At 34.4% G+C, this 60,948-nt stretch overlaps 6 protein-coding genes and 1 long non-coding RNA gene across 9 annotated transcripts; 4 read left to right on the top strand and 3 right to left on the bottom strand.

Annotated features, from left to right (window-relative positions):
* The first annotated feature begins 309 nt into the window (after positions 1-309).
* Positions 310-5,239, top strand: LOC108224917 (bifunctional nuclease 1). Of its 2 annotated transcripts, XM_017399677.2 has the most exons (11): positions 313-488; positions 1,304-1,602; positions 2,124-2,294; positions 2,403-2,452; positions 2,535-2,591; positions 2,700-2,765; positions 2,869-2,943; positions 3,211-3,338; positions 3,714-3,805; positions 4,875-4,930; positions 5,026-5,239. In XM_017399677.2, the coding sequence occupies exons 2-10, from the start codon at positions 1,314-1,316 to the stop codon at positions 4,925-4,927; spliced, it is 981 nt and encodes a 326-aa protein (XP_017255166.1). In that variant the 5' UTR covers positions 313-488; positions 1,304-1,313; the 3' UTR covers positions 4,928-4,930; positions 5,026-5,239. The 2 variants fall into 2 exon arrangements, with proteins under 2 accessions (XP_017255167.1, XP_017255166.1); XM_017399678.2 differs by lacking the exons at positions 2,700-2,765; positions 2,869-2,943 and having other exon boundaries at positions 310-488.
* Positions 5,240-7,205: 1,966 nt separating this feature from the next.
* LOC108226613 (phosphatidylinositol/phosphatidylcholine transfer protein SFH8) lies at positions 7,206-12,975 on the top strand. 2 transcript variants are annotated; one of them, XM_017401601.2, is made up of 13 exons: positions 7,206-7,526; positions 7,877-8,183; positions 8,681-8,780; positions 9,495-9,761; positions 9,852-9,929; positions 10,020-10,124; positions 10,213-10,262; positions 10,364-10,463; positions 10,539-10,649; positions 10,804-10,924; positions 11,945-12,294; positions 12,399-12,473; positions 12,598-12,975. In XM_017401601.2, exons 1-13 carry the CDS (start codon positions 7,493-7,495, stop codon positions 12,652-12,654), a joined length of 1,755 nt encoding a protein of 584 aa, XP_017257090.1. In that variant the 5' UTR covers positions 7,206-7,492; the 3' UTR covers positions 12,655-12,975. The 2 variants fall into 2 exon arrangements, with proteins under 2 accessions (XP_017257090.1, XP_017257092.1); XM_017401603.2 differs by lacking the exons at positions 11,945-12,294; positions 12,399-12,473; positions 12,598-12,975 and adding an exon at positions 11,040-11,330 and having other exon boundaries at positions 7,212-7,526.
* Positions 12,976-14,675: 1,700 nt separating this feature from the next.
* LOC108227832 (phosphatidylinositol/phosphatidylcholine transfer protein SFH8) lies at positions 14,676-21,755 on the top strand. The gene is made up of 14 exons (XM_017403194.2): positions 14,676-14,913; positions 16,801-17,098; positions 17,638-17,737; positions 18,196-18,462; positions 18,765-18,842; positions 18,992-19,093; positions 19,224-19,273; positions 19,370-19,469; positions 19,553-19,609; positions 19,746-19,856; positions 20,048-20,156; positions 20,753-21,132; positions 21,261-21,335; positions 21,441-21,755. Exons 1-14 carry the CDS (start codon positions 14,880-14,882, stop codon positions 21,459-21,461), a joined length of 1,782 nt encoding a protein of 593 aa, XP_017258683.1. The 5' UTR covers positions 14,676-14,879; the 3' UTR covers positions 21,462-21,755.
* Positions 21,756-21,980: 225 nt separating this feature from the next.
* On the bottom strand, positions 21,981-24,228 carry LOC108227831 (uncharacterized). The gene is made up of 2 exons (XM_017403193.2): positions 23,291-24,228; positions 21,981-23,174 (listed from the first exon to the last, which is right to left on the bottom strand). The coding sequence occupies exons 1-2, from the start codon at positions 24,094-24,096 to the stop codon at positions 22,127-22,129; spliced, it is 1,854 nt and encodes a 617-aa protein (XP_017258682.1). The 5' UTR covers positions 24,097-24,228; the 3' UTR covers positions 21,981-22,126.
* A 17,321-nt stretch (positions 24,229-41,549) lies between these two features.
* Positions 41,550-42,662, bottom strand: LOC108226958 (uncharacterized). The gene has a single exon (XM_017401953.2). It carries the CDS (start codon positions 42,528-42,530, stop codon positions 41,790-41,792), a length of 741 nt encoding a protein of 246 aa, XP_017257442.1. The 5' UTR covers positions 42,531-42,662; the 3' UTR covers positions 41,550-41,789.
* Positions 42,663-49,597: 6,935 nt separating this feature from the next.
* Positions 49,598-50,303, bottom strand: LOC108224583 (large ribosomal subunit protein bL31c). Its single transcript, XM_017399252.2, has 2 exons — positions 50,143-50,303; positions 49,598-50,067 (listed from the first exon to the last, which is right to left on the bottom strand). The coding sequence occupies exons 1-2, from the start codon at positions 50,209-50,211 to the stop codon at positions 49,744-49,746; spliced, it is 393 nt and encodes a 130-aa protein (XP_017254741.1). The 5' UTR covers positions 50,212-50,303; the 3' UTR covers positions 49,598-49,743.
* A 3,018-nt stretch (positions 50,304-53,321) lies between these two features.
* Positions 53,322-54,321, top strand: LOC108224584 (uncharacterized). Its single transcript, XR_001807411.2, has 5 exons — positions 53,322-53,512; positions 53,684-53,743; positions 53,869-53,919; positions 53,989-54,033; positions 54,190-54,321. It is a non-coding gene; the product is annotated as an uncharacterized LOC108224584 (long non-coding RNA).
* The last annotated feature ends 6,627 nt before the right edge of the window (positions 54,322-60,948 follow it).

Raw genomic sequence — 60,948 nt, 5'->3', positions numbered from 1 at the left:
AAAAAGCGTAATAATAAGAGCTAAGGGAATGACACACTTCTGACATGATGCTCAGTCTAATCCTCTCTTAAGGCGGTTATAGATTTTATTTTTACAAAAAACCTGCAAATATTAAACAAAAACTAAAAGAAAATCTTAGAAAAGAAAAAGATCTTCTCAAAAAGAAAAAGAAAAAAAAAAGAGAAAAAGAATCTCTATTCTCTTAAGTTTCATCTGGTAAAAATGTCTAAAAAAAACATAAAATATATAACTCCTCAGAACCACCATTTTTTTCTTTCCTCTAAATTGTCTTGTCTGTCGGTCAGTTACAATCAACCTCCTCCTATGTACATATATTAAATATACTTACATTTTTATTTTCATCTATACATACACACATCCTTAAAAAACAAAAAGAACTCTACATATATACATACAAAATTACATTAGTGTTAAACACTAGTTTGATCAAGTCCTTGAAGTTTCTTTCAGTCTGCTGCTTTCTTTTGGTACCCTTCTTCATTCCTCAGCTAAATTTTGTTTATTTATTGTATTTTTTTATATATTAAATTTATCTTTGTGTTGAAATATTCTGTTTAGTTTATAATTTGTGTAATGAATCAGTTTAGCATGTAAATAAGTTGGATTATCAAGGTGTTTGTGTGTTTGTGATCATTAAGAAGGTTGTTTGATTGGTTCTGAATGAATTCGTGATGATTAAGAAGGTTTTTGATTGTTTCTGAATGTAATTGTGTATGTGATCATTTCTGTGTTATATGTTTTAGTGACTGTGCTGTTTATGAAATATTGAAATCTAGAACAAAGGATATGCAATTATGCATTCTATGCATGTTGTGATATGACTATTTGAGATTCACTTTGTTCCAATTTGTGAAATTGTGCAAATTATGCTGCAAGACTGTGTTATTGGAATTGTTTCGATGTTTGTAGTTTGATATTGATTGGCTTTTGTTATTAGAGTAGGAATTGTATGAGTTATCGTGCATATCCAATGCTGTAAATGTGTCTTTTAATCATGAGAAGTTTTATCCGGTTTTTCTAAATACTGCAAATGCATAATCTGGTTTGGAAATGGTCAAATTATGATTACGTACTCATTCGTGCATCCACTGTGGCTTGTACCCTCGACTTGGGGTTTGATTGGCTAAAGGCGCTTAAGACAGCGCGTAATCATTAAATTAAATAGTATGCTGTTTGTGTGCGTAATCATGTACTCTATAACTGTGGAGATCTGTTCTGATTTGTTGGTATATTGTTGCGTGAAGTAATTGATTTGTCGGTTTTTGGGTAATTTGTTTATCAGGAAAATAGAGATGAGTTCTGTCCAGGGACACGTCATCTTCCCTGTCGCGGTCCGTGCAAAACAAACTAAAGTCCACACACCGCCTGCCAATGGTCTCTCAAGGAAGTGTAAATTTTCAAGTAGATTCTGGGGTGTGAAAGGAGTAACTTGCAGGAAGACTAATGTAGGTAATCGGCTAAAATTGCATACTGCCAAGGTGGTAATGTGTAGTTTCAGCTCATCGTCCGATGGTAATGGTAGCATGGCTGAGAATTCTAATGAGAATGCGGAATATGTGAATTGCACTGTCACTGATGCTGGTGAGCATTAGAATATTATTTTCTGCCCCTTCTGCTGTTATTTTCTCGAAGGAAATAATTTTTGTGTGCATTCATTATGTCGTGTATATTTCTTGGACCTGAATATGTAAATTTGAGATTTTGGGGTTTATTTGGTATGTACTAATTTCAACAATATGAAACAAACATTAATATTTTGGTTATGAGAGGGGAGAAGGTGGAAAAGAAATTAAAAATTTTATTCTTCCGATTTTCTTTCATTTTAAAGTCAAATTTGGAATATGTTAGAAAGATGTAAAACTATATCCCAAATTAACAAGTTTAAAGAGCAGTATCTCAGTTTCTTTAAAATCAGTCTCTCTATCGTCCATGGTAAATAGTTGCTCAAATGTGCATCAGTGTCTTGCTCAATATATCTGGATATTGTTTGATGTTCAGAAGTTATTTTACATATGTTATATTTTGGTGTTTAAATCCTTGTATATGTATAAAACTATGAAGTATGATCAAATTGATGTGTCTCTTTTTGTTTCTTAATATAGTTGAGGTGAAGGGTAGTCCAGACGGTTTCATGATCAAAATGAGCAATGGCCAGCAACTAAGATGTGCCCATAACAATGATGAGGCCAAAACTCCAACTAATTTCTCACCTCACCCTGCAATTGTACTAAAGATGGAAGATGGGACTGGTCTTCTCCTTCCCGTTATCGTTTGTATGTTCATAATCATTACAGTTTATCTGCAGTTCTGGATTTTTTCTTTTGAAGTTTAAATTTATGAAGTCATTACTGTTTCATGACTTGCCTTGTTTTCTAATGCAGTGGAGATGCAGAGTGCATTGCTCATGGTAGCACTGAAAGATGTCAAAGTTGTATGTGTCTCTTTATCATTGTCATGCCTTAGTATCAAATTTTGATTATATATATCAATGCTCAAGTTGGTGATTCTTACAGGCAAGGCCTACCATGTATGAAGTTGTGATGCAAATGATTGAAAGAATGGGTTATACGGTGAGCTTATGTCTGTTTTCTGGATCTTAACTTTTCCTGGGTACAAGCCTACTTTGTTATGTTACGTCTTATTAATTTTATATTTCATGTCTTTTTAATTGTATACAGCCGAAAATTGTTCGTATCACAGAGAGAGTAAATGAAGCATATTTTTCACAGTTATACCTAACAAAGGCATGCCTCTAGCACACCCTTGTGATTTGATTTAGTTTCTGATGAGATCAGTTTTGTCTCTCTGGATTAGTCTTTGACTGATAGATAGTGTTTCTGAACTCAGTTGGGAGACGAAACGCAGAACATTAGCGTTGACTTGAGACCCTCTGACGCACTTAATATTGCTGTAAGATGCAAGGTATCGCTGCATATCATAATCTCTTAAAGTGAGAAGGTTCATTGCTTCTTGCTGGTTAGCTCGGGTCAATCTAGTTTAATATGAATTGATGCTTCTCCAATGTATCTTAGTATAGTAAACAGGAAATCATGATATATGAATATAGATCTGCACTAGTGTTCTGGGCTGAATCATATATTATAATAAAATTGCACAAAGTAAACTGAATACTAGCTGATGGTTGTGTTTGTTTTTACTCCAGTGATTTCTGTTTCCTATTCTCTGTAGGTACCAATTCAGGTCAACAAAAATTTGGTTTACAGAGATGGAATGAGAGTTATCGAGACTACTAGTATATTTCATGGCCCTCTATCAGATGGCATCGTGTCTACAGAATTAGACCCAAAATTAGACAGGTAAACTTTTACAGCCGGATATTTACTTGCATCATGTGTAGCAGTAGATTCATTGAGATACGTAGGTGTTATATTGCGCTATTCTGAACATATATATATATATATGTGTGTGTATATGAAAATGTATACAAGTTTAGGGTACAAGAGCTTCAGGAAGCTCTATATTTTGTAAGTTCTGTAGACTTTATCAACTTGAAACAACAATTCTTTAGATGTTTGTTTTTGCTGTGCAAATGGCATCTTAAGAAAAAATTGGGTAATTGTAAGTAGTTACAGTACATACTTGAGTAACTCTAATATACTTTAAAAATATTCAAAAGAATTTGTGTTTTCTGTATCTGATTAAGATATCTAATTAAGATATTCTGCTTGTAGGCCCAGTGGCCAACCGTGTCTTGAAACCGAGGAATTTAATCTTTTGCGCAACATGTGGGTTGCCGCTGCTGAAGAGCGTTATGATGACGCAGGTATTGTTCTTATATATCCTTTTATGACTTGCATACTAAAAAACTAGCACTTCACATTTTACATCCTTACTCAAGTTTACAACCTGCAGTAGACATGTCGGATGTGTGACAGATAATTAATACTGCACCAAATTTTTGGCAGAGAACATGAATGTGCTTTATATGTTACAGAATATCATTAGCTGGGATGCTTTGAGATAAGAAAAATGGAAACCTGGTTTAAAATGACATAGAATTTCATTTAATTGATCATATTGATGTTTTAGCTAGTCAATGAAATTGAATAGCCTTGTCACCTGTGTAGCTTGGTGACTGATAATAGATTTACAAACAAAAAGGAATGATTCTCAAACTTGTTTCTCCTTATGTTGTGTTTGGTTGGGGAGAATGGAATGGAATGGAATGGAATGAGTAATAATACTTGGAATCAATAGAGATAGGAAGAAAGTTTGAAAAATTTTTGAGGGAGTGCAAAATTGCTATGATGAGATTGGAGAAGAAATTGAGAATAGGAGAGAATGGAGCATTCCATCTCAAATTGAAGGTGTGATATCTAGCCTATGATGTAAGGAATGGAATGAAGGAAAGAATGAAATTTCTTAAAAATTGTCCATGAGATAGTTCATTTTTCATTCCATTCCTTCCGGAATCATTCACCCCAACCAAACACAACATTAGTGCTATTTCACATTTACACTGGGGTTTTTAGGGTACAGATATATTCTAGTTACATTCTTTTGTATTCCCTTGCATTTATATCACTTTTTTTCAAAATCTTAATAAAAAACTTCTCATGTCTGGACTGACTCATTTGGAAAATGTCCATTGCTTAAAATTGTATTTCAATTTTTTAAGACTCGACTATTTTGGGATGTGTTTGAAGTAATATGAGCTTTGAAAATTTTATTCCTAAAATATTTGTGAGGCTCTTGAAAAAAAATATTCCTGTAAAAAGCAAAACTACTGTGAAAAGGAAATTACAGGACTGTTAGTTATGACATCTGGCTTATTGGTATTTCATTTTTTTACATGATTTTAGTTGTAAACTTTATCTTATGCTCTCTTGCAGCTGAGTGGAGGGAGAAATTAAGCGAATTCCGGTCGAATATGAATGAGGCTTAGCAGGTATAGCACAGTTTGAATTTTTTTGACTCTGTTCATTTGAGATTTGTTCATTTAATACAAACCAACTGACCCGTTCTCTTATACCACTTGTGCAGGAGTTGGAACTTTCGTGTTTAGATCCGTTGTAGTAGTGTCTGTGTTGATCTTCTTCAATGAGTAGGTATTAGTAAAACGCTTGTGAATATTCAGTACTGTAACTTGTATATTAACTTATGTTAACCCCTAAATGTAGAAAGATAAGTAAAGGTGTCTGTGTCAAATTACTTTGTGTGTTTTCGACTTTTTATGTTGTCTTCAGCATATCTTTTAGCTCGTGTGCTTAATCCTATATGATATAAATATATAATCCTGGTAGGGGAAGGGAGGGGTGGGGTGAAACATGTGCGAAATGTTTATGCTGACCTTTTATTGCAAACTCCTCTGGGAACGGTAGAAACTTCTTGCGACCTGCAACTCACTACTACTACTACAGTATATATGTTACCTCTAAAATGATGAAGATGAATACACATCGAATAAGGGGTAAAGTCCCGGTACTTGTAGGTGATTCTTTTCCCTTACGGATTGATGGTTACAGTGTAGGGTAATCTTTTTGTTTGCGCAACCAATTTGAATGTATGTGGCTAGATTTTGGTCTCTGATCTGGTCTTGGGTCTTTGATGTCTTTAATTGGTTCATCTTTGCGGTATATGAAATATCTGTAACTTGGAATTTGGGTGAGTACAAATTCTTGATTACTAATAGAACCCGAAAAGACCGGTAGTCGATTCTGCGTTCTTGATTTTGTTCACCCGTGCACTGTACAGAGACCCGGATATACTTGCAGAAATCATGCTATCCTAATATCATCAAAACAAAAATATTCATGACGTGTTCAGTAATTAGACTGAATGACTAAACGGGGAAGGATCAAGGATTTATAAGGTCGACAGTGAAATATATATGATACGATCCCGGTTAAACACGAACTTGCTGTAGCTCCTAGATTGCGATACAATCAGTTCTCGGAAATTATCTTCCACACTACTCATTGTAAATTTTTCATGCTTGCTTGCAAGCAACCAAGCAACCCGTAGGTTTGGAAAATATGATATAATGGTGGTTTAACACAAATTTATGGCAGCTCCTAGATTGAAATACAATCACGGTGGAAAATTATCTTCCATACCACTCATGTTAGAATATTCACGCTTGCATGCAAGCAACCTAATAGCGTTTTTGATCTCCCAAGGATGTGAAGAATCTTGGATCATTTTGATTGGCTCCTATCTCATGATAATGATGGACCTCCTGCAAATACACCAACCACACCAATCAAAATCTCTCAAATACAAAAATTTCCGCGCTTAGCATGTGCCCATGGGCACACAATAGCCAAACCGTTTTAGTAAATCATATGAATGGATGATTTTTTATCCCAAAATTCAAAACGCTAGATTATCAGCGTCTCTAACTAGTATTTGGAGTATTTTTTCCAACTCCGTTATTTTGGGCATTACTTCAAGAATAAGTGAGATTTGGGGCCATTTTTATGGATGATTAGCCGGGGGTGTTCTATGCAATATCGTGAATATAATTTGGACGCAGGGTTCAAAATTAACAGATGTAATATGCAGTCAAGATTTATTATCTTTTATTGTAAAATGCATAAATTATCGTCTGCAGAAGTTATGAGCAAAATATTGACGTTTATATGTGATGCGCTACGAATAACATCTCATGCGCAAATCACCATGTTCATATTGTAACAAAAAATCAGAGGATCAGTACTGGATGTGAAGAACAAAACAAAATTAATTCAATCGCTGCTTGAAAAGCGAATCAGCAAACTCTGGAGGTGCAAGTCTGAATGCTGCTCGCTTCCAAGGCTAACAAAGGTTTCTCAGGAAGCGGTCACTCGCAGCAGGAGAAAAGGAGTTTTCTAAACAAAATTCGATTTTTGGGTTTAAGGATTCGATTCTATATACGAAAACTATCAACCAGAGAGTTGATACATGTTGTACTTGGTAAAATTAGTTCATAAAACAACAGTATGCAAGAGATTGAATTATTTACTTTGAGTTACATCAGGGCATGAGCTCATGAGGAGCAACAGAAGTTCTGCAGTATTGGTTGAGTCATATCTGGTTTGTAGAATAATGGATAAGAAGTTGACAGATAAGAAGAAGGCGCGAGAGAAGTAATTACTATTCCTATTTTGCAAGATCATTGCAGCAATTTCAGTGTATTGTACAAAGTCAAGTTCAGCATTGGTTGGCGTTTGATCGCCTAATGCTCAGAGCATGCTTTGTTCAGCTAAGCAGGATGGTTAGTTGAGAATTTGATAATATTGCAGATAAGGATGAGTATTTACCTAACTATATGTAAATGTTACACCTATTGTAGAAAAACAGAACCAAATCCAGGCACTCGCTTTCTTGTTCTTGTAAATTTATGCTATACATAAATAGCTTGAAGTAGCGGGTTTTAGAAAGGAGCACTCGCTTTCTTATTCTTGAAATTTTTTTGCTATACAATTATACTTTGTTTGAAATAGCGGGTTCTGGCAAAGAGAAGTACAAAATGTCAGGAGTTTATAATCGTCTTGAAAGCCCTGGTAAGCTTTTTCTTCATATATTCCCTTAAGTTGTTCTTTTATTGGCAAGCATGGGAATCATACAACAGAGAATTTGCATGCATCTAAGATCCACAAGGTTATGCATCTTAATTAGTACATATAGCTAACCTTTTGTTCTGGTTATGGTATGAACTTGAGCTAAGGTTTTATGTATACATTTGCATGAACCTCATCATGTAATTCACTGTGCTTACTGAAGACACACTTAAATGATAAACATTAAATATGTTGCTATGACTACTAAGATTTCAGAAAATTTACTTTTTCGTCTCATTTATAGAGCATATATGTGTCTGGTAACAAATTCAACACTGCTTTTGGTTTTCTAGGCAATGAAGGGTCCATTGTTCATGACGAAAGAAAAGAATTGCAGTCAGATCACCAAAATGAAGTTGATGAAATTACAAGAGAAGGAACCTTGAAGGGGAAAGAGATTTTTGCTCCTGATGACTATGAGGTTTCCATAAAAGAGGGAACAAGAGGTGGCAACAGGAAGAAAGGAGTTAAAGAGGTTCCGTTTGAGATAGAAGTCGACCTAAATTCTGAGGAGCTAAAAGCAGTACAAGAATTCAGACTTTCATTAATAAATGATAACTTGCTGCCCGATAGATTTGATGATCAGTATCTGATGCTAAGGTGAATTTCTCCCTCCTGTATAAATATGACAAAGCTGATTCTTTGATTGATAGCTTATATAGGTTAGGATTATCACTTGGGTCACCTGCATAATAATTCTTTATTCACCCATATACCAGAGAAGTTCTCAAGAAATAATATTTTTCTTCTTATACTTGTTTCAACAGCATGATAGAAGGGTTCTTTTTGCTGAGAAATTTCTAAAAACTGTTCATAAAATTCTTCTGTTAATATTGATAACATGATTATCTTATTAGTATATAGCTTCCCTATGTCAATTTTTCTCTTTTATGCATATGAAAGTCTATTGTCAGTGCGAGAAAGAAATCAGAGTGCCATCCCCAGACATTTTAGGAAAAGCAAATCTGATCAATATATTAGCTCCGCAGCTTAAATAAGTGGGCTGTGTGTAGTATAAATCTTGCATTTCGGTTAAATAATTGCATACTTTAGTCACAATCCAACAACTTCCGTCTGAATATTTCTATATTTTTTAGGTATTTGAAAGCCAGGAAGTTTGATGTTGAGCAAACTAAGTGTATGTGGGTGAATATGCTTCAGTGGAGAAGAGACTTTGGCACTGATACTATTTTAGAGGTGATCTTTTTACTAATATATTTTTCCTTGCCCTACTTCTATAAATCTGTTTGTTGTCCTTTATTCATATGTTTACTTTGAATTTGCTCATCAACTTTGAGTCTAACTGTTGCTAATTCATAGTGAAAGCTCTAAGTCTCAACTCTATGTCCTTAATCTAAAATCAACATAGATTTTAAATGAACATGAATTTATAGGAGACTGATTAACTTACTTATCTTGGTCTGGGACTGTGATTATACAACTAACTCAGGCACTTAGGAATTAGGATTGTCGCAATGCTTATAGTTTTTATTATTGCTGAATACCATTTTAAGCCTCTTGTATTTCATTTGGTCCTTATTGGGTGTAGTAATTGTAAATTCCTATCTATGTAAATGGTGATCGCCACAACTTTGATTATGTTCCGTGCAGTTCTAAATATGCTCGACATTTGTAAGAGACTACTTCAATATATACTTTTAAGGACTGGAATGATGTTAATTAAAGGATTGTGCGATGTAATGATTCATAATTTGAAACAACATATACTTACCTTATATAAAAAAATCACTCAGCTTGAAAAGCTAGAAAGGCAAACATCAGATTGTGTCTTAATATCACTAAAGATTGTTAATTACAGTGTGATCTAGTCTATACAGTTGCACGAAATGTAACTCCAGAGATTCACTACTTCTCATGTGCTTCTGCATTTTCTGCTGATGTCTTTTTCAGGATTTTAATTTTGCCGAGTTAGATGAAGTTCAAAAATACTATAGTCATGGTCACCATGGCGTTGATAAGGATGGAAGACCTGTTTACATTGAAAGAATTGGTAAAGTTGACGCAAATAAGCTTACACAGGTGACAACTTGGGATCGCCTTGTAAAGTATCATGTGCAGGAGTTTGAAAAAAGAGTTCTAGTTAAGTTTCCAGCCTGCTCAATTTCTGCAAGAAGGCATATAGATTCAAGCACAGTAATTTTAGATGTTCAAGGCGTGGTATGTTTCTTATTATTGATATATGTGGTCATAATTCAGAGCTGTTATATAAGCTTTTCTGTCACATGCTTTTGGTATCTTCTAATTTAGGATTCAAAGAAGTTTGCTGGTTCTGTCGGAGAAGTTATGGACAAGATGAGGTTGATTGACACCAATTATTATCCCGAGGTAATCATCAAAAGAATTCTGTCGTGTCATCTGTAATCATTATTTCATTTCAATATGTTATTGGATATTTATTGTGAGTAAATTCTGCAGACACTTCATCGGATGTTTATTATCAATGCTGGCCCTGTCTTTTGGATGGCCTGGAATATTATTTGTAAAAGACATGTTGATCCTAAAACGCTTACTAAAATTCAGGTCCGTTCAGGGAGTCGCTAGAATTGAATTTCTTTTGCTACATCTTGTTCTCTTTCCCTCAATAACTTTTATGTTTCATTGTGGTCAGGTTCTTGGCAAAAAATACCAGAACAAATTGCTTGAAGTAATAGATAAGAGGTAACTAACAAACATTCTTGGTCGGAGATATGTTGTTTATCCAAATGCTTCTCATCCAGTAGTCTAATCATTCTTCACCTACTGTTGATGCTTGTTCTTAGCGAGTTGCCGGAGTTTCTAGGTGGTTGCTGTACATGTATGGATCAAGGAGGTTGTGTAAGATCTGATAAAGGGCCATGGAATGATCCTAATGTATTAAAAGTAAGAAGACGGTAATTCCACAGCTGTTGTTCTTTAGTTTGTTATATTGCAAACCTAATATCAATTTTCATACAGATGGTTCGGGGCACATCAATATTCGAGTCAGGAGCTGGAGCTGAGGAGGCTACTTTTCCTGAAAAGAAGCAGCAGCATCCAGAACAAAAATTAGAACCTGCTAGAGATCAAGTATGATCATTGTAATAAATTGTGAACCTTTGGTTAAACATTAAGACACTTTAAGCAACTACATTCCTTCCAAGCTATATGAAAGGCTTCTGAAGCTAAGTATATATCCATTAGTCTTTTTATACATGCTTCTGAAATCGTGTTATAAGTGCAGGTGGGTAGCACGGCCTGCCAGGATGAGGTTCTCTCTGACTGTGAGGTTGATTTGTTATCTAAGACTGTCAATGAAAAAGCGAAGGTAGGAAAATCCGTCCAGGAATCCCACTCTTCGAGAGGTTAGAAAACTATCCCTTTAAGTCTTCATTGTTTTGTTTCACTGTTGATTATCCTTATAGATTTTGTACTGTGGACAATTTCCTATTGATTGTAAAGCTAGCATTAAATTCGCAGGAATGCTAATGCGCAAATAAGCCTTACTGGATCATTTTAAATGCAACAATTTGTTCATGACTGATTCAGACACACCTATAATCAAGCCTGAATATGTTGTCCCAAGTACAACGAATTTAGTTTCCTCTGTTTTAATTTTCTGGCACACGGGGTACCAGAGTTAAGTTGTTCCTTACAGGAAAAAGAAGTGTAAAGACAAGTCTTGTATATACACTAGTGAGCGAGAAATTCTTATATGCATAGTGGCTGTATAAGATATTTAAAAATGATTAATATTATATTTTTCTGTTCTGATGCTTGATAATCTTATCTTCTGCTTGTTTAGTTGTCATGTGTAATAGAGTGCTTGCCAAATTTCACCTTTGAGCATAAGTACAGTTCTTTTAAACGTCTTGTTCCTGTTGCAATCTTCACCCTCTTTCTGTCATTGATTTGCTGTGTCATACACGGATACACTGAACCTGATGTGAAAGAGTCAGTTTACGTTTCCAAACTTAAAGCACGGGGTGTTTCTACTGCAAGCTTCAGAAGATAACAATAGAATTTACAACGCACTTATGCAATAGAGTATTCAATCCTAACTGTAGGCCAAATGTGTTATTATTATGTCTCAGATTAGTGGACAAGGCACTGGAATTATCTGGACTTGATTATTATTTTCTAAAAATTGCCTTTGAGCAGTGACTCGACAACACTTTAGTATAAGGGGTGAACACGAAGAAAGATGATCCAGTCATCTCCACATTAAAACACTGCACAATTCCAGTTTTATGTAATACTTGATGAACCTTTGCCCCTGCTATAAATAATGTTCATCATCGTTGCAGCTCAGTCGGGTTTTCCTTTGATGCAAGTTCAATATAAATCATTTTTATAGATTTTAGAACTATTACAATGCTATGCAGAAGGTTTTGGTTTGCCAAGAGAATCAAGTGTGAGGAGACTTCTTGCTCGGATATGCACCATACTTTTACTCATCTGCACTGGCATTTCCACTTCAATCTGTTGGATATGTGCAGCAGCAGTTGCAGCCCTGAAATCTGCAGCACGGACTCGTGAATCAGATCCTCCAACTACTGAGTTCCCTGGAGAAAATAGGCACTCAGATCCTGTCCAAAAAATTTACGAGCTAGAGAGAAAGGTAAACATGTTGCTGGCGCGGTCATGTTCAATGCCACGAAATAGAGATGAGGCCCTCAATGCTGCTGTTTGTCGCGTGGATGCATTAGAAGCCGAGTTAATTTCTACTAAGAAGGTAATGTTTAATAGACGAGCAATTTGTGTAGAGGTTAGCTTAGGCCTTAGTGCATCCATGGCTCAATGTTCCATTGTTCTCTTTTGTATTTACCTTTTTGGCAGGCTTTGCATGAAGCTCTGCTAAAGCAAGAGGAACTTCTTGCCTGTATAGATAGCGAAGAAGCCGCGATGTCCCCAGTAAGTTAGCAACATTATCTGTTACGTCCAACAAAAATTTAAATACTCACGTACACTTGACTCTCGTGAACACGTATTAGTTCTATCTTTTTGTGGCTAACGAAATTTGGGCCGAACAAATCAGGGGAAAAAGACAATGACGCGATGGTGCATAAGAAAATCTTTGAAGAAGCTGTACTAGAGTAATCTCCATTCGAAGGAAATGCCATGTACTCAACTAATCTGTTTACGTGTGCATGATACCTTTTGCATATGTACGTAATACAGTTGTCTACAATGTGAAAATTCCCGTTTGGACTATTCAATCGTGCTTTTTTATAGAAAATTTTAGCGCCCGCGAGTACATTAACGTAGACTAAATTTGTGGCGAGAAGAATGTCATTTGTAGATAACCTGCAACCAATAAAGTATGGTCTAATTCTTCATGACACTTGTACCTGTAGCGCGTGGACTGCACGGAACAATAGTAGCCGCCTGTAATAGAAGTCCCAATAATATGACAATTGACAAGTCAGGTGTTAATTTTATACTCCACGGAGAATCTTAATTTCAACACGTACAGCTTAAAAATTGTTATTTAAGTCGGCACCTGTTACACACACGTCTAAGTGAAATAGTTTTAGGTAGGTTTGAGTTTATTCCAGTTCCTATCAAAGCAATAATTGTCACGGAAATATATAAAGCATGAAACAAGAATAAAAGCATGATTTTTTCATAAAAACTTGCTTCATCCGTGGCTAGGTCGTCGATTTTCGACAGTTTTTATACTCGTTCTGGTGTGTCCATTTCTAAAAGTCAAATTAATAAATATTTAACTAAATATTAGTTTAATATCATAATATATATTTATTATTTTTAAAAATAAAAATTTATATTTTAAGATAGATAAATAACAAATAATATAATTTTTCATTTTTCTAATTGTATATTATACAAATTTTACTCAAATTATAATTAATTTAACTAATCACAAGTTAAGTGCATACCTTTTATACACCATCTCAATTTATCGAATATATATTTTTTACCACAATAAATTGAAGCATCCCATGGTCCATAAAATAATGATATTAAGATTATATCTTACAGAAATTTTTGATTTTCATATTAGAATAAAAATTCAGTTTTAAATTTTTATTTAATATAGATTTTATAAAAATATAATTATATTAATATGTGAACTTTTTACCATCTTAATATATAAAGTAAAAAATTAGTAAAATGCCAAAATGAGATCGAAAGAATATATAAGGAGAAAGATGATGATAATAACAGTTACCTTACCAATTTTATTTTCATGAATACAAAATTAGAATTTATCCATGAATCTTTTTAAAAAAAAGTAATTAAGACAAAATTCATCTTTAGTGCTTTAAGATATATAGAAAATATCAAAAAGGGTTATCGATAATATTCCAAGACAGAATTTTTATCAAACACGAATAGTTGACCACAAAAAGAGTTACATCCAGAAGGTCTCAAGTCTTAAGAAAGCCAAGTAGGCATGCAGTTACGAAAATGAAACGGTCTTAATAAAAAGCACTAAAAATGCAAAATTGGTATACCAAAAATTTGGCACAAGACGAGAACAATTCCAGCCGCATACCGTAAATCAGATATAATAAAGTGATACAAAACTAAAAATCTAGCAGAATAATTTTTGACAGAATCGGATTCGTATTTATTTACAGAGGAAGGGATACCTAAAAAAACGTACAGTAAAAACTGTGATGGTTTATCTATAGAGGGCAGCACTCCATAGCATACAATTACGTAGCACACCATTATAAATATACACATAATATATATTTTATTATATTTTTTATGAAATATAATTGCAAATTTTGATTATTAAATCGAAAACGAAGTTATACAATTTTTTTTATTCCAAAGATCATCTAAAATAATCAATATCTCAACATGATTCTATAACAGAATAATAATCATCCAGAATTATTCTGTTGTAGAATCAGTTTCGAAAATATACTTTTTTCCATCAAATTTTAAGTGTTAAATTACTTAAAATAGATATATTTTATAGTATTCTAAATTAAAATCACGTTTTATATGTATTTTATAATAGAATTTATAAAAAATTAATTATTTACAGACTCCATATAAGGAGTCCTCTCTGGAGATGTTTATTATTCCAAATAAATAAATTAGTATTATAACGAAAGAAAAGGAAAAGGGAGGGAGGAGTAACTGAAAAGCAAATTCAACAAGTTGAAACTGAACAAGCATATTACTATATTATTACTACTAGTCTTTCTTCTTCCCTCAATTACTTACTGCTCTTCTACTACATGTATGTATGTATGTATATGTTGAAGAAGATGTGTGGATGTGTGTGTAACTGAAGGTAGTCTCTTTCAGTACAGGAAGGAAGAAGCAGTTTTGTTTAGTATGTCGGGAACACTTGACCGTTCCCCCCGGACTTGTAAGAATCTCTCCCTCCCTCCCTCCCTCCCTCCCTCCCTCTCTCTCTCTCTCTCTCTCTCTCTGTCTCTCCCTCTCCCTCTCCCTCTCCCTCCCTCCCTCCCTCTCTCTCCCTCTCCCTCTCTCCCTCTCCCCCCTCTCTCTCCCCCCTGATTGTCTATATTTTTGGGAGTTTAAGTGTTTTTATTTATACTAATTCTGAAGTTTGATCTTGCTTATGAAATTTGACATGTTGCCTGATAAGTTCTGAATTGAGACACCTGTGTTTATAGAGCAGAATATTATTTGTGGTTATTAGCTTTACTATTTAGACTTTTGTTAGTATAACATATAATATGTAATATATGATCTTATTGAGCCCTTTCTGTTACTTAACAACCTTTCACAATAGTGGTTTTATGATTCCTTGTTTAATGTCGTCCAATTTTGTCCTTGTGAATAATCTCGACAGTTAATCAGTAAAGCAATTCCCTCCTGGGATTATATCCTGCGGAATGGGTTATGTTTACACAAAATTACTGATATGACGGAGCATTTTGGCCGTCGGAATAGTCATTGACAGTAAACATTTTGTTAAAGAGCACCCTTTAGTTAACTCTGGACGATTATCAAGGTCCCAGAGTTTATTCTTTTTATGATTTGGCTAGCAATCAAAAGCAGGTTACCCTCATGATTAGTATTGGGATTCGAATTGCTCCCACTTGTGCCTGTTGTAGGTCACATGATGAATCTGTTAAGCACCTCTTTGTTTTTTTCAAGGGCTCTTATTCCATTTTGAATGTAAGGCACTGCCCTATACCAACTGCTGTAGAAGATTAGTATCTGTACTTGCTTGTCGATCCTATTGAGAAGTAGCTTCAAGTATTAGCTTGGATGATTATTTATAGTTGCTACCTAAGTTACCCGGACACGGGTATGGGTATCGGACACGGGTACAGATCCAAGAGTCAGATTCGTAGTTTTAGGATAATTAGGATTCGTGGACGTGGATCCGGAATTAGACTTGGGTACGGGGACTTGGCGCTTAAGCTCCACACAAGTCAAACTTTATATAGCCTCATTTATGGTACATTCATAAAAATAGTGTCTACTGCACATAAATCACATAAATCACATACGCTGAAAATTGAAGCATAAAATCAATAGAACAACGTAGAAACAAGTCATTCATTGATCTTGATCTCTATAAACAAGTTGAAACAAGACCTAAGTTTTCATTTTGACCTGGGATGTTATAAGGTGAGGTGTCCGGTTGTAATAAGAAGGATCCGACACAGATCCCATACCCACACCCATGTCATGTCCGGTGGACACGGGTATAGGCACAAAAATGGAGAGTCCGGATAACATAGGTTGCTACTATCAGTTGCTCGAGTCAATCTGATAGGAGAGAATATTTTTGCAATCAAAGAAATTCAAGAACATGCCTCAAAAGATTTTTCTGTAATTTCTCAGTTGTATTAGTGTATTAACTCCAGTGCAAGATTGTTTCCTGGCTTGGTATTGCTAGTCTCAAGTTGGAGTCTGTTGCACGGTGTCTAGTTTTCTTTGTGGCATGCTCCAGGTTTTTGTAGGCTTTTTTTTTTAGTTTATAACAGTTAGCAAAGACAAGGTTGAGATGCAAAGGCAGGAAACTTTGTCCCATGATAAAACAAGTATCAAAATCACAGACCGAGTACATCAGTTGGATCTTATAGTAAATTAGGCATCAACACCCGATGAATAATACCAATATGTTCGGTAATATATCCGTTTAATTGGTATTATATCCGTTTATATCAGTAACACCTATGTTGTTATGCCATCTTAATTAGAATCATACGTCTGTTTATGTTTCATTATATGTTGAGGAATTCAGGCCAAATTGTTGTTAATTATTTTTTTATAGTCATTGATGGGGCCTCTAGTTGGGATGACAAAAAAGAGGGCCGGTTAGACTATGAGGGTCCTACAGATGAAAGAAGGAGAAAGAGTGGAAGTTTTAAGAAGAGAGCAGCAAATGCATCTAGCAAAATCAAGAATTCCTTCAAGAGGAAAGGGAGCAGGAGAAGCAATAGCCAACTTTCATTTCCCATAGAGGATCTTCGGAGTGCTGAAGAGCTAAAGGCGGTAGATTCTTTTAGGCAAGCACTAGCAAAGGCTAATCTGCTACCCTCAAGATTTGACGATTATCATACGATGTTAAGGTGAATACTCTTATATCAGTTGATTATGCATACCTATGCATCCTTATCATTAGGACCAGTATACTCTAGGCTTGGATGTGCCTATGGGTAACTGGTCCTGTATAAGATCTGTGTTTCTTAGCACACTTCAAGAATAGATTAAATTAATTCTATTAATATAAGTACTCTGTGATTGCATTATTGAAGATAATTAATTGCCTGAATGTTGCATTTGAATAAATTAAGTTCTCTGCTATATATTTAGCAATATATATTATATATGCGTAAAACTTAGAAACAACTGTACACACCTTTGCCATCTTCTATTAAAATTTGTGTAAAAATTTTGCCGGCTCATATCATGTAAGTGTCTCTTTTTACACTAGCAATAGCTTGCTGTTGAACATTGTTTTTCTTAAGTAGCTGTGAATCATGGAGGAGCAGTAATCTTTAGTATTGACTTAGCCATATGATTATGCATATTCAAGTTAAATAGGAAGCTTGATTAGACAGCACTCAGCTAAAAATACTTTCAGTCTAAGATTTTGTAATGTGTGCAGGTTTTTGAAAGCTCGGAAGTTTGATATTGAGCAAACAAAATCCATGTGGGCTAACATGCTTCAATGGAGGAAGGACTTTGGTGCCGACACTATTTTGGAGGTAATACCGTAATATTGTGTGGTACTCTTTTTATGCATGTTTGGTTTAGCTTCCACTTCACTGCCTGATTGTAATGGTCCTTATATAATATGTCTTAATAGTTAATAGAAACATTACAGGGATGAATGCCTCACGTATTCAGCCATTAAAATAGTGTGCGAGTTTGTTTACTATTAGACCTTGAAAAGTTATTGCTCAAGGATTTAATCTCTTTATTGCAAATTGTCGGTATTGATAAATTATGCAATTCTGCTTAGCATTGTCAAGCTTCACTATCTAAGTCCGACTATGTTCCTAACTACTATAGTTGACTAATAAGTATTGTAATCATTGTTCAGCCAATACCTAGGCACTTCTGCATATCTGTTATGGTGTGTGTAGTCTAAGCTTATGTCCTATTGTTTGCCGTATTTTTTTTTTTTTTTTTAAAACTCTTTTCGTGATAATGTATTCCTCAGGATTTTAAGTTCTCCGAGTTGGATGAAGTTCTACAACATTATCCTCAGGGTTATCATGGTGTTGATAAGGGGGGAAGGCCTGTTTATATTGAGAGATTAGGGAAGGCTAATCTAAGTAAGCTTATGCAAGTGACGACTTTGGAGCGTTATGTCAAGTACCATGTCCAGGAGTTTGAGAAGACTCTATGCATTAAGTTCCCAGCCTGCTCCATTGCTGCAAAAAAACACATAAATTCAAGTTTGACAATTATTGATGTTCAAGGCCTGGTATTTATCTGTTCTTGTGGTTTGTAATATATATGCACATGTGGACACACAGAGTGACTAAGGCTTACAGTTATATCTTTATTCACACTTAAGTTAAGTTAGTTATATTTCATAAAGAGGCTGTGGTTATGTTGAAGTATGGCTTTTTTAATAACCCAAGCACACACAGACAAAATTTCTTGCTGACTTCTCTATACATTTTTTTGCAATACTAGAGATACATTTGTTCGAGTGGGCATTATATGTGAGATTTGATATTTGGGTTAGATGATTTGCTTATCTAGTGATCTGTCATCATTCAGGGTTTTAAAAATTTTAACAGTACCGCTCGAGAAGTTATGGAGAACCTGAAGAAGATTGATAGCAACTACTATCCTGAGGTAAGTGTTTAACTGATTTGTAAATTGTTGTAGCTTTTAATTACAACATATCAGAGTTTTAGACTTCTTTATATGATAATTACCTCTGTTATATATTTTCGCTACTGATTGAAATCTGAAATTTCAATTTTGTGGCATTACCTATATAGACTCTCCACCGAATGTTTGTGGTAAATGCTGGCCCTAGCTTTAGGAGTCTGTGGAACATAGTTAAGAAGATTCTTGATCCCAAAACGGCTTCTAAGATTCAGGTATGTCAATATCGAACTTGAATCTAGCTAAAGTTTACTTTTTGTTGATGATTTGTCTGGACTCTGGCCTCCATCTTTGTTTGTTATTTTTCTTATTATTGGGGGACGGTGGGGGATGGGATGTTATCAGGTTCTTGGCAACAAGTACCAGAACAAATTGCTTGAAGTAATTGATGCAAGGTATATCCCAAAAGATTTTTTCATATTGTTATGATTGGCATTTTTGTAAATTTGCTATTCAATATCTATCGCTTATTATTTTATTTTTTTTATTAGTGAGTTACCAGAGTTCTTAGGTGGTAGCTGCACATGTGCTGATCGAGGAGGTTGTTTAAGATCTGATAAAGGACCATGGAAAGACCCCAATATATTAAAAGTAATTGAAGTGCAACTGTAACCGCCTGTATATTTTAGTTTCCTGTATATTCAAGTTTATGTACTAATATACCATGAATGCAGAGCATTGCACAGAGTTCTATACTAATCAGCAACATATCAAGTGATGAGATCAAATCGGTAGGTCACAGCAATGTAGTTATCTTATGATAATTACAATACATCTCACTCCTTTTTATGTAGAACTTATAGCTGCTATAGTTCTGGGTGATTGTTAAAACTTGATATAAGACACAAGTTATTGATATTGTTTTAGGTAAAAGGTATAGAGACACCCAGTGTTGTGTCTGGATATAAGGCTGACGAGATCTCTTCACCCATAACAAATGGATATTCGGAACTTAGTCTCTCTCCTGCTAGTAAAGAAGTATGTTGTATTTTATAACTCATAATAATATGTTCTATTGTTTTATCAATTCTTTTTATGTTCATGGGTGAGTCAATTCTCTAGTAACAGCTTCAGTGTGAGGAAATTGCTTGCTGAACATGTGTTTTTAACCTGGTAAATGTTGACAGTTGACAAAAATAATATGCTTTTGCTAATCGTTTGTCTGTAAGGTGGTTGCCGACAGACAATTTTTGTGTGATGATGATGTCCCTGTGATAGATAAGGCTGTTGATGCAGAATGGAAGAAACAAGAGACCCTTCAGGTCAATACCTCAAGAGGTTAGCAACTTGATTTGACTGTGGCCATATTTTTTTAATTTTCCGAGCCTGATATAAAGAGATATTGATGCATTTTGTCGGTAAATTTGATTTCTGGGAAAAATAGCATCTCGTTTAGAGATTTTTATGATTTATGACCATTTAAAAAAATATCCATCACATAAAATACTATATATCTAGATAACAGTTCAGAGAAATTGTTGTCCAAACTCTTGATATTCTCTCCTTCCACTTTGTGAGCAAGTCATTAATGATCTATGGTATCGTCATGGCAAAGAACATATTCCTTGCCTGCTAGTCCTTATTCTTGATCAACTCTTTTTCTAATGTCTTGTGTCTGTATGGGAACAATGTCTTTTTTTGCACTTGGTTCTTGATACTTGTTTTCTGTAATAATCTTTATTATTCTTGCTTAAAATTTCATTCTGTTTTCTCTTTGCTTCTATAGTCTAAGTATTTGTTATGTTTTTGTAAGTAACAGTATAAATCACGAATATTGGAGTAAGAAACTTTGTTCCTAATAACATTTTCCTCGTTCCTCTGTTCTTCAACTACATTTGTAGAACTTATATAAATTTTATGCATGTTTTTTTTAGGAGGGATGGTGATTGGACCACTTATTGCTCAGTTTTGGGCCAATTTTGTAGCCTTCTTTATGGTACTTTTTAGTTTCATGTGTTCTGTAAGATGCCTGGTGGCAAAAGGAACTTCCACTTCACTATCTGGTGCTTCCCTAAATCCTTTAATATCGGAAAGTAGACACAGGTCAACCGAGGAACTCTCTTCTCTTTCAATTGGTAGCATGCGTGAGGGAGATGGGCTCACAACTCTTGTGCAAAAGTTTTGCGAGCTTGAAGGAAAGGTGAACATGTTACTGACAAAGTCCTGTGTCATGCCTAATGAGAAAGAGGAATTGCTAAATGCCGCTGTTTGTCGTGTGGATGCACTAGAGGCTGAATTAATCTCCACTAAAAAGGTTATTATTAAATGCATATCATTTCTAAAAAGCTGGATCTATGTGATTATCTGTCCTACTTCCGATAGATGCAAGAATATTTAGTTGCCTATTTCCCTCATTTTCTTGTTTTTTTTCGTATTGAGAAGGCTTTGCATGAAGCACTGATACGGCAAGAAGAACTACTTGCATATGTAGATAGTCAAGAAGTAGCTCGGTCCAAGGCAAGTTAACTAATTATTATTACCCTTTTGACTTACGAATGACATTTTCAGTAGACGGTGAAGGATTCTGCAAGACTGATGTTGTGTTATATTGCGTTTAAGCAGGCTAAGAACTCTTGCTGGTGACTGAAAGTCTGAAATGGTTTACTTAAAGCTCGGCCGAATCTGGATTGTGTGTATAGAATTGCTCCCCACGAGTTCTGATATTACCTTTGGTTAGCACTTCTTTTGGCTGTTGTGGTTGTAATATTGTGCTGCGTGTGCTTATGTTGAGTATCACCCTGCTGGAGATTTTGTTTAAACCTACACAACTGAAATATGGTGCAGCAAAGCAATTAAGGTTGGGCTGTACTCAATATTTGTGTAATTATAACAATAAGTTTTAGTAAATTCTATTTACATATCATAATTTATACTCCATCCATCTGTCCCAACATGTTATTTATGTTATTTTTTGACTAACATTTTGAGATTCCAATAAAGTATAGTTTCATAATTTTTTTTAAAATTTTTTTCCCTGAATAAAGGTTTGCCGTTTAAACTTCTATTAAAAAAAAGAAAAATTAGAAAAATGTTATAACTCTATACTTTACAGGAGTCTCAAAATACGTGTAATCTGTTGGGACGGAAGGAGTAGTTTGAGGTAACACGTAGAAATCCTTACAAAGCGAGAGAGTTTGAAATCGGAGAAAATACAAAATTGTCAATTCGACATTGCAATGGCAATGCGAAAACCTAATACAAGGACTTGAAACAAAACGAATTCATGCGAATCATTCCCACCACCACATTCACGAGCAGGACTGACAGAATATGATTCTGCACGGTGCACATTCAAGAACAGGCTGACCAACACATCTGTCCTTACATATTCCGCAACGACGAACCTTCTTGTTGAATACAAATGTAAGGCCGTGATGATGAAGTTGGTCTTCAACAATATCAGTAGCACCAAACTTGATAGTTGAGTAATCCAGAAAACATGATTTCTCATAACATCGAAGATGAAACGAAAGATCACAACGATTGCAATGGTAGAACCAAAAGTTTGTGTCCAACTCCTCAGAACAGAACTCACATTCATACTCATGTTCGTGATCCTCGACCATTCCAGGATCATAAATCAAGCGAAGGGGGTGAGGATCCCACCGATGTTTAACTCGACTCGCCTTCATAACACATCCTAGACATATACGGAAATCACAATCTTCACAACTGCGGAATGTATAAGCACTCTCTCCACATGCTTTGCAAGTATGAAATCTATCAGAACTTTGGAAGTCAAGTACGTGATGGTGGGACTCATGTTTGATCCTTTCGGGTAGTGCTGAGCATCGGATATGATGATTTAAACAGTTCCTCTGTCTTGGATGAATTCGACGGAAAGATAAACCATTACCGTAATTTGTACAACCATAACAGAGGAAAAGCTTGTGTGGTTGACTGTACTTGTAATATAGCATCGTATCTGATGATTTTTGGTAGTTCGTGGTGGGTAAAAAAAGTTCACCACAAGATTTGTGCAGAAAATATTTACAAGGAACACAAGCGTAGAAAAGATCGCCATCATTTCGGATGGGTTTGACACAGGCATCGCAGATAAATAATACATCATCACCAGCTTTCTCATGATTCAACTCATCAACTGTAACAAGATGCAGCTGATGTTCACCGTGAGCCCAATCTTTAAGACGACGTCTTGTGCTACATCCTTCCTCGTTCTTTGCACGACTCATGTCCTTGATAAATTGCTCAAACAATAAATTTACAGATGATTCAGTAGCTGCTGGGAGGTGCACAAGATCGGGATATTCTTTATCTTCAGAAGGGCCGAAAATACTGGAAAATAGGCAAGAAATTAAAGTTAGGCAGCAGAGATCAACATATATCTGGAATGACAAATGCATAGAAAAGAAAATTGTAGAAAAGTATATATTGAGGTATAAGTGAAGTACTCCTCAAAATGCTGCCTTGCTCTAGCACATTGAAAATGGGCAAAAAACCTGCATTTGGAACAATAGTAAAGCCAATTTGATCGGTTCAGCTTCCAATCACAGATTCTGCAATATTGTTTAAATTTTTGATAAGCTTGTGGCAGAGAAAATGAGAGGATAAGAGGGTGTTTATCGTGGAAAGAAAATAGGAAAGAGGTAGGGGCATCAGCGCAACTCTTGTGCATCCAGAACGGGCAATCCACACATTTATATGACATATCTTTGGTATCATCCTCGACATCGCAAGCATCACATTTGAATGAAGACGGACGTTGGATTAAGGCCAATGGGTGTTGACTGTGAGATTGATGCTTAAATTTATGGCTTCTTAAAGAATCAACTTGGGACATGGCACATTGAAGGCAAACACAGAATTGGAGTTCGGAAGTACAATAATTCCATGACATTTTTTGCTCACACATATCACAGTGACGAATGTCTTCTTGACCGCCCAAAATTCTGTGATTTAGTTTATGTTTGTTACGGGGAATGATATGGAGGTCAAGGAACTCTTCTCGGTTTCTTGGACTTTCAATCCTACGGGGTAATTCTGCACAGGTTTTGTGGAGGAAGAATCTAAGACATTTTTCATCAACATCCCTGGTCTCACTTCTTGGGAAGCCCGTGATGCTGCTGCGGCTGCAACTGAAAACAAATGACTTACATGAGACGATCTCTTCGTTGCAGGCATTACACATCTCAGCCGGGCCTCTAGCAATGTAATCTTCATTCAGGATCAGTGGATGCTCGTGGCTGAAATGATCCATTGCTATATCTCTTTTCTCGGTTTCGATTTCCGTATAGTGGAAAAAAATGATCTGTTTCTAGTACATAGATCTCCAAGAAGTTACTTACTTCTCGTAATGTATGTTTTGCTTTCTTCTTCTTTTTCTTTTGGAATAACTTCGTGTTACTCGCTCAAGCAAGCAATTTGGAACATAGTACTTTGAGTACACATCAGTTTCTTTGGTCATGCCAACATGGAAGATTCTTTGTTTTCTGATAAATCTATCAAACTTGAACCTTAGCGGATAAAAAAGCCGATATGTAGGGGCCGCTTGGGTAAACTTAAAAAAAGTGCTTCTTATAAGACATATAAGTGATTAAACTGTTTGGGAAAGAAGCATAAGTCTCGAAACAAAAGCTAACACTCTCAGTTTCTTATAAGTGCTTCTGACATTTTATACAAACAGGTCAAGAAAAGTAGAAGCCGGTTTTTTAGCGGGAAAAGCCTGAAGTGCCGGTGCCCAAACAGGCACGTAATATACTTAACTTAATGTTGGTAGAAAAGATGAAACAACGTATAGGTGCTGATATTTTGAGTATGTCAGGACCTGTATGTTGTTTCATCTTTTTACCAACATTAAGTTAAGTATATTACTTATTTTCGGTCACTTCGATTCCACTTCAGCACTTTTATCGGACCAAGTAGGTTAACAATAGAATGGGATGCTGCACATTTATATGAATCCACTATTCATTTCCTTCATTTCGATATTAGCATTAAAGAACAGATGACACACATATGTGGCCTACTGGCTACTGACCATCCTAGAGTCTTTCTCAAGAAAACCTCTACATATATAATCAAATCTCTAGAACTAATAAATTTCCTTAAACCAGTACAATGAACTGCGATTTCACACTGAACATCAATCTGTGGTATGCATGATACAACCATTTGTATCTAAGAATTAATGAGTCAACAGATCAGAGTTCTTAAAATGGCCATATCTACTGGATACATGTTAATACGAGTAGAAATTCAATCTAAATCTGGCCAAGGCCCGGCCTAAGGCTACTCGATTTTATTCTCAATAGTTCAAATCGACATTGGCAAGCAGAAACGACGGTGGCAAGAACAGATGCTCAATTTTACAAGTAATTTTGCGAGAAAGATCTAGGAATTGTAGTAGTCTCTTTCACTATAATATGTGACAGGGAGTGTAATCTTGTCCAACCACGTACCAAACGTCGCATCTCTGACACGTTTTAGGAAGGGAAGGGAATGCGTCTTTCTTGTCGTCCTTTTTATCTTCAACCTTTGGAGGACCAATGCTCATTATCTGCGCACTACTTCTGAACTTCCTCACCTGTTTAATGATGCACACTGGATCACATTCACCGATTACTGTTACCGTGTTTTTTGAGGGGTCAAGGACAATAGAATTTATTCCTTCTACTGATGATATTAACTTCATCACCTTCTTCCTGCACTTTGAACAGAGTAAATCCACTGACACAACCGTTTTCTGCACAAGAATGGCATAAGTACTACAGAATGTCAGAATGTAGATCCAGAAATACATGGAAAAGTTGGTATATGACAGTAATTGCATTGCATGCATGACCAAAACAGAACAGAACAGAACAGAACAACATGCTTGAATATTATGACAGAACAAAAGCATGTAAGTTGAAGAAGCACAGAACTTTTGACATTGTATAACTAGCAAACTGAACTTTGTCCCAACCAAATATGGAGGTTGCTGGCTTGCTGCTGCATGTTTTGGAGGCTATGACCCATGCTATTTATAAAGACTATGTACTTCTTTTATTATTTTCTTGCTGGAAAAATGAAAATACTTCCCTGTCCTTGACTTTCAGAAGGTTTTAACTAATGCACTTCCTATGGCTGGTAGAAAACTAAATGGACTGACAATGTGAGCAGGTGAATGTATAAATGCTTGCAGTTAGAAGTAAATAGAGGTCTGACAATTAGCATTCAACATGTTCTGTACTCCCTCCTCCCATCTCTCTCCCTAGTCCCTCCCTCCCTCCCTCCCTCCCTCCCTCTCTCTCTCTCTCTCTCTCCCTCAATTAGCAGCCATTCAGCATTCCAATGGACTGACAATGTGAGCAGGTGAATGTATAATGCACGTAGAGTCGTAGAGTATCATATATGTGTGTGTTCTTACATGAAGAATTTAAGTGATTTACTAGATGAACCTTCTGCAGGGGAGTACCTCAAATCATTTACTACTCTTCTTCAGGAACCCTGCCATTTGGTTCTAAATATTCTGAGGTCACCACAGTTTATATTTCGGTGGATTCACAGTTTATCTGTTACTCGATTTACAGTTAAGCTTGACTTATATTATTTGTTTTCAACTATTTCGTATGCCATTTCGGACTTGCATGCATTGAAATTTGAAAACGATAATGTACATTTCATCTACTTGCATGTACCTTACCACTCCCCTTGACTATACAACAAGAGAACTGAACCTTCGAAAATTTTGATAGTTCTTTATTCAATTATTTGCTTAGAGAAGATTACTGGTTATACAAAAATCAGTGTTCATCGGTTTCAATACCTCCCACTGTTTTTACCAGCTATTTCAAGTGAATGTTAAACCCAGCTGGGCAAATAAACACCTCATGTGAATTTTAAGAGGAAAGGTGGCAAGGACAAAAAGTTTGTTGGGGTATCACTTTCCTTGGAATGGAGGAGAAGTCTGAGAGCATCTCCAATCCAATGGTCGGCACCTTCAAATGGAGTCAATTTTGACACATAACTCAAAATATTATTTTTTATATTCACACTCTTCCAAATTATTTTTAGCAATTTTCTCTCAATATACACTCCAATGGTTGGCACACCAAAATGTCAACTTTATTAATAGAGAAATAATATTTTATGTATTATTGGAACCACAAATCTATATTTTATGTATTATTGAGATCACAAATGAAGTTGTCATCATACTTTGTAAGTTGCCAACTTTTGGCACCCCAAAATGTGCCCATACCAACTCACTTGGCACCCCAATAACACCCCAAGATCTTCAATAGGTTACAGAGTGCCGGTTCATGTCATGCCACATGGCATTAGCACCCCTCTTGACACCTGCCATTAGAGATGCTCTGATACGTCAATTATCAGAATCATGCAACTGAAGAAAGTTATCCAAGCACAATGTCATATCCATGTTTTATATTAATCTTAATAATGAAGGATAGTAAACAAAGATCAGACAAAATTGAAAATACTAACAAAAATTATAGATCGGACAGAAATCATGAATCACATGGATCGAGGTGTACTTTTTTCTAAAATACTAATGCGGGTGTAAACAAAATTTGAGTTTGTCGCTTAAATCAAAATGTCAGTGTTATAAAAAACGAGAAATTTAAACTAATAGACAAAAATACTAATTCAGAAAATCAGTAATTAATCGGGTCATTAATTACATATTATTTATCATATAATTACATATATATATATAATTATTTTTTAAATTTTAATTTTTTTTCTTATAAATTTTCTGAATTTTAATATCCTGACCGATTTTGATCGATTGAATTGATTTTTGACCAATTTATCAACGATTTGACCGATTTATGATCCAACATTTGTCAAATTATATCGGAATCCATCTCATTACCGATTAATCGGCCGATTTTAGAACACTTACTGTGGTTCTTATTTTCGTAAGTGATCAGAGAGTAGTGATGGTTGTGTGATGGGTATATAGATTGTGATCTTAAACAAATTAGGGGTTAAATGGCGTTTTCATCACTCAACTGACCGGAAACTTGCAATTAGGTCATCCAACTCAAAAAGCTTTCAGTTACATCATTATACTCTTAAAAATATTCATTCAGGTCACTGACCGTTACACTCCGTTAAATATTTGACGGAAAGCTGACTAAGCGTCGTGACTTGACTTAAATAAATCTACCGTGGCATGTACAGTCAGCTGAAGCGGCATTTTGGTCACTCAACTGACTACAAACTTGCAATTGGGTCATCAAACTCAAAAAAACTTTCATTTAGGTCACTTATCATAATATCCGTTAAAAATTGGAAAAAAAAAAGAATTAAAAAGAATTAAAAGTTCATTTTAGATGGACTTTATTCATAAACTTCATACTTATCAAATATTACTTCTTTGTAAACTTCATACATATTAAATTTTTGATGGACTTTATTTGTAAACTTCATCTCTTATAAAAAAAATTTAATGATTTTTTCCAAAATGGATATATAAAACGATAAGACATAAACAAAGAATATGTTTTTGTGGGTGAAACTATTGATTTTATGTGTGTTTATTTTTTTCATTTATTAATAAGTTTCGAAATTTTTAAGAGAGAAAAAAAGTGCTGCATGATAACTTTTAATTCTTTTTCAATCTTTAACGGATATTATGATAAGTGACCTAAATGAAAGTTTTTTTGAGTTTGATGACCTGATTGCAAGTTTGTAGTCAGTTGAGTGACCAAAATGCCGCTTCAGCTGACTGTACATGCCACGGTGGATTTATTTAAGCCAACTCACGGCGCTTAGTCAGCTTTCCGTCAAATATTTAACGGAGTGTAACGGCCAGTGACCTGAATGAAAATTTTTAAGAGTATAATGACGTGACTAAAAGCTTTTTGAGTTGGATGACCCAATTGCAAGTTTCCGGTCAGTTGAGTGACCAAAACGCCATTTAACCCAACAAATTAGTATTGTCGTTTGTCGCACGTGGGGCTGAAAACGAATCCGAATAATTCGGGTTTGAATTCGGGTTCGACTCGTTAAAAACGAATATAATTCGTATTCGTTTAAAAATGAGCGAATTTGAATCCGGTTTTATATTTCGAACGAATATCGAGTCGGATCCTACCATTCTGGTACTCGGACATATTTATTTAGAGTAGTTTGATTTAATTAAGAGGACTCGAATATACCCAATGGCGGAACCAGGAGATCAAATCACCCGGGGCTCAAAAAATATTCGCGACTCAGATATTTAACAAAATTTGATTGAAGGAAAAATATCAATTAATACAAAGATTTTTGAAACTTACCCGGGGCTCAAAAAATTTCTTTATATCATTTTTAGAGAACATTCAGGGCTGAAAAAAAAAATTCTACTGATATTTTTTTTCTAGCCGGGGCTCCAGCCCCCCCTCGCCACCCCTGGTTCCGCCCCTGAATATACCTATTCAATAAAGATACTCGAATCAAATTCGTAAATCATATAATATGGGTGAGGTTCAAATTAGAACCAATATTATAATTAGAACTTAGCACCACACACATCCATCAGATGAATAAAAATTTAAAGATCATGATCTACCTAGCTATATAAATATAAATTAAAACTACATGCTATTTAAGATACCTTACCTTATATATTGATCATTATTACAAATCATAATAATCATTAACTACTCCCTACTTCCAATAATAATTAATTAATATATATGCATGCAAATCAAACCTACAACAAGAAGTAATTCTCAATCAATTTTAATAATATAATATTACAAAACACGAATTTTTGTTGCAGTACATATAATATTACAAAACACGAGATTCTGCTGCAGTACATATCTAGCTCATATAATATTACAAAACACGAGATTCAGCTGCAGCTCTTTGTATGTTGAAGTTCTGTTGCAGTATATGTAGATAATAGTGTTATAAAATCATAATAGATATATTCGATTTATTCATTTATCACGAAAGTGCAGCAGTATATAAATTATTTTATATATATATATATATATATATATATATATATATATATATATATATATCACTTTACCACACTATGAAGATATATGAATTAAGGATCAAATGTAATTTTTTTGCTAGAATGATCAAATATGGTTAGTATCAGTAAAATAAGAATGTGCATTGATTGAAGACATGTATATTTAAATATGTACTAATTTAAAACACATTTAAATACCCTTATTTAATGACTATTAATGTGGTTCTAAGGTTCTAAGTTTAAGCGGTTTTATGTGGAACCTGACTCTACAAATGATTTCATTTTAGTTATAGTAGATATTTATTTCAGTATTCATAATTTTTAAATTGTCTTCTACAAATTCGAATACGAATATATCAAAATGAGAAATGTGGAATCCGTTTGAGCCGAGCAGGATCATATACGAATATCGATATTCGAACTCGAATCGAATATGAGCAAACTTATATAATTTTAGTTTGAATCCGGACCGAATTCGAATGAGTAATTATAAATTGGAGTCGAATCCGACCATACTGTTGTTCGTACCCGAATCGAATATGAGCAAACTTATATAATTTTAGTTCGAATCTGGACCGAATTCGAATGATTAATTATAAATTCGAGCCGAATCCGACCATACTGTTGTTCGTACTTTGACTCGTTTTCACCCCTTAGTGACCCGGTAGTATTCCAGATATACACAAGTTAACAACCAATTAACTGACAACCAATTAACTGATAATCCCTCTATCGCTCGTCATGTGCTTCGGACTTCTTTCCAGGCAACTCGACTATCGGTTTATTCTATCTAAACTGCAATCTACGCGGAGTGGCTCTCGTTGATCTCTTAGCATCCCCGATTTTATCATTCGTAGACAAGTATCTATAGTACGTATTTCTGAGATAAAACTTCTTATGTCTCATCCTATATGATGAAGACCCTCCAGCAAATCAAAGTTACTTATTACCATCAAAAGTTGACTCCTCATCAACATCTTGGACCTGTAACATTTTCCAGTATGCAAGGATTCACCTTTGGGTTTCACTTTTCAATTGTCACTTCATCGTCACTTTAATAAACATAACCTTCTTAACCTCAATCACTACTGTTACGACAAGATTTTGTCTACCCTATAGTGGGCTACAATTATGACTTTGGGCTTGAATAAATCTCGAGTGAACTGAGTCCTCACTTTGTGTAAGTCTAAATGTAAAGACAACCCTATCTGTTACATAGGGATGATAACTCAACAATAGAACAGGACAAGTAAATAACACTACGCCTGCACCAGAATCGGAAGATACGAAGACAAAGATTGAAGAAGCCATCTACAGTCTTGAAGGAATAAGTTCACTGGAAGAAGTTCATTAATATGTTCATGCCTCAGTGAAGAATAAAGATTGAAGTATTCAAGATTGTGGAAGCAATGAAGATGTTGTCCAAGTACTCGAAAGATTTCAGTGCAACCCCTGAAGCAAGATATTTCTATATATCTTGGTTGGTTATTTATAATCAACAAACTGAAGCATAAACTAACCCGGAACCGACTGATCAATGTTTGCTAACAAAGACGGTACAATGTTTGACTTCAGTGTTAGTCGCTTGTGAACCAGACCAGTGCACTAAGCGTCAGCACGTACGGAGTTTGCAAAGTATTTATCAATCGAAGAATTGATCAAGTCATAACAAGTCATTTGTTCCAAAGCCAAGCCAAATGCCTAGCCTCTGCAAGCTGTATCAAGTCTACTGCTCAAATGTCATATGTCAAGCTTCCACAGAAAGACATATCAGGAAGTGACCTATCTTTTATATGTGTGCACTTATATATTTGTATATGTACAAATATATTTATATATATGTATATATGTATATTTAATTAAATATAATATATATAATATATATGTATATATGTTTTTAAACATATGTATATGTATATTTATATGTATGTATATTTAAATAAATATATATGTATATAGTATATGTATTTATATTTTACATAAGCAATTATATAATTAAGTGTATATATATATTATATTATGTGCATAAATATATGTATATTTAGAGAGAGTTATATATATCTTTATATATATATTTATATTTATATTTACACATAGTTATATGTATATTATATATATTTAAATATATGAGAATATATTTAAATATATGTGTATATATATGTTACTATATGTTTATATAAATATTATATATATGTATATATTTATATATACTTTTCTTTATATATATTTATGTTTATATTTATATTTATAAATAACTATATATATATATCTCTATATATATTTATATATATATTTACATTTGTATTTACATATAATTATATATTATATATATTTAAATATATGAGAATATATTTAAATATATGTACATATATTATTATATGTTCATATAAATAAAATATATATGTGTGTATATATTTATTTATATTTTTATTTATTAATATAATAACAACATAATATATTATATTATATATATATTATGCATGCATGTGATGATGTCAGGTGTCTAGGGCAACCTAGGGTTTGCATGTGCATCTAGGGTTTCACTGTGAGACTCACTTCTCTCTTCCTGTAGATATTGCAGCAAGCGCCATTTGAATCTTAATATGAAATCGACCAAGGCAGATATGTACACACTGAAGCTTTTGGCTGGTGCATTGTACATAGCGCAAGTTGGAGATTTACATGCTTGTCCATGTCTTCTTACTGTGACCTACTGCTGCCAGCGCAAGGAGTGAACGGTAAATATATATGTGGCGCCACTGGTGAAGTGATAACAGTGAAGTATTGGCACCTGTATACATGAATGTAGCAGAAGCTAAGTCATGAAACTATATACAAGGAATATCTGTTGGAGCGCAAGTTAGTGACGCAGCAAGTCTTTAACCCTAACAGCGCAAGTTGGTTATCACCTTAACCAGGAGTGAGAACAGCGTGGACACTGAAGTATCCAGGCGCAAGTAGCGTCAATTGATGAAATCAACTAAGGCAATATCTATACTGGGGAGTCTCTTATATGTATTGGCTAGGCAACTCAATGAACATGTGAAGCTTGCGCCACTAACTCTTCATGATGAGAGATAACAGTGGTAACATAGGACTGCCAGGCGCCACTTGACTATTCAAGTGAAATGGTTAAGGCATTGGCACACTGTAATACTAGAGAACAGGTAGCGCAGCTTCACGTTGGCGCAAACTCTCTCTCCCTGTGGCGCGAACTCACTTATAGGCGCAAGTTGGTTAACTCACTAACCAGGAGTGATATCAGTGGCCACAGTGTGAATGTAGCGCAAGTTTATCTTGCTTGGATTTTTCTAAGTCACATAATTTACACAGGTAAACTAGGCGCAAACTCATGGTGGCACCAATTCTGAGTGGAGCAAATTGATGATACATAATATCTGAATATATATCCTGGCGCAAGTTTGGCTTAGTTAACCAGGGTTAGTTTGTTGAAAGCCTATAAATATGTAAGTTGTGCTCTCACAATTTACACATCCTTCGGGATGGATGGCCAAGTGCTATGCACAAACTCTCTCAAATATACACACACCCTAACCTAGTTTTGTACCATAAATATTTGTAGTGGATAGGGTTTGTAATATTTAGAGGAGTGGTCATTGTAGCCAACCTTCGGGTTTGGATTTATAGCACCTTCGAGGTATTTATCAATATACAGATATACCTTGGAAAATATTGTGTGTTGGTTTAATATTTTCATATCCTCAGAAACCGACCCAATAAATATCCGGAACACGAAACCCATTACAGGACTGCAATTTGTTTATCCGCAAGATTCGAAAGAATTTTAAATTGTAGTGAGTATCGTATTCAACCCCCCCTTCTACGATACTTTGGACCTAACACTTTGAATTAATTATTATAGTCGATAATTATTTAAAATCATATTCTTACAAACACTAGTAATTCAAATGAAGTTGATTGTTTTGTGTGTATGATAGATTACGTAGATAGTTAAAATAAAATTATAAAAATTGATGTCTTTTCATTTAACCATAGTTATTTTATTTTATTTTTTTAAAAATTGGGTCTCTCAAATAGACTTTATATTTAGAGTTGAGCCAGCAATAATAAAGTAAGGTGCTCCAAGTCAGAAAATCTCTCTCTTCCCCCCCTCCCTAATTCTTAGTTTTTCAATACACTGATGATGTTTATGTTGTTCGAAGATTCATTATCAGTTTGTTCTGCCGCGTGATTATGATTTTTTCAGGTTTGATCTCGATCTGCTTTCTTACCCTTCAATTAGCTCCGGTTCTATGGAGGGTTGCCCTTCAAATACATCCGATCGTGCATCACGATAATGGAACGGGAAGAGGAGCGCTGGTGATTCTTTCCCAACAAATATGATACACACGTATTCTAATCGTTTCGTTAGAGCTCATCTACGGATCTACATGTCAAGATTCCGACATTCAAAAACAAAGGTGTACTTTTTCCGATTCTTAATTTACATGTTTATGTGACTATTTGTTTTCTTAGTATGTTCAATACTTTATGTTTTAAAAGTTTTGATGTGATATTCGGATTTTCTCTTTAAGTTTGTATTTGTGCGCAATTATCAATTGTTGTAGGTGTTGTTTTATGTCATAATTTTCTCTTTTTTGATTTATCTGGTAGATGAGAATGTTGGTGAAGTGTAGTCAAACTTATTATGTATATTAGGTGCTTAATATGTTGTCTTATCAATTTTTTGAGTCACAAGTTTTATTTGCAATTGTGTTTTATGATCTTCTAAGGTTATAATTTGTTCATCCTTGTTGTTAGTGACATGACGAGATATGGTGATGGTTGGTGATGATAAGATGATAGTATCAATTAGCGTGATTTTGAAAAAAATTTCATTGATTTTATTGCATGATTAAAGGCTTTGCTTTGTAAAATTGGTAAGGTGTTTGCCCTCTTTTATTAAAATAAATTGTCTTTAAAAGTAGTTATTGCAGTTTAATTTTTAGTTTTTAAATGGTAAGTTGACTCACTTAATTGGTGTTAATCTTTGAATTTTATTTTTTCTCGTATAATTGCTTGTATATATATATGCTCTAAATGTTTTAATTCTTACTGATTAGAGTTTAACGCATTATGTTAACTGGTGTATATTGACTTGCAGTCTTGATATGTACCATTTATGGGTGGCCATGATTGATGGCGTATATTCTTGGCCTAATAAACGGCAATTCAGTGCCATTTGGTTGGCTTGTTTATTACATTTTATTTAATTTGTTACTTAAAATTTTAGATATTTTTTGAAGATTGCAGTTTTATATATTAATACTTTTATCATTAATTATTTTTAGTAATTATTTATCTTGTTATATATCTAGCCAAAGGGTCTCCCTTTCGTTAGATATATTTTTTTATGTTTTCTTTCTTATATTATCTTTTTTCTTGTCAAATTATTTTTATATTTATCATTTCATTCACTTTTACCTTATTTTGATTTGATAAACTATACTGATTTTAATTATTAAATTTATTATATTTTCTTGTTATTAATGTATTGTATTTGTTTCAGGTAGCGTGGTCTTACAAGTTGGGACATTTTCTTTTCGGACATTAAGGTCTTATTGTCTAAACTTCCGGAGACATTTTCATGTCTTTCGGCTAGATGATAAGCTTTTTTGAATGAAAGAAACTCCTCGGAATATTGGCGTTTTATCGATACGAGCAAGTGTTTTTTCTGTCAAAAAAAATAAAATAGACTTTATATTAGTTGTATCGTTCTTTAAAAAAATTAATTTTGTGATTAAAATTAAAAAACAAAAAAGTTTAATAGTTATTTTGATAATTATATCTCAAATTTTTAGATAGAAAAAAAATCAATTTTTCGGATAAGCAAGATAGAATGCGGAGATAATCAACAATAAGCTCATGCCAGAGTTCGCACATAATAATTTTTAGCTTATAAATCAACTTATCCAAAGAAGATGAACCGATTCTAACTCAAAAGGGAGAGGCAAAACCACCCAACAAGGCACATAATTTCCCTGGGTTTAGCAGCATTTGGCATACGAATCTATGGCAGAGTTGCAGCTGTATTCGTTTCATCAAAAATAATACCCCCTCCGTCCCAGTGAATACTCCCTCCGTCCCTAAATACTTTTCCTTTTTGTCTTCGTCACGCTTGCCAACACACATTTTTAATCATTAATATCTTTAGTTTTGTATTGGTATTAAATATAAAAATTTCATTGTATTAAAGTACTCGTAAATATGAATCCAACAAGATCACTCATGACTATATTTAGTTTTATAAATTAAGCGTAAATAAGTAATTTGTCTCGTGTCATGAACAGTGCCGACATATGAAACGGGAAAAGAAATAAGAATCAGAGGGAGTAATATATATTGGGATTGGACACGGAGACCAAGAAAAAGTGTAAGAAATGAGTAAAGTTAGATGAAAAGTTATAATACTCCCTCCGTCCCAGTGAATAATATACATTGGGATTGGACACGGAGACCAAGAAAAAAGGTAAGAAATGAGTAAAGTTAGATGAAAAGTTGGTAAAGTGGTGAGACCCATTTATTTTTAATAATAGATTTGAGATAGTGGAGGAAAATAGTGGGTGTAATAGTGTTTTTATTATTATAGAATGGAGATAGTGGAAGAATATAGTGGATGTAATAGTGTTTTATATTGTAAAAAGTTGTTATTTTGGGAATGTATAAAAATAATGGGACATCCAAAAAAAACTATACAGAATTGATCGGGACGGAGGGAGTACTGTACTGCTAATACATATAGTACAGATACGGTACAAGTGGGGTGATACAAACACCCAGTCATTGGTAAGCCACGTTCCCAGAGTAGTGTGGTACGGGCATTCGATCTTATTATCATATTATCGTATTCTGAAAAATAGCCCTATATATCATAATATTATCATATTTTGAAATATAATCTCAAATATCGCTTCACAGCGCTATCTCATGCTACGTTTTGAGATCCTGCTCCACAGTGGTAGTTCATCTAGTGTTTTCAACCTTTTAATCTTTGAGTTCAGATTTGTTGGGTTTTACTAATGGGCTTCTATTGAACGTAATTTTAACTTGCATTTCACCAAATTAAAAAAATATTAATTTCAGCGTGTCGTATCCGAACATAACAACTGATCCACTTTTGTTCCTGAGAATACTACACAAAATAGAGTGAAGCGTAAGAAGTGAAAACGCTAGACAATAAACCGTTGTAATATGATATTTAAGAACATTTTTTCAACATACGATATTCAGGAACATTGATTTTAAATTTGTTATATTCCGGACTTTTTGCAATTTTGCAATCTAACTCTTTTAGTATTGAAATGAAATCACACGGAATTTTGAACAAGAAAGAGGGTCAAATTACACCGTAGTACTGATAAGTTCTAAATTAAGTTGTCGAAATTTAACTAAATAGGTTGAATGAAGTATAGGCTGCAAGTACTAAACAAAAATACTGATACGGATATACGGATGTGTACATGAGAGCTTAAGGAGCTTGTAGATATATACGGGCAACAAAAAATTATGATATTATACGTACCTTTATTGAGATACTGAAATTGTTAGAATGCCAGCTTGAATATTAACACTGTGATGCATGGATGGAACTGTTTGATTCAAATTTCCCATAAAATGAGGTACAATTCAACTAAAAAATATGAAGAATGAGTTGTAGCTTCTGTCGATATGTGTTCTTTATGGATCCAAATTCATGCACAACAGTCTGTGTTTATAGATGCATCCAAAACACCCACACGAGGACATACATCACATAGACTATCCCTTTACAAGATCTGCATCAAGTGGAAATTTGCAATTGGAGAACACCCGAATTGAAAAATCTGTGCAAATTGGGACATGGTTTTTCAGAGGAAAAAAATATATTCTGAATACCATTGCACGAGACTCTCACGTCACAATTAAATGGACCGATAGGCGATAGTAATATCCGATTCATGATTTCTCTTAAAATACCAATCTCACACATAAAAAATTGATTACATAGTCAGTGACAAAACTAAAATTCGAAATTAATTATGACTAAAAAATTGATCATTGATTTTTTGAACGACAGTCGGGATTAAAAAAATATTTTAGTGAATTTAAACTAAAATTTATTTCTTTTTTTTGATCACTTAGGAGCTGTGTATCTTTTCTGTTAATTCAAAAGTAGCTGTTTCAGTTTCTGCCACTCGATTTTTCAGTTTCTTTTTTTATTTCTCATTAGGGATGGGAAAAAAATTTATTTTACTAAACATTGAAGTTCAATCAAGACTATAGTATTAGTTAGCACCAGATTCCTCTTATGTTCATGATGCTATAACCCTTCAACTTGGTAAGTAGTAACCTAGCAGAAAGCGACAGTGTTACAACAAGAACTTGTACAAACTACTTAGTTTACAGTATTAATGTGGTATGTTCAATTATCAAAAGGAGCCATATATGTTCTATTGTTGGGATGCCTTGATTTTTCTAATAAATCTATGTCCTGTATTCTAACAATAGAAGCTCAGCCCCCTCCACTGTCACATAAATAAATAAGTAGTATATGTGTAACAGTTTTATTCACCAACCAGACCACATTACAGAATAGACAAGAATAAGCCATATTGCATAAATGATCCTTTATGAGATTACTTTATCTGGAGTTGGAGGGTTCAAGTTGATCGATTGTGTTGACCATGTATAATTATTTGTTTTGGATTGGATTGGGTTGAGGGGGTTAAGCAATTGATTGTTGTTTGTTGAGGCATCTTCATACCACATATAGGAGGGACAGCAAGACATATTATAAATTTCAGTAACTCTGGAAAACAAGCAGCCAAGGCCTTTGGCTCAATGGCTTGTGTCTTACCTAGTCAATAATATAAATTGATCCACCACTCTTTCAGCAATGCTTGAATTAGATTATCATTATATACGTCTATTCTTGTAAACTGTAAAATCGATGTGGAGGTGAGACGACACCCTTTTAGTCGAAACAAATATGTTGTGAATTATATTGGCCTAATTAGGTTGTTAGGTCCTTTCTTCGGAAATTTGTGTGACTTTATCGCCGCCAGACAAGTTAAACTTAGTCCGCTCACTATTTTTACCACTTAAAAAGATCATACTTAGTAATTCGAACTAAATTCAAGAAAAACTCTGTCTAACACGAGTGTGAGAATTTGATAATCAAAGAAATGATATGTGAATGATAATTATAGAATTTTGGTAATATAACAGCGAATTTGCTGCTGATTCCCAGCAACAGGACATATGTACTAGTTGTTTAGCAATGGCTCAATGCACCTCTAATTTATTTGTCCTTAAATTCACAAGAATCTAGCATGCCATAATGCAATTTTCTATTGAGAAAAGAGAATCAATCTTTAGCTGGTGACAGGGACTCCTAAGAGCTGAACCTCTTCCTTAACGATGCAATAATGTACTTTTCTATTATATTAGTGACTCAAAAGTAGTCTGTTGCTAATTAGACAAAAAAAAAAATGTAGTTTGTTGATTTTGTTTTGCAGTTTTTTATTCTTAAAGTTTTAAGGAGTGCCTTCTCTTTAATGCATCAGAAATACAGCACATTACATAAAAACACAAAGCATTCACACATGTATGATTGTACTCAACTCTATCCACAAATTTTCTTTTTCATCTGAGAGGTCATAAAATAGCTAAATAATAGTTTATCCAAATTGATAAATATCGTTTAAATTTGGAAAACTGCCAAGGTCGAAATGATAATTAATTACAAAGTTTAGATATTTCATTGTTGTTGCAGTGGTTTGATAGTACTCCCTCCATCCCAAATTTGCAAATTAGATGAGTTATTTGACTTTGGATACGTAACTTAAGATGCATTTACTGTCAGAAATTTATTATTTTAAACTAAATAATGTAGTTATGCGGTCAATGGGCCTTAAATTGTGTGTCCGAAATCAACGAGCTCATCTAAATGGATGTCGAGGTTTCGATCCCCTATTTAAAACTAAAATAAATTGACAGATCTCCATAGAATTCAGCTCTCATTGCCTGAAAACAAAATTATAAAAACTGCAGACTCTTTTTGTTAGATAGAAAATGAGAAGAGTGTTAGGAGATTAAGCTAAGAAGTTAAGTTTCAATATAAGAAAAGGGTCAAAAGGTACTGAAAAGAGGAGGTTCTGTCTTGAAACACATATAGTGCTTGGGTATATATTTTAAAGTAGATAAACAAAAACAACATGCACTAGAAAATAAAAAAAATGCTCTGTTTGAGATTAAAACCTGGAGTTGGCAACTACAGAACAAATGTAGTTTAAAATATGTTTATGTTGGGGTTAGGGTTGCAATATGGATTAATCATGTTTAAGTATGACCCTTTTCTCTTTGTGTGATGTTGACTTAAAGCCTAAAAAATGCACTTTACATTAATCTAATATCACCATTTTTTAAAAATCTGATGCTTTTTTCTTAATATATTCCGGTTCTCTTCCCTAATATCCACTATAGACTTTCATTAAATATTATTAAACTTCTGCCAAGAATCTAACCTCATGTCCTAATTTTATGGATTAGTTGAACGGGTCTGTATTTTTTCAGATTATCCTATTCCTTTTTTTGTTCAGTTAGACTGAGAGTATTCTTGTTCTTTCTCTATAGTAATGTATAGCTTAGAGCATAGTCATCCATCTCGCAATAAATTAATTTATGAGGATGATTATGTTACTAATTTATCACCGTTTGATTGCTTTAAATATATCAAGTTAGTTATTTAATTCAAAATCGATCTAATTTAGTTAATTATTTGAAGATTTTAAAATGGAAAATGCTAGGGACCCCAAAAAATTGTCCCAAATTTTTTTCCCAAATGAGGTGTCTAATCCTGATTGGTTGCATTTACTCCCAAAATAATGAGGCCTTCTTGTAGATTCATTCATCACCCAATCATAACTCTCCACTTGTTTGCCACATCATTTGGTAACAATTTTTGGGAAAATATTTTGGGGTACCTAGCATTGCTCTTTTAAAATAACAAATTTAATACATTTGAAATAAATGACAAAAGTAAGTTATATTTGCTTTTTCAGTGAGTGGCTATTTCAATACATTTGAAATAAATAAAAGATGACTTTGCTGGCAAAAAATAAAATAAAAGACGACTTTGATAATTGATCTCTAATTTAATTCACTACTTCAGATCACCGTCAATTAATCAATATATAATTATCATAACCGTCTAAGTAAAATTGAAGCGTTCACGAATACAAACATATATCATTATCATAACCGTGTAAGATTTCACCGTGTTTACATTGTGAAAGCTGCTTGTATAGATACAAATCTTGAACTCCGAAGAGATGAACAAAAAAGTGAAATGGTAATAAAACAGAGAGCTAACTGCTAAGCAAGCGGCAATCGACTTAAACTGAGGTAAAATGACAAATGAGTTCCAAAAGGATACAGTTAAACATGAACCACACAGAATATTAGTAAACCACAGAAGGAACATGATGACATTTGTCAATAAGCTTAATACAAGTTTCCCTTATTTTCTGATTCTTTTGAATTGTTCTGTTCTGTACCATAACGTCCTAACTTTACCACTGACGAAACCGGCCTAGCAAGCTGAAACTGTCAAAATGTATACTAATCCATTTCTGCATATCAAACTCGTGACCTATCAGATAACACGTAGACAATTAACCGCTCCTAATTGTTCATTCACAATTGCGCTAAATATCAGTAGCCTAAAATTATAGTGCAAGAGAAGAACTGTTAAGTAAAATTCCTGATAATAGAAAATACACATACATAATAGGCAAGATATTTATAAAAGTCCCGAATTCCAGTAAAAACTCGAAGTAACTGGACAGAACATTCAAAGTAGTTAGAGAAACACGAAGAAATGGAAATAATACTAAAATCAACTTCCATCTTTAACTAATTTTACTAATTAATCCGACTCATTAATCTAATAATCTTCATTCTCATATTCATAGAGTCAGTTCAGCCATCCTCTGTTCGCGAAGAAAATTCTGTTGCTTCTCGATAAAAGCCTCAACAGTGAGCCGAAAATCCTCGTTACTCAACGTGTCCACCGTCTCGAATTTGCTCAAATTTCTACACAATTGTCGATTGCTAGAATTCACAGCCACTCTCCGGACTTCAGTTTCTGATCTTCGGAACTGCTTTCGAGGCTTCGGCTTCTCCAATTTCTCCGACACGGTCCTGTTCAATTTTTTTATTTGAGTCACAGGAGCTTTCTCCGCCACTTGGCTCTCTTTCTCGGTGATCAAATTCGAAACCTCCTTGCACACAATTTGTTTCTCCGCTGCAACAATCTCTACCGGTGCTTCCACTTCCTCGATCGCGTTAACCGACGATTTATTCTCCGTATTCTCATAATTTTCATAGAGCACAGAAGTGGTGGAGGTTTTTTCTACGTCCATATGACGAGAAAGCACGTACAGTGCGAGCACAATCGCGTTCCCGATGAGAAAAATAATGTGAGGATTTAAAACGTAAGTCGAAAAATCCACGACATACTTCCCGGAGATTTTTAAGGTTTGTACAGCCTCAGGAACTCGAGTTGATGACCAAGAAAGAAATGCAAGAAGCAAAACAATCAGAAAAAAACGTAACAGCTTTTCCAGGTTTCGAAAACGCTGATACCTCGCCATGGCATTGGCCTTTTCGATCGTAACAGTGTCGACAAATGTGTGATAATCCGACATTTTTCGAGTCGAATTTAAGAAACACGGGGAAACTGAAACAGGGTGGGAGAGGGTTTGAGTTGTTTATGGATGGACGTGATTTGGTGAAGAGAGTTGCGGGGGAGTGGTACGAATTTATAGTCCTTCTCAAGGTGGATAGGAGCACAGGACAGTTTCGTATAATAACATTACTTTAATTTGTCATGAGAAAATTGGTAAGATATTTAATATATTTGAGAATTATTTGTAACTGCAATATATGATAAAAAATTGGGTTTAAATTATAATAATCGGTGGGCACAAAAGGCACCAATAAGTTAAAGTTTGGAACCATGTTGGCATTTGGCGACGTGAGTCTATAGATTAAATTTTGGGCTTATCTTTAATTCATCTGACAATCTGTTCGATCATGTAATCGTTCGTAACTGAACCGTGTTTTATGAATAACTATAAAACGTATCTGGCTGTATACTGAAATCATGATAACATCTTCTTCATGATTTCATTATAATTTCAAATTTTGAATTAGAAATCAATCCATTCAAACGTTATATCATTTTCAAGATTTAAATTAAAATTTTATCCGTTCAATCACTTAATCGTTCGTAACTGAAAGATAAACTACATTTATTTGTATTTTGGAAGTATGATAACATCTTATTCATGATTTTGATAAAAATTTTAAATTTTAAATTAAAAATATATCGAATTGCCTAATTATTTGTAACCGAATTGTATTTTATTGATAAATATATAATGTATTCAGTCACAAATTAAACTGATAATATCTTATTCATATTTTATTATAGTTTCATTTTTTTCAGAATTGATAAAACTAGAGAAATTAACTAATTATTTATATTTTATGGAAGGTTCAGGTACAATAGGTCGACTAGAACCCGACCCAAGTTTTTCAGAAATTTTTTTACCCCAATTCGAAACATAAATATCTCAATCCTTATTTATATTTTTTTCGGAGACGGACTGCGAGTTTCGGGTCATGTCATATTTTGCTATCTCTACTTAAAAACCGTCCAATCAACAAAATAATCAATTTCGATAAATAAAATCATAAAAACTATATACTTCACAAAATTAACTAAAAGCGTGTATTCAATTACGAGACAGCACACTTAACGTGACATATGGACTTATCACACAAATAAACCAAAACAAGCAGTACATTTAAATAACTATTGACAAGCTTATCAATAGTTATTTTCCAACATGCATAAAAATATCAATCTAAACTCGTGAATCATTATTCAATCCTGAAATATGCTAAGTATTTATAATACTATATGTTATAGCCAAATTTGGCTAGGTCCTTGTTGGGCCGGGTATATACTTAGTTTAACTAAGTAAGGCATGAATTGGGCTAAGAGTCCTATATGAGGTATCAGGTTGCGTCCTCCCGCTTACGAAGGAAGGATGCGACCGACCCTTGAAGACACCAATCTGAACGGAAGGGCGCAGTCCTCCGTGGCGTGACTAATCCGCCGATGTTGTGTGAAGAAGACGCGCCCTCCGAGTCACAGAAGGGACGCCTTACTTGAGAATGTTGATGGAAGGACACGACCGACCGTCCGTCCATCCTGTTATGGCCAAAATTGGTCATGGTGTTGGAGGAGGGCGCGCCCTCTTCGGAGGTGACCGAGGGGCGCGGACCTTGTAAGAAATTGACCATGAGATGAAGACCAAGGGCGCGCCCTTAGCGGGACGATCCCGTAGGCGCGGCCTTCGGATATTAGAAGACAAGTTTGACCTGTTGGTTGAGACAACTAATGGGACAAGACAGCGAAGACAAAGGGCGCGCCCTCAGGGGTCGCGCCCACATGTGGACGCATTGTGTGAGAGGATGAGTGAGTCTCAGTGACGACCCTTCCGAGGGATACGAAGACTTACCCTTCCGAGGGAGACGAAGACCGCCCCTCCGGGGGATATGAAGACCTACCCCCCCGGGGGATGTGATGACCCTTCCGAGGGATATGAAGACTAGTGCCAGGCTCATCTGGAAGTTATCAGGCTCATCTGGTAGTTCCCGGGTTACGACCGGGCGTGATCTATAATCCCCAATCCTGCTATCTGCCGGGTTGTCCTCGTGCGGGGGCTTGGGGTGATCACGGTTGTAGAAGGCCCTCAGGGGTGACATGAAGGCCGATCATATGTCTGGGTCCTGTATTCTGGTGAGTTAGCCCTCATTGGGGGACTGAGACGATCGTGTAACTTGGCTCCTTACTTGTCTTACCTCTTAGTGAGATTCTTCACTAAGGGGGAAGGGCGCGCCCTACACCTCAAGGAATTGGTCACGGCTCTACTAGACGTCTCCTCCATGCTACGAAAAGTAGCGGTTAGTGTCATCTCTCGTAGTGGAGATGATGCCGTATCCGTGATGTACTTGGACTAGGAGTCTGAGGTAGTTGGCCTCAAGGCTTAATTCTAACTGGAGTAGGACTCTAAAGACGATAGAAGTCTAAGAGATAAGTCACCACCTCAGGGTTGGTCTTATCCCCAAGAGGCCTAGTCCTGATCAAACTAGGAGTCTTGGTTCAATAGAAGTACGTACGGCTTGATCCCCTATAAATATAGGGGTACATAGGCACATTGGGGGATCATGAGTTGAGAGCACGTGAGACCAACTCAAAACCCTAATCTCAACCACCCCCTAAAACGCACAACCACCGCACTCCGGCGACCAAAACCACCGTCCCAGATCTTGATTCCGGCCATGAACCTCATCTTTGTTGGTTACCAAATTCCTCTATCAACACTATAAATGAATTTATTTACACATGTATAACAAATTAGTCATCTGTCAATGAACAGGGTTCTTATCATTACAAATGCAAGAGTTCTTATCATCGTATACTTTATAGTGTTCAACTTCCTCATCAGACTTGTACTTAATTTTATGCTATTTTATTTACTCTATCTATATAGGCTCAGCTCGCTTTATATTTTTCGTAATTTGATGATAAATGTTAAATTCACATTAAACAATATAAGCAGACATGCCTGTGAATCTAAATCAAAACTTCAAGTTCTAACACTTGACAAATCAAAGCCTAAGAAGTTGACTGGACATCGTAGTCTGTTCACCGGACTGACCTAGCTTTTTGTCTTATAGAAGTTCTGGTTTCAGTTGGAACAACATCGATCGAAGAAAATAAAATGGTAGAATCAAAACATGTTATTGATTCTTCATGAATAACATCAGTTACCTCCTATTTTATTAGTTGTCTCCTAATTATAAGAGAAACATCATTGTCATGAAAAATGTTATTAAAGCCTCATTGATATCAAATTGATTGATAAAGAAATATATTGTGAAGTGGACAATAATTTCACGAAAGTGTACGAATTAGCAGGTGTTGTAGAAAAAGATTACATAATATATCACTAAAATGATGATAAGAAAAATAGTGATGTTATGCATCATATACGGATGCGATGATGAGTAAGAGAGAAGAATAAACAACAAACAAAACGATTACAAATTAGATTAAATGTTTTACATCTTGATCTTTGTTTATATACTAACACTACTAGAACATAACTTAAATGGTACAAGTCATAAGATCTTGTTTGTACAAAAGTCAATTGTAGTTTATTATCAACAACACATAAGAAGTCACTCCAGATTTAACTTGATAATTTCATTAAACCTGAAATCTCAATCTCAATTTCGTACTTGCGAGTTGAATTTGTGACGGGTTTGATTTTCTCCCCTACACCCCACCATATATTGAAAACATGCAAGCCCCTAATCAACCAATTTTAAATATATAATCAAAGTATTTTACTCAAGACAAAGATTTAATTATTTTAACCGAATAGTATATAATATAACCTTTCGACCTTATTTTATGTTGATTTGGGTTTTTTTTTTATAGAAGTAAAATAATATGTAAGATCCATTGCTCCACTAAATTATTTTAACGAATTTTTTTTCTTTTGAAATATTTTAGCGGAAACTTGAGATTTAGATAAAATGGATTTCAAGAAGAAAACTGAAATTATTTCAATTTATTTTGCTACTTTTGGTGGGTGAAAATCGGTGCAATTAATATTTGGGCAAAATATTTTGGACTCTCATTTTATCAAATTAAGTCATGTTACGTAATGAATCACAATTTTAAAATCATACAAAGCCAAAATCTTCTCTCAAATAAGTTAGTCGGCTTGTTCATCCAAACAACATAGAAAACTTTAGAAAGTACTCATAAGGGCAAGAAGTCGGGCTTCTTCCCTCCGGAACACCCACTAAATTAATGTGGACAAGCGTTGTGAGACAAAAAAAAAAAGAGAATGGGGACTAGAAAACCGGAACAGAGGGAAAATTATCCTATTCGCCATCTATGCATACATTCGTAAAAAATATTTGGGAATCTGCAGCAGAGCTTCGTACGTGCCACAACATTTCACCAGCCTCCATATATCGATTTCGATAGTCAATACAGTCATACAGAAATGATAAAAGTATATTATACCTCATGTTTAAGTGCTTTTAGTTCGAGCGACAATACAAATACAAATAAATCATCACAATCTAACTCTGTCTATTAGTCTATCCCATCAAAACGCTTAATACACGGAGTATTGCTTGTTTGTGAAGTAAACTAAACTCGGGTAAGTAAGAATTAGGATCAGGTCGGTTTCAATAAAATTCAAACACACTACGTCAAAATCCAAGATTACCTGTTCACTTTTTACACTAATCTGAACTTTTCCTCATACAGTAAGCTACACAGTGCGGAAGGTGGTAAAGCGTACTATTATATAATCATATCCAATTACCAGACATTGCAACTATTTAAACATAACATAAATCCAGTTACAGCTTACCTAACATATGGTTTATTATACATGTCAACGCGGTCTGTGAATAAATATGAATTTAGTAACATTATACCTGATCAGCTTTATTTTAAGACATATTTTACAATACCTGAGTATCAATGTAGCATTAAACCACACATCAAGACATAATATATTGCTCAGATTACCCCTAAAAGCAAGGAAGTTATTACAGGAGCAAGATAGTAAGTGGGGTGTGATTTTTAAAGTTATAGAATGTATAATCAGATAGTGCCACATCATACGGCAAATTGCTTAAGTTATTATATAGTACATCATATGTTTGACTAATTACAAGGATCTATAGCAGATTTGATCAATATATTCTGCCAAATTAGCACTATTATAGAATAGTCAAATCTCGCATCAGTACGATTCTTACCAGTTCTAAATTATCTTTAAATGCTGAGGTAAGATAGAGTGTTTTTTTTCCTCACAGGTTGTCCCTGCATACAGGGAGACCAACAAATTGGTTAGAGTAAAAATGAGATGGAAAACTGCAAAGTAAAAATGCAAGACAAGGGTGCAATAGAAGTGTAGATTATTGTAACATTGTTTGTTTGTAATAGGACATTGGTCGGATGAGGAAATGAATTCATCCCTAAATGTCAGATATTAAACTTAGACTTAAATTTGTAGAATTGTACAGAAAAATGAATGAAACTTATGAATATCACATGCAAAATGGTACATATTTTACTTGAATCTCGGCCAATTTATATTCGCCCAACCAAACATAGCGAAAGGGTAATTTCCACCTCCTATAACTTCTAGCTTATTAGCTCTGATTAAAGCATTCAACAACAGTCCTTTGTTAAACTGACCCTGCGTACTACAACAGTCCTTTGTTGTTTTACAATCTATATGGAAAGCGAGTTGAATATATGTATATACAACCAAGTATATAGAGAGGACCCTTTCCAACTTCCACCAACTTTTAGTAACTTTGATATTTTGGAATCCATAAGAACTTGGTCATTCCGAAGGACAAACACATGGGCCTCTATACTAACTAGCAGGAGAAGATCTGAAACCTTGAAAACAAGTGCACAAATTAAACACGTGACGATCCAGAGTTCCAAACTGGGCCAAGCCCATAACCCAAATGAAATACAAATCACAAAATACACAAAAATGAAGAATAGCTGATTTTGATTAGAAGCAGATGTAGTATCAACATATCATTAGTAGTTCTGACAACAGTACTAATGAAAGATTTGCATTTACTTCAGAAAGGAGTGATACAAAAATTAAAAGAAACAGAAACATTATGTCTAGCAGAAACATGAATCACGTGAAACTTTCAAACTTATATCCCTGTAGAACAGACAGTAATCAGACCCGATTAAGAGGACAGAATATCACAATAACAAAATTGTTTTCACTTCATAAAATACACAAAAATGAAATAGAAAAGGGGCAGGAAGCATACCAACATACCTCCAACAAACTTAAACAGTCTTTTGTAACAGGCATGCAGAGACTCTAGTTGCAGCACATTGCCCATCAAATTTAACTCATTTGGGGGTAGTCCAGGAGTTGACACTAAATCAAGCAGCACTTTGCTAACCTTCGCAATCGGGGAATAGAGTCCCGAAACTCGACCGCCAAAATCTTAAGTACACATGTGGACACTGAGGCTTTACCACTATATTACAACCAATTGGGAAGCAGTACCTAGCTAGATGTCTTATATGTATATTATGTGGAAATTATATCATATAGATGGATTTACAAACCCTGCATAGCTGCATAACTTTGACAAAAATCAAATTGTCTTGTAAAACAGGCATGCAGAGACTCCAGTAGCGAGAATACCTCACAAATCAATATTAATTCAGTTGCTACTGCAAGAGTTGACGATAATTTGAACACAATCTCCTAACCTTCACACTTGGGATAAAGAATATATTCAACTGCCAAAATCTTTGGTAAAGACGTGAACATTGAGCATCTACTACTTTGTATCACTATTTACAACCAAATGGGAGCATCACGTAGCTAGAAGTTCAAAATAAATTTATAACCCTTGCCTATCTACAAGCCACTTTCACACCATTCTCTAAAAGTAGCCTTGAAACAAATTCATCATGCTAGTTTCAAAACCCTAGCTTTAGCTTCACATAGGCAATCCACAATACAATTCAATTTGTACTCCAATCTTACATTGAATTTACGTGTATATCCTATACTACTCAAGCAAATCTCACATTCTCATATAGTCATATGAATTCAGCAACATAAATATACAATTAGTCATTCAAATTAAATTCACATGACAAATCAAATCCACAATTCAACCACATTATCGAATTAAACAAAAAACACAAGCAAATTACACCGCCAAAACCCTAACATCTCCCGAATTTTACCTAAATCACTTCTTCTTTTTAGCCTTGCGCTTAGGCGGAAGAATAATCTCCCCTTTAAGATCAGGAATAGTCATAATCGAGTCCAGACCACTAAACTTCTTTCGAAACTTTTCGACTTGATCATCATCCAGAAGCAGCGCCGACCTGCTGCCCTGATAGAACGGGTGGTTTCCGGACCACACATCAACAACATACTCCTGTTTGGTCCCTCCAGTTGTCATTACAAGCTGTCCGTTACAGTAGACTTTGGCGTCGTCGTAGAATTTGGGGTGTATGTCTGGCTTCCGACAGGTCCAGCGTGGCGTGTAAGGCCGCGTTTGGCACACATCCTGGAGAGAAAACAGAGAGATTAGTATGAAATTGAAAATGTGAAATGTTTAGTTAAATTTGGTTTGGTTTAGTACCTTTTTGAGAGAGAGTGATGGAGGAGGGAGATGAGCTTGGAGAAATGGGTTAGATAAGCTGAGAGACATTGTTGTTGTTTGTTGTGTGCGATTTTTGTGGAAGATAAGAAGATATGGAGATTGGGGGAGTCGAAGAAGATCGTTATCAGTGTTCTATTTACTATTTTATCCGGTCCATTATAGTGGGGGTTTTCCAAACAATATCCAAAATGCAAAAAATATTTTCAAAAATATTTTTAGGAAAAAAATATTTTTAAAAACACTATTTCTTAAAAATATGGTTTGCAACTGTTGTAATTATATTTACAACTGTTATGCAACTGATCAATCAAAATCAAAATACGATTTGCATCTCAACCACAAATGTAACTTTAAAAAATTAATATTTGAAATCATATTTAGTTACCTAATATGTTAGCTAACAAGTTGCGTTACATGCCCTAAAATACCAAAACAGCACAAGTATATTAAAACCCTTGTTTACTGCAATCCATCCTTTCTCCCGATCAACTCTAGCACTACCCCTGCCCAATCATCATCCACCTTCGAATTCCCTTCACCGCCATACATTCATACCCGACCTCCTCATCTTTTATCCGCCTTCAAATCCCCTATGCTATCATACCCAACCTCCTCATCTGCTATATTAACCTTCGCTACAAGGCTACAAGACGGTTAGGGATATCATCCTCACCACGAATAATAGCCAAAATTGACATAATTCACCATTTTAGATCAATTGGCGAATTTCTTCACATATTTACATATGTGCAATGTTAATTGGAAAAATCAAAACTACGATGCAGAACAATAGTCATATGTATGTAAGATAGGTTGACATTTTCTCCTTCGTTCGGGTATTGGTCGAAGGTGGCGAGCCCGATGGTCCCGAATCTCTCTGTCTCCTTCTCATCCTTCCTCTTCTCCATCTCCATTGTCTCCATCTCCATCGTTGGAAAACAACTGGAATCAGCTAAAATCAACATATAAACCATCTTTTTTCAAAAATTAAATCAAAGTTGCAAGTATGGTTCCTGACCAAAAAAAAAGTTTCAAGTATGGTTACAAACCATATTTTGATAATAAAATTTAAAAATAATTATTTTTGAAAATAAGTTCCAAAATGATAGTATCTTTTATAATACTTTTAAAAAAGTAGTATTTTCTTATATTTATTTATTTATAGTTGTATATGAATTTTAATGGATTTCTTATTTTTTTATCAAATAAAAATAATATTTTTAATTTTTGAGTTTAATTTAATTTAAAACAGAATATATTTTATATTATTTAATATTTTTAGCTACTAGTTAATTATGTGAGATACAATTTCTTTAATATTAGTTTATTTTAATATATAATTATCCAAGTCATTCATCTCATTGAACGAATTGCATAATTTTCAAAAATGCAAATCCATATCCATCCATATATTCTTAATGCATGCTAGTGAAGGCCCCAAAAATACTTCAAAAATTATCCATATTTTAGCCTGCTCCACCGACCCGTTAGCCCGGTAACCCATCTACCAACGTCAGTTTTTTCCTTATCTTCTGCCTCTTAATTCAAATTTCGAATTACGGAGATCAAGCTTCTGTTTCATATGGATCGGCGCTGCGATCTTCTACCGTTGGCATGCTGTTGATCTCTTCCCACTCTCTAATCCACTCTTTCATTTACTCTGTTCAAAACATTATTGGCAATGAGTTGTGATCATAATCAGCAAGCCATGGCAACTGATGAGAGTGATTCATCCGCACCGGGTACGATTTTATATGATTGATTTGTACATCGCTTAATACATGTTTGTAGATATTCCGTAATGTAAAGCATATGATGCACAGGACATGTTAAATATCCTCAACCCGTAGAATCTCATTAATTTGCCAATTCCGTATATTTGCCTCTTCTGCATTCAATCAAATGTCTAATGCGTGTTTTTGTAATCATCGATGGACAAGTCAGAATCCCTTCCACGAAATCATTCCCGATCGACAAGTAAGAGTAAGTTTATATTTACAAACGTGTTTATACTATAAATGTGTTCCAATTTTCCCAGATATGTCAAAGGCCTCTCTTTTCTTATTTCCTCTCCCTTTTTTTCGTCTATTAATTCTTACATTTGAATTTGTGACTTTAGATAGATTATGTAATTTTGTGATGTGTTGAAGATAAGATGTGGTTCAACATAATTTGATTAACGAGAGTGCTTTCTTTTGAATATTTTGGATGAATGCATTCAAGGTGTTTGATTTATATTCTCTGTTTGTTTGATTATATAAGATCTCCTCACACTTTTACCCTCTTTGCACTACAATTTACATGTTTCTTCATATTTACTCTCTCTTCACTTTTCTTTGTTCTATTAAAGTTTACACAGATAAAATCTATATTTATGTTGATTTGGCTTTATTTCTATACTACCCAGCAAGACTAAGTTAAGACAGTGAGATTTCAGATATTGCAAATTGGATTCCTAAACTCAAATGCGGTGAAAGTGTAAATTTTGTAATGTGATGTGTTAAATGATGGGGAACCGGCACTTCAAGCAGTTGCAACTGGATAAGCAAGTTTGCCTCCAAGGTAGAGAATTATAGGCACTTTCTTATATTGTATTTATAACCACTTGGTGACAGTTTCATCACAATTTCATGTATGTGCTTGAGCAGGAGTTTGTGCCTCTTGATTGCAGAGAGAGAGACCTTGGAAGCATGTACACTGACTGGGATATCCTTCCTCCACGCAATATCAGAGCTGTTAATGCCAAAAAGGTTAGAGCTTACAAGCTCCATTAAACAGAGATATTTAATCTAATTTAGTTTTCTTAAAAGATTTGTAAATTGTTTTAAGCTATCTTGGGTTTGAAACTGATTTCAACTTCCGATTGTTATCATCCTCTAATTGTGGTCATTTGTATCTTTAAGATCCTAATGTGAGTATCTATTCATCTTCTTTAGCCTGCGGATTGGGAGGATAGAGAATTCATTGATTAAAAATGAAATCAGTAGGCAACCTGACAATATGTGTGAATTTAGACAAACAACCCTGTGTCGGAAAAATATGTGTGAATTTAGACGAGTCAAGAACTGTGTGAGACTGTACTTTAATATCACTTTTATTCGAGATATTAGGTGTTGATTCATGACTGATCCCATTGTTACTTTCTTCAACAGTGATGCAGTATGGGGCCGTCCTAAATTTGCATCATATGGTATATCTGCCGGTGGTGGCCTGTAAGTATCTAGAATTAAAGTTTCAAGATTTGGATTAACTAAAAACCCGATAGAGAGCACAGTCGATGTGCCAGTATGGGAGGACAAAGGCTGATGCTCCTATGACACTCTTGGATACCGGAGTGAATATATTGTAGGTATGTTAATAAATCAATAAATTTGGCATGCATTCTTTCATTATGATACTATTTTCATATATAAATTTGAGAAATCATTTTTATTTGTGCACTTAATTGTACATGTATGGTGCTACAGAGAGAATTGTGTAAAAAAGGTTTGCATACTTTTGATATTATTGATGGGTGCAGCTTCTGTCAAGGCCAGTTCCTCACAAAACTGAAAATACAAGGAAAGCGGATCAAATAAAGGTGAAACAGTAGAAATTTGCTTTATTATAGAATTACTAACCTCTCCTGGACAGCTCTTATACCTTAATTTCTCGCATTTGTTTAGATTTTTTATGTTTCTAAATATCTGTGTTGATGATATGTAGGTCCTGGGATAGATTATAACACGGGTTCAAATGAGACATAAGTTCTACATGGTTTGCCACCAAATCTCTAACTATGCAGCACAACATCTACTTTGCTTACTGTTTTAATGTTTTTTGTAGTTCGTAAACGCTGTTGGACTGAATTAGAAAACGAAAGCACGCAAGGTATTATTTTACCACAATCTAATGTGGTTTCCACCATTTCCATGTCTTATGTTGAAGCGTCAAAGAAATACTTTTGTTTAAATTTATAAGAGCACTACTTGGCACAGGGGCCTTCTTTAACTACACCAGATTTTTGGTTCAATCTTTTATTCACAGAAGTACAAGCAACAACAAGGTTTTCGCTCTCTAATGAATCCTTATGAAGAATAATGCAAGAGTTGAATGGCCAGCCTCTCCAAGGTCCGGATATGTCAGCACAGGGGCCTTCTTTAAGCTTTGCTTATATTTGAGGTCAGCCTATCCAAGGTCCGGATACGTCGACACAGAGTTGATGAGGTCTTTCTTAAAGTTTATTGCCTTATATTTGTTTGTGATGATTTGGCAGGAAAGGCATATTAGCAATACACACTAATCAAAATTCTGAAGGCAGACACCGGAAACAAGTTTGCAGTTTGTATTTCGGACTTTTAAAGTACCTCAATTAAATCGTTTTTTATTATGTTAATTGACAGGTGCAAAGAGAACCGGTCCTCCTTGGGCAAACCTAAATTGAGAAAAAAATCATGCTTTCATTGTTGAATTTGCGCTTGCATTCATGATCATCGGGAATTTTGTATAGTATACATCATTCAAGGATGGTTATACTTGCTAGAGAATAATTCTTCAACTTAAACTTTTATAATAATATTATTTGATTTAAAGCTCTATTTGATTCTGCGAATATTTGAACAGTTTGATCACTGAAGTCTTATTTAGAATATATTTGTTTTATATATGATATTGTTCTAATTTATAATTTGGTTTTAATTTATATATAGATGTTTTAAACTTGGAGTAAGCGAAAGTGTGCATTTTGAAGACACTATCTGGTGTTAAGGGAGCTATCAAGTCTGAAATTGAAGCAATTGTTTGCTGGGGCTGCTGTCTATTTGGCTAATCTGGATTTCTATCAGATTACAAGTAATGGTTTTAGCGTATCTTGATCCTGGTAAGAAAAAAAAAAAATCTTTCCCCCACAAAAAAACTACGAGGCACGAATTTGTAAAATATTTATGTCACAACTTGCTACCCATGGAATTGTGTTTTCAAATAACTATTTTGTCTTTCATTTTTATGCCTTTTTCATTCTAATGGGTTCTTGCAAATCCCGGATGTACTATATAATTTTCTTTAAGATGTGGATTCCCGCTCTATTTAGTAATTTTTCACGTATTTATAAGATATAATGCTTAGACAGGTGAGCGCATCATCAGTTTGTAAAAGTAAAGCTTGGAAAATTGATAAGCAGCCTTCCTTTCCCTCACGTGCACACGCAGCGCCACAAGTACAGCAACAGACTCCATCAGGTTGTATAACATAGTAGATGTATACTTCTCATTCATCATTTGGAAAAAAAAAAGAATTCTGATATAAATCTATGTGTGTGCTCCACTGTAGATATATGTTGTTCCAGGAAATCATTCCAATTGCAGAGCCATCTCGCACTCGGACCTGGCATGGCAACAGAGTGCAATCTCACACCTCAGAGGCATATAAACAATGTTAACCTCTCAGGTCTTAATTCTTCCTGTTTTACTTCAATACATCTTGCACTATATACCATCTTGCAACAATATTTTTGTGTTGCTTGCAAGCCAATTATGTTACCTACCTCCAGCGGGTCAAGATTTATATGCCCATTAAGCATATATGGATTAATGATGATACAAGTCTTGCAATGGATTCCAGTGGGTTCTAAAACCGATTCTTACGGTGAACAACAAAATGAATCAGGATGCTATTTGGCAGCCTCCTAATGGTTTAAATCCTAATATCATTCAATCTGATTTTTTTTTTTCCGGAGTTCTTAAGCTCTAGATCATGTAATGGTAGTTTGATGTTATTTTACTACATCTTCTCTGCTTCTTTTCTAAAACTGAAAAAATTGATTTTCATTTGATTTTTATATATTATTTCAACTTGCAGGATATGAAGCGAGCATGGATATTATTAGTGTTTTACATCGGAGGATGTATCTATCATATCTCTTTACAATTATTTATGTGGTTAGTGTTTGAATTTGAATTTGAGTAATACACATTTCTTTGGAGTCAAAAGAATTTCATTCTTTTTTATATTTATTCTCTTTACAAATCTATGTTTTGCTTAATTCTAGATTTCGATTGCTTTCATTTTCTTTTCCCGTTTTTTCTCTATTATTTCTCATCGACTAAAAAGCTGGGTATTAATGTATGATTACCATCCTCTGTTCACGATCTCTCTTGAGGATTGGTATAGCATAAGTTAAATATTTATGTGATTTTATCGTTTCCACGCCTTTTTGTAGTGTGTGTGTGTCTGTAGGATCTTTGAATGTTCTAACTTGGTTGCTCTATGTTCTCCCCTCCTCCCTACACTTAAAACAGTTACGGTCATTGCATATCTTTGCAGGATAGACCATGGACTTCTCTTAGTACTACCAAATTGCCTATAAAGCCTACACAAAATCAATGTGTTGATGCAACTTCAATGACCAGATTTGTAAATGAAGCAATTGTTGTGGGTTCTAATAGAAAAATATCTTTTCTTGACAAATGTACGAAGACACTAAGCCCTAAAATATTATGTCACTGCTTGCTACCACGTAATTGTATGTTCAAAAGATAGATAAATGACATTGCTACAATATTGCACATAAAGAAATATATCTTATAAGCACAAGCCAAGTAAACATTGATTCTGATTAATGTTTTGATACTTGATGCGTCTCTGAGGTTATTGCTAAATTCCGTAATATATATATATATATATATATATATATATATATATATATATATATATATATATATATATATATATATATATTTACAGCTATAAAAATCTTAATGATGGTTATGTTTGAACACCAACACACCAAGCTCTGAAATATTTCACCATGAGTTGTGGTCAATGAATTGTGTGCTTATAAGAGAAGTTACACGACTATAGGGTTGCACCTAAAGAATCATATCTATTATTTCTCATCGACTAAAAAGCTGGGTATTAATGTATGATTACCATCCTCTGTTCACGATCTCTCTTGAGGATTGGTATAGCATAAGTTAAATATTTATGTGATTTTATCGTTTCCACGCCTTTTTGTAGTGTGTGTGTGTCTGTAGGATCTTTGAATGTTCTAACTTGGTTGCTCTATGTTCTCCCCTCCTCCCTACACTTAAAACAGTTACGGTCATTGCATATCTTTGCAGGATAGACCATGGACTTCTCTTAGTACTACCAAATTGCCTATAAAGCCTACACAAAATCAATGTGTTGATGCAACTTCAATGACCAGATTTGTAAATGAAGCAATTTTTGTGGGTTCTAATAGAAAAATATCTTTTCTTGACAAATGTACGAAGACACTAAGCCCTAAAATATTATGTCACTGCTTGCTACCACGTAATTGTATGTTCAAAAGATAGATAAATGACATTGCTACAATATTGCACATAAAGAAATATATCTTATAAGCACAAGCCAAGTAAACATTGATTCTGATTAATGTTTTGATACTTGATGCGTCTCTGAGGTTATTGCTAAATTCCGTAATATATATATATATATATATATATATATATATATATATTTACAGCTATAAAAAACTTAATGATGGTTATGTTTGAACACCAACACACCAAGCTCTGAAATATTTCATCATGAGTTGTGGTCAATGAATTGTGTGCTTATAAGAGAAGTTACACGACTATAGGGTTGCACCTAAAGAATCATATCTTAATAGTAAATTTAATTAAACAATGTTTCTGATTAGTATTCAGACTGATACTTGATATATCCGAGGCTATTGCTAAACCGTGTTTAATATAAGTAGTAAACATTGACAGAGCACAACCAGATCCCAGCTTAATTTATCCAAGTAAATGGTAGAGCGTGTAGTTCTCAATGTGAGTAAAATTAAATTTGATGCACCATATTCGAAGTTTGTTCCAATATACTATAATCGCAGGACATATTCTCATCTTACTTCTTTGTGTTTAACATTATTATTTTTGGTTAGATGTGTATGTATCAGGTATCATCAAAATTTATCTCTACGGCTATGACTTGCACATTTTGTAGACATTTTAATATAGAACTGCTCATGCACCTGATATATCAAAAATAACTTATATTGTGTGCTCAACCGTGACTCATTGTAGAGATGTGAACCTAGCCTTAATTTTTATTTATTTTTTTACAAGATTTTATAAATTATTAAGGAGGTAGGGATTTATAATTAGTATGGAGTTTGATGTGCTCAAGGAAGGGATGGGAGGTGGTGGCGGTCTCCATGATCTTTTCATGGAGCGCACACTGTTACTAAATAATTCAAATTTATAGCCACCAGTCTGTCTTGAAACATACAGATGACATGCACTTGCTAATCAAGTCTAATCCTGGACAGGTTATCAAGCCTGGTATGTATTTCACTTAGTTTTCTTTATTGTCTATTTGAAGCACGTTTGTTTAATTGACCAGTGATATTTAACTTGGATATTGTATCCAGGCATTGAAAATAAGACATTTTAAAGGCCAAGTTTAAAAGAAGTGATAGTGATACGGCCAAATACCCTCAACCTCTTTAGAATATTGTGTTAATGACGAGTCAAATTCAGATCTCTGAGTATAGCTTATTAATATATTTTATTAAATGCATTGCCTACTTCTTACTACAGCACAAGTCTCTTCTACTACAACAGCCACAGTCACAGCAAGGGAACAACCCACAACTTGAAGAGCTTAAATCTTTTAAAAATGTGCTTGATCGTTTTCTATCATTCGTACAAATTTCGAAGAGCAATATACAGATGGGATACAAGGATAAATTAGGCTCTTATGAAAAGCAAATTCTTAACTCGAATAGGCCTCAGAAGCCTATTCCTCCTATGCAGCTGGACCAATCACTTATCCCATCACATGTTCACTCCATGCTGCAGTCGCAACGACAAGTGTCAAATGATCCATCTGCAGCCTACTGATAATCAATTTGAATTTCCAGATGCAATGGGGGCAATGAAGCAGAATATGGTGAATTTGCAGCACATTTCATCTCCTCCTTTATCCAGGCTTTCTTATGCACAGAAGAGTGTGATGAATTAGCTACAGCCAAGTTTTACTTGGGGTCCAGGACAAAGAAACTCTCTGCATTCAGTATAGTAAGTTGCTCCCGGACCTCTACAACAAAAATCAATGAGGCAAATGTGAACCTTATTTCATCACACAGTGGGGTGAATTGTCTAAAGGCCATTTACGTCATCAAGCATAATTGCTCTGCATGTAACATAGCCAGGATTGTTGTAACATAGCCAGGATTGTGTAAGCAGGGACTAAATTACTTTGGGCCATAATATTTTACATCTCATCTATTTGAAATTATAATTGTCTTATTTGAATTCAAATATTTATTTGATACTATATATGTTAGTGTATCTTATATGATTAATGATAGCATCATATTTTTTTAATATAAATTATTTTAAATTTATGTTAATAATGTGTATTATATATATATATATATATATATATATATATATATGTGAGTTAAGTTCCATGTAATCCATATATTTACTGTGGTACCGTAGACCACGAATTTTCTGCAACTATAGAATGTCATAAAAACATTGCAACTATATGATTGATTGTTACTACGAACAATCCTTCTCCGTAGTAATCAAGTTGAGCCTAAAAACACTATATGTAAAGGAGGCTTCATCGCACAATAATTAACCAAATTCAAAGTATGTAGATGGTGTTTTTGGCTACAGGTTAAAGTCCCCATCGCCTTTTACACATGAATGAGGGCATATAGATATAGGGTTTGAACCTGTTAGATTGAACCTAACGCAAAACCAAATAGAAGAAAGAGATGTATAATGTATATAGCTCACCCGACTATTGCGTCCATCCATTTGATCCATATCCAAAGATAGCCGCCGGAGTTCTTTGTCGTCGTCGTTTCTTCAACACAGGCGCGTTTGGCTGCATGCAACTCGAAGTATGCTTCGTATGACGTTTGGTATTCTATTTTTTTTAACCCTCTTTTTTCAGGGTGCTGCCAGATAACAAGTTATTTCTCATAAATTTTTAAAACAATACAAAAAAAAGTTATTTGATTTAATGTTTTTTTTGTTGGGTTAAAGAGTCTACTACAATCATACGTTTCATATTTTAGGCTGTTATGATTTGTACTATTTTTTGTTAAGATATTCGTAATATATAGAATTGACAAGTTAATTTATTGTACAAAAAAATAAACCATTTTTTTTATGGATCCAATAACCTTTGAGTATATGGTATTTCGTTTTATAAATTTTATCTAGCAATTTTTCAAAGAGCATTATTTTTTCGAGTGCACACAGTAAATGCAACGAGTCCAATATACTAATCACGCTGTTATTCACTTTCCAAAGAAAGCTATAAGTATCTTCGCATGATTCAATTTTTTTCTTTTGGGTTAAAAAGTCTACTATAATCATACAATTCATATTTAAGCTACTATGTTTTGTACTATTTTTTGTTAAGATATTCGTAATATATAGAATTGACAAGTTAATTTATTGCACTAAAATATAAACCATTCTTTTTGTTGGTTAATAAGATCAGAGATATACTTTAATTATATGGTGCTTTTTTTTATAAAATTTATCGACAAATTTTTTATAGAGTGCTATTTTTTTTCGGGGTGCACACAGTAAATGCGACGAGTCATGTATACTAATTATGCTGTCGTTAATTTTCAAAAGAAAGCTACACTAGTACAAAAAAGGCCTATAGCGTCGGTCAAAACATACTTTTAGCGTCGGTCAAGTAGCGTAGTATATGCAGGCGACACTACACTAAAGGTATATACCTTTAGTGTCGGTTAAATGACGTCACTAAAAGTTAAGTAAAGGCGTC

The sequence above is a fragment of the Daucus carota genome, chromosome 6, assembly GCF_001625215.2.
Source record: "Daucus carota subsp. sativus chromosome 6, DH1 v3.0, whole genome shotgun sequence".
NCBI classification, from domain to species: Eukaryota; Viridiplantae; Streptophyta; class Magnoliopsida; order Apiales; family Apiaceae; genus Daucus; species Daucus carota.
Note: the sequence above shows the minus strand (reverse complement) of the source record. Positions and strands in the feature narration are given on the sequence as shown.

Excerpts from the sequence above, each read along its gene's own strand:
- LOC108226958 (XM_017401953.2), bottom strand. The coding sequence starts at position 42,530 with ATGTCGGATTATCACACATTTGTCGACACTGTTACGATCGAAAAGGCC.
- LOC108227831 (XM_017403193.2), bottom strand. The coding sequence starts at position 24,096 with ATGGATCATTTCAGCCACGAGCATCCACTGATCCTGAATGAAGATTAC. Across the intron at positions 23,175-23,290 it reads GCAAGGCAGCATTTTGAGGA|TATTTTCGGCCCTTCTGAAG; the intron begins GTACTTCACTTA and ends CCTATTTTCCAG.
- LOC108224917 (XM_017399677.2), top strand. The coding sequence starts at position 1,314 with ATGAGTTCTGTCCAGGGACACGTCATCTTCCCTGTCGCGGTCCGTGCA. Across the intron at positions 2,295-2,402 it reads TCTCCTTCCCGTTATCGTTT|TGGAGATGCAGAGTGCATTG; the intron begins GTATGTTCATAA and ends TTTCTAATGCAG. Across the intron at positions 2,592-2,699 it reads TTGAAAGAATGGGTTATACG|CCGAAAATTGTTCGTATCAC; the intron begins GTGAGCTTATGT and ends AATTGTATACAG.
- LOC108227832 (XM_017403194.2), top strand. The coding sequence starts at position 14,880 with ATGTCGGGAACACTTGACCGTTCCCCCCGGACTT. Across the intron at positions 18,843-18,991 it reads ATAGCAACTACTATCCTGAG|ACTCTCCACCGAATGTTTGT; the intron begins GTAAGTGTTTAA and ends TTACCTATATAG. Across the intron at positions 21,133-21,260 it reads AATTAATCTCCACTAAAAAG|GCTTTGCATGAAGCACTGAT; the intron begins GTTATTATTAAA and ends CGTATTGAGAAG.
- LOC108226613 (XM_017401601.2), top strand. The coding sequence starts at position 7,493 with ATGTCAGGAGTTTATAATCGTCTTGAAAGCCCTG. Across the intron at positions 7,527-7,876 it reads TAATCGTCTTGAAAGCCCTG|GCAATGAAGGGTCCATTGTT; the intron begins GTAAGCTTTTTC and ends TTGGTTTTCTAG. Across the intron at positions 10,650-10,803 it reads TAGAACCTGCTAGAGATCAA|GTGGGTAGCACGGCCTGCCA; the intron begins GTATGATCATTG and ends TTATAAGTGCAG.
- LOC108224583 (XM_017399252.2), bottom strand. The coding sequence starts at position 50,211 with ATGTCTCTCAGCTTATCTAACCCATTTCTCCAAGCTCATCTCCCTCCT. Across the intron at positions 50,068-50,142 it reads CATCACTCTCTCTCAAAAAG|GATGTGTGCCAAACGCGGCC; the intron begins GTACTAAACCAA and ends TTTTCTCTCCAG.